General features: G+C 31.5%; 8 protein-coding genes across 12 annotated transcripts; 5 read left to right on the top strand and 3 right to left on the bottom strand.

The window, feature by feature from the left end:
• Positions 1-6,535: 6,535 nt before the first annotated feature.
• On the top strand, positions 6,536-7,346 carry LOC137821498 (large ribosomal subunit protein uL11). Its single transcript, XM_068626121.2, has one exon. It carries the CDS (start codon positions 6,614-6,616, stop codon positions 7,112-7,114), a length of 501 nt encoding a protein of 166 aa, XP_068482222.1. The 5' UTR covers positions 6,536-6,613; the 3' UTR covers positions 7,115-7,346.
• A 12,110-nt stretch (positions 7,347-19,456) lies between these two features.
• Positions 19,457-21,143, top strand: PIP2;4 (plasma membrane intrinsic protein 2;4). Its single transcript, XM_068626108.2, has 4 exons — positions 19,457-19,811; positions 20,027-20,322; positions 20,419-20,559; positions 20,702-21,143. Exons 1-4 carry the CDS (start codon positions 19,505-19,507, stop codon positions 20,813-20,815), a joined length of 858 nt encoding a protein of 285 aa, XP_068482209.2. The 5' UTR covers positions 19,457-19,504; the 3' UTR covers positions 20,816-21,143.
• Positions 21,144-26,622: 5,479 nt separating this feature from the next.
• On the top strand, positions 26,623-27,371 carry LOC137823211 (uncharacterized). Its single transcript, XM_068628385.2, has one exon. It carries the CDS (start codon positions 26,738-26,740, stop codon positions 27,149-27,151), a length of 414 nt encoding a protein of 137 aa, XP_068484486.1. The 5' UTR covers positions 26,623-26,737; the 3' UTR covers positions 27,152-27,371.
• Positions 27,372-28,095: 724 nt separating this feature from the next.
• On the bottom strand, positions 28,096-29,684 carry LOC137821484 (zinc finger, C3HC4 type family protein). Its single transcript, XM_068626096.2, has 3 exons — positions 29,548-29,684; positions 29,349-29,450; positions 28,096-28,422 (listed from the first exon to the last, which is right to left on the bottom strand). The coding sequence occupies exons 1-3, from the start codon at positions 29,566-29,568 to the stop codon at positions 28,306-28,308; spliced, it is 240 nt and encodes a 79-aa protein (XP_068482197.2). The 5' UTR covers positions 29,569-29,684; the 3' UTR covers positions 28,096-28,305.
• Positions 29,685-39,457: 9,773 nt separating this feature from the next.
• Positions 39,458-43,437, top strand: LOC137810634 (protein disulfide isomerase-like 1-4). 2 transcript variants are annotated; one of them, XM_068612019.2, is made up of 12 exons: positions 39,458-40,227; positions 40,342-40,471; positions 40,921-41,086; positions 41,192-41,310; positions 41,423-41,503; positions 41,796-41,882; positions 42,005-42,079; positions 42,224-42,292; positions 42,369-42,449; positions 42,536-42,670; positions 42,817-42,873; positions 42,979-43,437. In XM_068612019.2, exons 1-12 carry the CDS (start codon positions 39,638-39,640, stop codon positions 43,147-43,149), a joined length of 1,761 nt encoding a protein of 586 aa, XP_068468120.1. In that variant the 5' UTR covers positions 39,458-39,637; the 3' UTR covers positions 43,150-43,437. The 2 variants fall into 2 exon arrangements, with proteins under 2 accessions (XP_068468120.1, XP_090153075.1); XM_090296949.1 differs by having other exon boundaries at positions 39,517-40,227; positions 40,921-41,310.
• A 5,155-nt stretch (positions 43,438-48,592) lies between these two features.
• Positions 48,593-49,423, top strand: LOC137825696 (uncharacterized). Its single transcript, XM_068631435.2, has one exon. The coding sequence runs from the start codon at positions 48,718-48,720 to the stop codon at positions 49,201-49,203; it is 486 nt and encodes a 161-aa protein (XP_068487536.1). The 5' UTR covers positions 48,593-48,717; the 3' UTR covers positions 49,204-49,423.
• Positions 49,424-55,200: 5,777 nt separating this feature from the next.
• Positions 55,201-58,264, bottom strand: LOC137827122 (DHBP synthase RibB-like alpha/beta domain-containing protein). Of its 2 annotated transcripts, none has more exons than XM_068633347.2 (5): positions 58,062-58,264; positions 57,582-57,804; positions 56,533-56,708; positions 55,995-56,286; positions 55,201-55,579 (listed from the first exon to the last, which is right to left on the bottom strand). In XM_068633347.2, the coding sequence occupies exons 2-5, from the start codon at positions 57,731-57,733 to the stop codon at positions 55,516-55,518; spliced, it is 684 nt and encodes a 227-aa protein (XP_068489448.1). In that variant the 5' UTR covers positions 57,734-57,804; positions 58,062-58,264; the 3' UTR covers positions 55,201-55,515. The 2 variants fall into 2 exon arrangements, with proteins under 2 accessions (XP_068489448.1, XP_068489440.2); XM_068633339.2 differs by having other exon boundaries at positions 58,084-58,255.
• Positions 58,265-64,941: 6,677 nt separating this feature from the next.
• On the bottom strand, positions 64,942-70,883 carry LOC137819566 (uncharacterized). Of its 3 annotated transcripts, none has more exons than XM_068623461.2 (9): positions 70,560-70,883; positions 70,378-70,462; positions 68,313-68,813; positions 68,037-68,196; positions 67,420-67,717; positions 66,621-66,693; positions 66,457-66,547; positions 65,862-65,941; positions 64,942-65,448 (listed from the first exon to the last, which is right to left on the bottom strand). In XM_068623461.2, exons 2-9 carry the CDS (start codon positions 70,456-70,458, stop codon positions 65,182-65,184), a joined length of 1,551 nt encoding a protein of 516 aa, XP_068479562.1. In that variant the 5' UTR covers positions 70,459-70,462; positions 70,560-70,883; the 3' UTR covers positions 64,942-65,181. The 3 variants fall into 3 exon arrangements, with proteins under 3 accessions (XP_068479562.1, XP_068479570.1, XP_068479554.1); XM_068623469.2 differs by having other exon boundaries at positions 70,702-70,877; XM_068623453.2 differs by having other exon boundaries at positions 70,378-70,647.
• Between the last annotated feature and the right edge of the window lie 331 nt (positions 70,884-71,214).

Below are 71,214 nucleotides of genomic sequence, written 5' to 3'. Positions count from 1 at the left end.
CCCAAATAAACCCAATTATAAGAATATTAATTAAAACAATGGATTTATTTATTATTATAGTCCAATAATTTATGAATAAGGCTAGTGAGTGTGAATAAATATATGCTCATCAAACTATATAGTATATTATATTTTTTTAATGTTTGAAAATTATTATACTTTAATTTATACATGATAAATATTTAGACATTTGTCAATTGAAATTATTTTTAATATTATTGAATCTATTATAAATATAACATTGTATTTGTTTTTGACTTTTTAAGTCTCTAAACATGTTAGTTATTGTAAGTATAAAATTAATTGACTTTTCAACATGATAAATTGGGCATGATTAGTGTCGAGTGATTCATGAACTTTAGCATTATGAAGCGGAAAGTAAAATAAAATCTACAGTGGATGGGGTTCGAAACCAAGTTCCTTTAGTGACCAAAGAAACTTTAACCACTACACACTTTGGTTTTCCCTCCTCGTTTGTCGATTGGATTAGTACAATTCTTCATTCAGTTATGCTTTCTATAAGAATAAATGGTAGTTTGGTAAGTTTTTTTCCTTGTAGTATAGGTGTCAGACAAAATGATCATTTGTTTCCTTTACTTTTCTATCTTGCAGAGGAAGTTCTTAGTAGAGGTATCTCTAAGCTTGTAAATGATAAGAAAAATTTACATATGTTAGTCCGCAAGGTTATCTCACTTCCTCTCATATTTTATATGTTGATGACATATTTGTTTTTGGATACGATTTGTTTTTCTCTTGAGAATGGAGGTTTGAAGATTATTAATCTTCGTCATGAAAATAATGTATATATTCTTAAGCTTGCTTAGAACTTTGCTTATAGCAACAGACCTTGGTTTTTACTCTTGAAAGTCAGGGTTCTTAAATCAAAATACGAGTTTATAATGGTTTATAGATCCTCATCCCTTTGGCCTGAAATTAAGCAATTTTATTCTACTATACTTCATTATACTTATTTGACTATTGATACAGGTTCTTTTATTAATTTCTGGAATGATAAATGGTGTTCTACTACTTCTTTAGCAAATATTGCAGGGTTATGTGATGGTGCTAGCATTCCGGATACAATCTCTCAGTTTTGGACAGGTTGTGATTAGAATATTCCTTTATCTTTACAATAGATGCCTCATTTTTTAAATCATATCATGGTTAGGGAGGAACATGATATTCCTAATTGGATTCTAGATGAGTCTGGTCGTTTCACTCTTAAATCGGCTATAACTTTTTTTTGAACGAGGAGTTCCCAGTGGTTGGGGTAAATTAATCTGGTCTTCATCTATAGTACTCTGGAAAGTTTTTCATGGGCGGCTTCCTACAGATCAATATATTTAGAATAAAGGGTTCTATGTGTACGCTTTGTGAAAAGCATGAGAAATCTATTCAACATTTATTTTTTGAATGTTCTAATGCTTTGTATATTTGGAGTTTGGTTCGATAGATTTTTCTTACTTCTAATTTTTCTAATAAGGATGATCTTATTTCTTTTTATTAAAAGTGATGGTAGTCCTTTGGTTAAATTGATTAGGCTTGTTGTGATAACTTTTTCTATTTGGATGATATGGCGTATGAGAAATTATGCTAGATTCAGGATAAGTTTGAGGTTTCTAAGGCTATTTCGGTAATTAAATATTTAACTTGTCTGGTGGGAAATTCGTCTAAAGCTTCAATGAAGAATGATATGTTGGATTTCAACGTGATTAATTTTTTTAGTATTAATACTCGTAGTAGTAAAGTTCTTCGTTCTCTTCCTGTTAGATGGGAGTTTTCTTCATCAAGTTGGGTTAAAATTAACACTAATAGGGTTGCTAGGAGTATCCTGGTCTTGCTACTTGTGGAAATATTTTTCATGGGAGTATGAAGGAGTTTATTGGTGCTTTCTTTGCGTTTCTTGAAGTTCAGACTGCTATGATTGATGAGTTTTATAGAGTTATACATGCTATGAAGGAAGCTCAAAAGACAGGGCTTACTAATGTTTAGTTTATTTATAGATAATCATTTCATTGGTATAATAGACTTCCATCTAGTATGTTCTTAGAATTCTTTATGAATATGTATAGTTTACCTATGTATTGTTTTTGTTAACATATCAATTTTGGTCTACTCCCTTCATATTTTTGTATTTTCTTTCTTTTTTCTTTATTTTTAATAACATTCTTTTCATGTGATGACATATGATTTTTGTTACTTAAGGTGTTAGTCTGATATGTTAAGTTACATACTAATACTAATGTCCTATCATGAAAGCTTTTAAAAAAAATAAAATTAACACGTAAGTTTGTCTTTAAATAGTTTATTGTTAATGCTCTAAAATTAGATGATTATTCAATAAATAAAGTGTAGAAAATTACAATAAAATCAAATAATTGATCGGAGTTCTTATTTTTTATTATAATAATCACAATAATAAAAGTAGATGATTATTCAACAAATAAAGTGTAGAAAATCACAATAAAATCCTTTAAATTCATTCACACCATGATTGATCGAAGCTCTTATTTTATTTGGAACTGAGAATTTTACTGATGGAGCAGCATAAGGTTTCATCTTTTTTATTTGAATTTAATTTGTGTGCCGAGTGAAATCAACAACTCTCAAAGGGTCAACAACATTCCTTCCATTGTTGGAACCGAGAATAAGGATTTTATATAGAACAAAACTCGAAGCACCTAAGATCTTCAAAAACAGACTTTATTAACTTCAAAACGGTGGTTTTATTTTTTTAAAAAAGATTTAATTACATTCCATATTCCATATTCCATATTTCATGTGTGCAGTGCGTGCATAGCATCATCAATAGTTAAGGTGCGAAAACTTAACGAAATAGACCAAATTGAATCTTTTTAGAAAACCTTTAAACCAAATTGATTATTTTAAAAATTACTTTATTGAATTGAATATTGATCCTAAAAGTAGAGAAAAAAAAGTAATTAAATAAGAAAAAAGTAAGTGGATTATTCTTTAGATTTCTCTTGAGTGGTGCTTATGAGTTTTTTTCCTTATAAGCTATAAGACTCAATCTCTTTTACAGAATGTCATGACTTGACACTTTCTTACTTCTCCATTGGTTGATTTTCATTTTCGATAGTTTATATTTGGTCCAAAGTGTGTGTGAGGTATCTCGGACAAGTACTTGAAGACTCAAGTTAGATATGTCCTAGTTAAGTATGAAGATCATAAATTCATTATCTTTTAAATTACAGGTGTTCACCAATTCATAGTTGTTATTATGGATCCCTATCTACGAGGAGGTTATAATAGACCCATATAAGTTCATATCCTCCTAATCATGTTTTAGGGGCGTAATTGAGTTCATTAGTTATTAATTGTTATGGTATATTTTTTTTGATTAAGTCAAGAGGTTGAATGATTGCTCTTGAGTTTGTTCAATATGTCAACGTATCAAGATGTTGTAAGGTCTTTATTATGAATTCAATTACTTGATCACTCGATGATAAAGATTCTAATATTATTTCTAATTGTGAGTAAAATATTATTTTAAGATAAAAAAAATCTTGTCCAATTAAAAAAGACTGATTAAATATATGGTTAAATAATAAGTTCAAAACTACTAAAGTTATATTAACAATTTTATAAAAAAGTTATATCTTATTGCTCATCAATATGTATATAATAATCTTCAACGAAGAGAAACAAATTATTTTTTATGTGAGAAATAAAAGATTAATAAAGTAGAAAAAAAGTTAATATTAAAATAATATGTTTGGTTTTACTTATCTTAAATATTTTGATAATCATACAATAAAATAATTTACAAAGAAACATCATCAAGTGAAGACAATTTCAAAACAACACAACTTTTTTAAAATTTATTAAGCGGAACTGGATAGATATAATGAATTTTTGGTTGAAGGAAATTTGCCCAACAATTTAGATTTATTGAGTAAAATTATTCAAGCTTTAATTTTGAAGAAAATTCACTAAACGAATTATATTCATTCTATGAATCTTGAAGAAAACTTAAAGATTTTGCTTTAACTTTTTTAAATTTCGTTCAATGATTTTTTTAATATATATATATATATATAATTATAAGTAATGTATTTTTATTATAAAATCAACACAAATCATATCAAATATCTTAGTTTGAGTTTATTATGGATTTAAATTAGAATATATTGTTGGTAGTATCTATCTTAATTAAAATAATTTTTACTTACCTTAAATAAAAATATTTAAATTAGTATATAAATATTTTAATTACTTCAATAAATACATTGACGATTTTTCATAAAAAAAATTATCCATAAATATTTGATACTTTTTAAAATTAATTGATAAACGTCAAATGTCAAAATAAACGTGCTTATATAATATTTGTTTGCAAATTCTGTTTACAATTTATGGATAAAAACATTTTTGAGTGACTGTAATTTTATTTTTGTAATTTTTTTAAAAATATTACAGTTTTTTATTTGTTTAGATATCAATTATATTTTTAGTTTATAATTTAAATATTATATATATATATATATATATATATATATTATAACTTAAAATATTCCCGACCAAACTTAAAATGAAATAAAAAATACACGCACATCATATTTTCAGAAAGTTCTCTATATTATAATACAATAAAAAAATAATAAGATTAATCCAAGTAGTGGTAAACTAATCGTCTTGAGGAAGATAATAATACGTGTGATGAATCTGTGGTGAAGAAGCACCATGAAGAACGAAAATGTGTTTTGAACAGCAAAGAAAACATTGAGAACGAAAAAGTGTTTTGAACAGCAAAGAAAACATTGAGATATAACTCTATGTAACAGAAAGAAAAGGAGAAAACAGAGATGCAGTATGAATCCTAAAAAAAAGAGAACAGAAAGAAACAACAATGAACAATGATAATGATTGTGAATAGAAAATAAATATAATTTATTATTCAGTTATTATTGTGTTTAGTGATTATAAGGATGCATTATATAAATTATATAAAACATAAAACAGTAAATAAAGGGAATAAAGTATTACAAAAAAAAGCCCAAAATAAACTAACCCAACAAAGTAACAAACTTTATAAAAAAAGTTAAATTTAATATATATTAGAAAGGTAAAGGAAAACAACAATAGAAAAAATAGATTAAAGCTTAAGTTAATATAGTATTTAAAAAAATGTTACCAATATAGGTCAAATGTCAAAATATATAGATAAAAGAATTATATATGTGAAGAAGTAATTGTATTTTATTATATTGTTCATTTTTATTATTAAAAAGGATGATTATTTTACATGTGTCTAATTTCAGCATACTCCAATTCTGAATTTTGATAAAGAAAATAAAAATGAAGACAAGAAAATTATAAAATGTATAGAGAAAAACAAGTGAAAGTCAGAATAAAGGATTAAAATATTAATAAAAAGAATCTGCTGCTTCCGCGCTCTATTTCATTTACTATCTACACCCTTTTATAATGTATTGGAAAAGACTGTTTGAAATATCAAGAAAACAAAAACGTGTTCTAGAAAATATATCCTAAAATGTAAAAAAGAAAAACTTTTTACAATTTTTTTTATAATGCTTTATTTACCATTCAAAAATACTTTATCATGCCTTTTTTTTTCTTAAATCTTAATATCTGAGAAAGTAATTTTAATAAAACAAAAGAGAGCAAATAAAATTAAAAATACTATTTTACTATTTTAATTTAAATGAAAGAATTAAGAGGGAGTTATTTAGAAAAAAGGTGAGGCCAATTGTTTCCCACACCTAATATTTTTGAATATGCACTCAATGCTTTTTCTAAAATGCAAATTTCCTTTGGACATTTTATTTTAAAGGAAAAACTCAAAAGTATGATGTATGTTGTTCTTTTTTAGTGATAATGAAGATAATGTTGAACTTCCACCAAGTGTAATGGAAATTTGATTATATTGATTTTTATGAGATTGAGTTAATTATTTCACGCAAGAAAAGATGATTAAACAAGAGTTTTAACATAAAATGGTGAAAGGTAGGTTTCTGAAAATTAGATTTAAAATAATTTTCGAGATGGATAAATCTACCATGTGTGTTCTTAGGTGTGTGGTTTCAAGAAATGAAAATCTAGAATATAATATTTTTTATTTATTTTGGAAAGGAAATTTTTAAAAAATAGTGGACTATGAATATGTTATCCTAAAAAGTAAAATATAAAATAAAAATTGCATTCTGGAAGATGCAATCCAAAGGCCAGACATGACTTCCACACATTAAGGGTAATTTGGTCAACTCAAATAAGCTAATAGGTGTAGAAAGCATTTGCAAAAAGTGAGTGTGAATAGTTTGATTGAAACAAAATATGGTAATTTTTAAAACAGAGCCCAATTTGCCAATAAACAAAATAGCCCACTTCAAGTGTAGACCCAAATTAAAGAGCCGTACTTTAAAAGACAGATTTATCCTTAATTGTATCTCAGAAGTTATAGTGCTAGTTACAAAATTGGTTATAACAGCGAGTGGCAAAACGGACCTTTAAAAACCCTAATACCCATTTTCCTTTATATATAACCCACTCTTATTTTCATTTCTGTCTGCTTCGCCTCATTCTCACTCACAAACCCTAACACTCTTTCTTCCTCTTCCATCACTGCAACACAATGCCGCCAAAGTTCGATCCATCCCAGGTCGTCGACGTCTTCGTTCGCGTCACCGGCGGCGAAGTTGGCGCCGCCAGTTCGCTCGCTCCTAAGATCGGTCCCCTCGGTCTCTCCCCCAAGAAGATCGGAGAAGACATCGCCAAGGAAACCGCCAAGGACTGGAAGGGTCTCAGAGTCACCGTCAAGCTTACCGTGCAGAACCGTCAGGCTAAAGTGACGGTGGTTCCCTCTGCGGCGGCGCTAGTCATCAAGTCCCTGAAGGAGCCCGAGCGCGACAGGAAGAAGACCAAAAACATTAAGCATAATGGAAATATCTCGCTCGACGATGTCATCGAGATTGCTAGGATTATGAGGCCGAGGTCAATGGCGAAGGACCTTAGCGGCTCGATTAAGGAGATTCTCGGGACCTGCGTCTCTGTGGGATGTACCGTTGATGGAAAGGATCCTAAGGACTTGCAGCAGGAAATCACTGATGGTGATGTTGAGGTCCCTCTTGATTGAGGAGGAAGAAGGCTTTGTTACTCTTTTTCTCTTACCCTCGTTTATTTCGTGTTTCTTTTTATTATATAAATTTGGGGCAACTATTGAACTTTTTGTTTAAGTTTATTTAATGTTTGGATAATTTAGATGGTTTCGAGAGATTTTATCATGGGCTTAGTAGTTTACTTCTGCTCATAAAATGATATGTTTTTCGATATAATTTTGTCAATGGAGTGTAGTTTATTTTTGCGAATGTTTTCCTCTGTTGGTCTGTTGGTTTTCATTAGGTAAGTTTGAGTTCGTGTTGAATTTGTCTTTTAATACCTTGAAGTGGGTATTGTTTGGGATTTGCTTATGGATTAATTATATTGTTCATTGTTCTGGTAATTTATTTCCCTGCATTTTGCTGTTTTGTGTTTGTTTTCTTAGCTGACTTTATTTTTTTATGAGTAGTTGGAATGAGTTATTTAATCAATGGCCATAGTTTAATTGATTTCCCATGTAGGTGAATCTGTCTTTCTGTTTTAGTGAAGTTACGTTGAACATTGTTGGGATTTGTTGATATTGTAAGTTCCCCGGGTGACTTACCTAAGTGTGTTTGTTTTGAGAATTATGCAAAAGCATAGTATGTCGAATTAATCCGATTGTGTTAGTGTCCAGTTTTAAGCAACATTTGATGTTTGCAGCATTGGACATAATGAACATGACGATTGATGTGTTTTTGTTTTGTATTCATATCGATTGATTTTCTGACAATTAGCCGTTTAGTGGAGTTTGCCATTGCATTGTTAATTATTTTATGACATTCGCATTTAGGATTTTATGTTTGATTGATGTTTGCCGTTTAAAAGTCTATGTTCTGCACACAAGCCTTTGTTTGTACCTTTTAAACTGTATACATTGGTTGGTTCAAGAACATTATTGCATTAGTATAGATGCCTTTCGCTGCTTTTCCCTATACATGCATCTTTTATACAACTTGTGACTAGCATGTTTTCTAGGAACACATAATCCTATATATACTATCATTTTTATAGTTGTATTGTCAACTAACGTGTAGTGTTTCTGCATTTTGGTTGAAGTTTGTAGTATGTGAATGTACGTGTGCAAAATGATGTATTGTTGGTGGGAAAGCTTTGCTTGTTTTTGCATTTAAGTTTGCGTCAACAAATTGCAATTTTTTTATCCTTGTGGAATGTGTTAATATTGGACAATTGTTAACTGCATTTCAATCTAATTCTAGCAGTTGATGGTGGTAAAAATTTCAATTATAAGATTAAGGTTCAGGTAAATTTCAATTAAGCCTAACGTTTAGTGATTCAGAAACTATGTTCAGTTTGATTGTCGAATTGTTTAATCTTTAATATATATACGTTTGAGATTATGTTTTGTTTCGTTACGTTGAATATAATGTTTTTATTGGTATGAATTTATTTTAATCCCCTTTGGACGCAACTGAAATAAAGAAAAAAGCCTGTCTTCTCATAACTTCTAGACTAATATTAATCCAAGTAGTTAGTTCCTTCAGGTTTGTTGACGACGCAGTGACGTTTGTCTTTTATTTTTCTCTTAAGTATATCCCGAAACAGACAATAAACAAACAGTAGTATTTAATTAGTTGGAATTTTGATTGGTTTCCTAGAAATACTAGGAGTTATCTGAAATAGGACTTTTTCTTTCTACACCTCCATACCTTCTTGTGTCACCCCATACTAAATATGAAAATACCATAATCTGGAAGTCAATTTCATATTTAGAAAAGAGTTCCGGATTATGTAATCCGGAAACAAATAACACATCTGAAAAAAAGACTTTTTGATTATAATCCAAAAGCTAATCTTATGTATAGAAAAGACTTCTGGATTATGCAATTCGGAAGTTAATCACAAAAGATTACATAATCTGGAAGATCTAGAAAAGACTTTTGAATTATGAATTATGTAATCCAGAATATTTAAAAGAGTATTTTTGGAATAGGAAAAATTTATGGGGGTGGTGCAGGAAGAAGCAGCCCTGAAATAGTTTATAGTTCATTCATAATTAAATTAAAAAAAATCCAAAGCTCTGACAGTTTCTGCCTACTGTGAAACTCAGAAATAAATTATGTGCATATTTCAATTAACGAGGTTCAATTTTTTTCTGTCAAAAGTACGGGTTATTAAAGAACGTTTATTTTCTTGAAATTTTGGAAACTGATGTTTAAAACTTATTTTATGTAATTTAATTTTAGTTCATAAAGTTGTTTATTGAATATGTTTATAAAAAAGGTTAGTATTATGTGATGGTTTTACGCACGGTAATATACATACACGGGTTTGAATTTTTATCCAAGTGTAAAATTTAAAGTATTTTCTTGAATCGTGGTTTGATACATATTTAACTTAGTTTTTAAAGTAAATATATTCACCTCAATTTTTTGTGGTTTCTTCTTAATTTTGCTTGAATGTGTCTAAATTTTATAAAACTTGGCACTGTCACTAATTTTTTCATATCTTCACTAAAACAAATTCGGTTTATTAATAATGAATGATGTTGAGAAATGTTTTCTCTTGGAATTGTGTACCACTATTTTTATTAGCTTTTTCTTTCGTTTCTCCTTATAGTGTGCACATTTGTTGCATAAGAAAGCAGTAGAAAAACATTTGTTGCATAAGAAAGCAGTAGAAAAAAATAGTGTTCGGTAACTACTCTTTCTTCCTACACTTCCATATATTCTACTTTCACCTTCATAAATTTTCGTATTCTAAAAATATATCTCTGTAATATTCTGGATTACATAATTTGAAAGTTTTTTTCAAAATTTATAATTAACTTCTAAATTACATAATTCAGAAACCTTTTTTCAGATGCATGATTAGTTTTTGGATTATGTAATCCAAAAATCTTTTTTAGTTTTGAGATTATATAATTCAGAAGTCTTTTTTCAAATACGTGTATGAATTACATAATTCAAAAATTACTCTGGCCAAAAAAAATAAAAAAACGTTTTGTATGGGGTGACAGAATAAAGGTGCAGGAAGAAACAGCCTTCGGTAAGTCTCTGGCAATTGCTTTCTGCACGATATCACTGCACCCGATCTCAGCGGAAAAGACGAAACTATCCTTAAAATTTTTTTTCGAAATATATGTTTCGGATTTTTATTTTCGGAATGAAATTTTATATTACGGATTTTTTTTATCTGGAATCAGTTTTTCATTTTTGTTTCGGGATTTTCATTTCCAAAACACAATAATTTTTTTTTTTGGATTTTTTTTTCTGGAATGTATTATTTTTCAATTCTGGATTTTTTTGTCCGAAATAAAATTTTAATTTTTGTTTCTGGATTTTTATTTTCGAAATTAAGGACATTTTTGGAAATTAAAAAAATATGTTGGGTGCATGTTAAAAATGATTGGGTGTAGGAAGCATTTGCCTAAGTCGCTACTGTACAAGTCTTGTTCGTCAACTGGGCCTTTCTGTTTAATTGTCCATGAAAAATCCAATGATTCCAATTATGAAATTTTTAAAATTATTCTTCATAACTGAAAATTTGGAATTCAAAAATATATTTTGATATGTTTTAATAAATTATGGCTCTAAAATGAAATTTTGGAAGAGAATTGAAAAATTAAAATCTCATTTCAGAAAAAAATTCCATAATACAAAATTTCGAATGAGTGAAAAATATTTTAGAAATCTAAATTTAAAAATGTATTTTAGAATACGAATACATTTTGACATGCAGTCCTTATTTTTATTTAAAAATTATAGAGAATATTTTGATATTTTGCATCAGTGATAGAGTAAAGTTCAAAATTATTGTGATGGAAGAAGTAATTGACTAATTGTTGATATAGTTTGGCTATTTTTCTCTTCACATTACCTCTCTCTTACCCGATTGAGCCCTTATTGAAGTTGGAACTTTAAACTTTATAACCTAAGTTTTAGATTGTCACTACAAATAAACTTTATACTAATGAAGTATGGAAAGGAAGCAAATAAAAATTTATGTTGAGTTACAAATGATGTTATTTTGCTTAAGTGAATAAAAGCATATAAAAATAATGAGTGTTAGAGAATTAACGTGGCCTATTCCTAATGGTGAAGATATGATTATAAGGGGTTTTTGTATCTTTTTTGGAATATAAGAGATGAACAAAGATAGAGTACTAAGTAAAGTGGGATATGTTAGAATTTATATTATAGTGGGTATAACAAAAGGGAAGCGATTTATTATATAGAAGAAGCTGAGAGAGAATAAATCCGTTGAGGCTCAACAAAAAGTGGGTGACGAAAGTGCTTATATGAAAACTTTGTTTCAGTTTTGTTCTACTGTTTTGTTTCTTTTGAGTATCTATACACTTCATATTTCTTTGAGTCGTTGTTGGGGTTCAATCTTGAAGATTTATATTTTCAATAATAGACTCCGATATAAAACAAGTTTTGCACTAATGATATGTATGGATGATAATTGAATCGAAATTCACTTAGCAATGACACTTCAATGAAGAAATTAACAAAAAAGAATATGAAGATAAAAGTGTAAATCCTAAATCATAAAACAACACTAAGGAACATCTCTCAATAAATATATGATTACATCGTGATTATATGAAAATGTCAGTACAATTGTTTATAATAACATAATTGAGATGACTTTCAATCCTCAATCTCTCGATGAGTATATGTCCATATTTTTTGTTGGAAGCATTTACAAGGTTATTTCTAAGATCTTGTCTATCAGAATCAAGAAAGTGCTTGAGTATGTGATTGACTCATTGTAGTCGATTTTTTTTTTATCCCAAAGAGATTTGTTAGATAGTATTTTAGTTGCCAACGAGGTAGTGGACGAACTGAAGAGAAAAAAGAAGAGTGGGGTGATTATAAAGATTGACTTCGAAAAGGTATATGACTTTGTCGGTTGGAATTTCCTGTACTACATGACGACTAAGATGAGATTTTGCGAAAAATGGGTGCATTGGATCAAAGAGTGCCTAAAATATTCTTCAATTACTATCTTAGTTAACAGAAGCCCAACTAAGGAATTCAAATCGACTAGAGGTTTTAGACAAGGGGACCAAATTGCACTATTCTTATTTCTTATTGTGGCTCAAGGTCTCTCAAGTTTAGTAAATCAAGTTGCTAGAAAGGAGTTGCTCTTTGGTCTGAAAGTCGACACCAAAAAAGTGGAGGTGAAGCTTCTTCAGTTCACAGATGATACTTTAATTATGTGTGATCCGAATATCCAAAATATTCGTGTTGTTAAAGTTATGCTTAGATTTTTTGAAATTTGCTCAGGGCTCAAAATTAACTTGTTTAAGAGTAAATTTGGTGTCATTGGAGTGGATACAAATTTCAGTGACTAGAAAAACATTAACCACTAGACTAGACAAGTTCTTTGATCATATTATAATTTTTATTATACTTATTATATTATTACTAATATAATTTATACTTATTATTATTAATAATAATTATAATATTAAAAAATTTGTTTGATGTAGTGGTTAAAGTTTCCTTGGTCACTGAAGGAACTTGGTCTGTATGTAATATTTCTTTATATACCGGATAAAATTCGTATATAATAATCCGTATATAATTTGCGTTTTTGTTGTAGGAAAATCCTGATAATGATGGAAGAAGGTTGAGAAGATCTGCCATTGTTTGATTTCACATACTTTGGCTTTTCGAATGATTCTTTTTCTTTCTTGAGAGAAGCAAAAGAAGACAAGTCTTGACTCATTTTCATGTTTTTTTTTCTTTTGAAACAAATTTGAATGCAGTGAGAGGTACTTTCTCAATCTTAACTTCTGTTTTGTGGTCTTAAGTTCTCTCAAGGGTGTGGGTCATGTGAAGTGTGATGCACTCAAAAATTGATTTTTTTTTAAAATTTTGGAGGCTTTTTAGTTTTATTTGTCATTTTTTTTTCAATAAAAAATATAAGGAATAAAAATGAGTAGGTTATGTGTTTAAGCATATTCATGCTTCTTTTGGCTGATAGGTTTCTGTAGGTTTACTTTGAGTAGGTTTACCGCTGGTTTAAGATGGTATTTTGGGTTTGAAGACATCTACTTTTTTTTTTTTTTTATATTGGTTAAAGCATCTAAGAATGTTCCACTTAATTTATTTATTTTTCTAATAAAAAATAATAAAAATGAGATATTTAAGAGCTATTTTAATCTATTATCTCTTAGTGTCTTCCCATACCCACAAATTAGTCCCAACCAAAATAACAACATCCTCAAAATAATATAACACTTTAAATGTGCTATAAGAAAATTAAAAAAAATTATTTCCACAACAAAAATGAACAATGATTAAATAAGACCCAAAAAATGTTGTTATCTTGCCTATGATGTTAGTTCAGTTTAGAAGCTGACAACTATGAGATTAACATCCAAAGATCTATAAATCTTCATTTTATTTCACAAGAAAAATATTAAGGTTTCTTTTTAGCTTTTTCTTAATGAAACCTCTTTTTCATTTGAGAAAGAGAAACAAACGCCTACATCTGATGCACAGGAAAAAACAATTTCTGCTGCTAAAGTGCAAAGCTTAGCTCATGGAATTGCACTTTAAATTTTAAAACATGGAAGCAGCCACCGTCCAGTAAAATAGTCATTCTCAAATCTTAGGTTACACACACAAACCAAAACAAAAATGTTTGTTTTTTCATATCCACCATCAAGTGTTCAACACATGCCACTCTTTCAGCCACAACACCATATTATATATATATTTGAAAACCAATATCAAAATCATACAATATTCTTCTTCACAATTCATGATCAAATGATAAACAACGAGATTAATCTGAACATGCACTGAATTAGAGGTGGGGTGGCATAACAATTGTCAATTCTCACCATCATCATCATCATCATCACCATCATCTTCTTCACCCTTTTCCCCTTTAATTCCCATCATCACAAAACTTACAAATAATATGTTGTTAATGTATATTTGCTGGTCCATGTTCATGTTATAGCAGGGTGGTTGGAAAATTAAGTCCACTATGTATTTCTAATCTTAGCTACTCTGTAAAGAGGACCAACCAAATTTGGTCCCATACAACTACTCATCAAGCCTGGCATCTATCTTGTTCAATTAGGGTTCCAATAATTCTAACTTGCCCTAATTAATTAGGGTTTAAATTTTTGTACTTTAGTCAATGAATCGATTTGTTTATCCGTGGATACATTTTTTTAGAGTGTTTTACATTTTTAGACATTTTTACAAGAGAAAAACAAATTTAAAGGTGGTTTACAAGGGAAGGGTTCTTTTTGTTGGAGTTTTCTTTGAATATTTTATCAATTTAAGACAAATAATTTGCATATTAATAATGGGTTTATATTGGTGAAGTTGTGGGGGTGGAAGGAGAAGTACGAAACATTAATATTAGCCACTAACTTGGAATAAATAGTTATGACATAAGATTTAATTAACTGCCCAATTAATTAGTATATTTTATAATGAATTTTGTGGTGAGGATCACTAGGACCCTCACTGTGCTGAAAATCCATTTGATTTTAGGTATGTCCAGATAAGTTCTTCCCACATGTCTTCATCATCCAACAAAGATAACAACTACTCTACTCTTATTTTTATAGATTCGTAATAATTGCAGTACAGAAAATAATTATTCATAACTTTCTTTTCTTTTCAGGATAATATATCTTAATCTCTTGATAATTTATTATGCTAATATTTCTTAGCCACTAATTATCATGTTTCACTTCAAACCCAAGTTCAACGGGTGTTTAGTCAATATTTTTAAAAAACTTTTGGTAATTAAAATGAAACTTCCTAGTCTAGAGAATTCTAGTTTTTAAAGAAGTTGTAACAACATATTTTAATGTATTCATAAGCTAGCTCTCTCTTTCTCTCTCCCAAACATGATTTGACATCTCTCTCTCTCTCTTAATCAAATGTTTATAAGTTCTAACACTAGTTAGAAAAAGCTCCAATAAAGATAACAAATTCTCATTTTGTTTTACTAATTGATTATTGTTAACATGTTTAACTTGAATTATTTTCCAGCCCTTTGTTTATTTTTTCAATAAAACACAAGTAGGTAGGTTCATGTCATCTAAATTTTATAATTAGGTCCTTAAGATTTTAATTTGTTATTAAATTTATATGAATATTTTTTCCACGAATTATTGAGAGTAACTTAAAAGTAATTAAATATAATTAACAACAAAAATAAGGCAGATAACAATATTGTGAAACTATATTAAAAAAGTTATATGGATTGTGAGAGAGAATTTCTTTTAACAAATATAACACATTTTGGATAGTATTTTAGCAACAAATGATATAAAATGAAGAGAGCAAAGAAGAGTGAAGTTATTGTTAAAGTTTAAGAAGACGTATGATTCGGTGATTTGAGAATTTTTATACTACATATTGATTAGACTCGAATTTAGTGATGAACAATAAAGTGAACCTAGTGGAAGGGTAGACAATGTCCTTTGTTGGCTACGTGTGCCTAATTAAATTTGTCCTAATTGCAATGACATTGCTTTATCATTTGATATTTAAAGTGCCTAAGTCAGTTAACAAAGAAATAGTCAAACCTCAAAGGAAGTTCTTATGAGGGAGGGGTTTAGATGAATAAAAAATAGCTTGGATTAAATGGGACGAACTAATTAGGCCAAATGAATAAGGAGGGTTGGGAATTAAGGATATTGTCAAATTTAATATTGCTCTCTTAGCTAAATGAAAGTGGAGGCTAGGGTTGGAACATCAAAGTTTGTGGAAAGAGGTATTGCAGTCTAAGTATAGCTTATGGAGGATTCTGGATAAGGGGGTAAGGGCAAGAGAGGAATCAATTTGGTGGAGAGACTTGTGTGTGGAGAACATCAAGGAGAAACTATTTCGATAGAAAAGTAAGATGAAAAATAGGTAGAGGAAAAAACATTTTTCCTATACTTTATGGAATATCTGAGGATAAGAAAAAAACAATTGGAGAGGTAGTGGGAGAGGGTGAACAAGGAGAGTTGATATACCTTATTCTGGGATTTAACTGCCTCTCTAGCAACATAACATGTATCCTGGAGAGTGCTTTAGGATAGAGTACCATCAAGGTCAATCTCACTTATACGGGGTAGGGTCAACTAACAAATTGTGTAAGTTGTGCCAACTTGAACAAGAAACTGCTATACACATATTCATTGGCTGTAAAATGTCAAATAATATTTGGGTATTGTGTGATACTTGGGCTAGGATACAATTTGTACATTACGAACATCTACTTGATCACTTCCAACAATTTCATCTCATGGATTTGACTGAAAAACAAAATAGAGTATGGAAGAGAGTGTGGATAGGGATTATATGGATGATCTGGAATGATATGAATATTATAGATTTTAAGCAAAGTAGGGTAGATGCACAATAAGTTTTTTGCATGGCATAACTGAATGTATGGACATGGATAAAACATAAAATCCCTAAAACACTATTCTCTTACTTTGACTGAGTACAATGTCCAAAATTGTGTTTGAAAATGTTGTGAACTTGCTTAAAGACCTAACTCTCTAACATGAATGCATACAATGCCTTATATGAGTTTTACTGTGAATATGACTTAAGTAAATCATACAGGAGAGAAGTAAAAAAAAAATGTAAAATTTGGTATATTATAGACTCTGCCTTTGATTGTGACAATACTAATATGCATGTTCTAATAAAAGAATGGTAAACACTATTAAGGGTGTGTGCGTAAATTCACTAGTAGAGGGGGTCTCTTGTAGATTCAACAACATTATAGTGTCAACCACCCTTGACTATAAACCAGATGTATGAGCATGGAGGGAAGGAAGGAAATCGACAACCATTACTAGAAAATCATTAAATAAAAACTAATTTTAGAAACAAAAAATAATTCGTCATTAAATTGACTAAATTATATATTATAGATATCAATATTTTTTTTAGTCTCTACAATAATATCTAATTTACTCAATATAGTGACTAATTATTTTTTTGTCTCTAGAATTGTTTTTTATTTAATGATTTTATTGTAGTGAACAATACCAACCTTACAAGTCTCATGTGATGTTATGACAAAGCCATTGTATTGTCAAGCTGATCACAATATCATTTTTGTGGGACTTTAAGTCAACTCTCCTAACTCTCCTACATTTTGGACGTCAACAATTGCACCATTTTGAGTTTTGTTTTCTTTGTTTCTTGAAAGTGTATTTTAGTGCCAATTTGTATGACCATAAGTAATGCCTAATTATGACCTTGAAAATTGTATCACAGGTAGGTTTATCTAAGGTATAAGAGTGGATACTTTGGGAGATATAAGGAATACCTATGATATGGAGAGCTTTTTGTACCTGTATGGACAAAGAGAGACCTAGATAGTACATGAAACTAGTTGTACAATTACTAATGTATCGGTAGTCTCCTTGTTCCTTCCTTCAAGTCTTCTCATTTTGTTATCGGTGCTCGGTCGGGGTGGACCTGAAAAAGGTACTCAAACGCTATGTGTAAAGAGTGTATATTGTAAAGTTGATTAAAGCGTATTACACCTCTGTAAAGGGTTTATTATAGTGTTTAGTCACGGACCCTTGCCGTGGAACCGAATCAATCAAATATCAATTGCTAATAACATGATTCCTGATTTATAGGGAGATATGTTAGTATATTGATATCACCTGAATTTCATAGGACATAATCATAATTCGTAGGAAATTTTCATAATTATTATTGTTGTCATTTATTGAGCGTCTTCAATATATATTAATGTAGTCGGTCGATCATCAAAACCGACCGATACACTTTTTGTTTATGTTTGTGTATCATGTAACATACACATTTTTGCATAAGGGTTGGAATAACTTGTTTAATAACACTACAAGAAAATCATGAAATAGAAACCAATTTGTAGAAACCAAAATAATTAGTTGCAATAGTAACTAAATTAGAGACCATTTTAGAAACTAAAAAGAAATTTGGTTTCTAAATTAGTTTCTATTATTTTCTATTATTGTTAAATAGTCTCTTGGTATCTAATTAGCAACCAAGGTTTTTGCTACCAAATTTAGAAACTAAATAATTGGTAGTTAAAACCTTAATTGCTAATTAGATATAAATTTAGAAACTATTTAACAATAATAGAAAATAATATAAACTAATTTAGAAACCAATTTTTATTTTAGTTTCTAAAATTGTTTCTATTTTAGTTTCTGTTGTAACTAATTATTTTAGTCTCCAAAAATTGTTTTCTATTTCATTATTTTCTTGTAATTTAAAAAGCTAGTTGGACTTAAAAGCATTTTATACCTATTTTTAAAGAAATTTTATAATTGATATTTTTCTTTAAATGGATACACATTCTAGAATCAATACGATATATATAAAAAATAATTATACCTATATGTGTACGTAAATGAGAGGCTTAGATACATTGTTGTAATACTTTTCAATAAGAACTGACCAATCGAAATAAATAACAATGTACACTTGAAAATTGTTGTCTTTATTTGTTTTCTCCCATGTGCAATGAAGGTAACAAGATAGACTTAAATAGCTGGTATCATTATTATATATATATATATATAAATTAATTTGAAATTGTTTCAATTTAAAAAATCTCAAATTTAAGTTTTAAATATTTATATTTTGTAAACACTTAAATAGAATTGATGCATTCACATTATAAGTTGATATACATAATTTATTAAACTGAAAAAAAAATCGCATTTGATATCACCATGTACAATTTTTTTTTCTCCAACTATTAACAATTATAATACATGATAGTTTTCTGATTCAATACATTAAAATAATTCTTATCAAAACAAACATTTTAAGATTATTTTGTAATGAAATAAATTATAATGCCCTAAAGAAAAAAAGACATAAGGACTTAGGAGGACCCATAAGGGACCATAGTTATAAATCATCCTTAGCCAAACTTGTGAGAGACAAGGCAGTAAAAACAGTATATTGCTGTTTAATGTGCCGTTCTAATAATTGCTTTATCTACTGCATTACACAGCAATGCAATCTTCCAATTTCTACACTTTCCCATAATTAACCACATGTAGCCGTTGATACAAAGAAAGCTTTTAGATCAGACTTGGCCATGGCCACATATATATCTCTGTGTGTATGGTACACATATACACATGCTATGTATATGTATATGTATATGATATGAAGAAGTGCCGTTGCAGTGGTGGCCATGGAGTGGGGTCATGCAAGCGAAATCAAGCTAAGAGGGGCGGCAAAAAACTATGTTAATCATGTCATTGTCCATAGACAAAAAACAAAAGAAATGGTTTAATTATCCATTCATCACCATTCTCTCTCTCTTTCTTTTGTTACTTAAATACCACCTCTTTCCACTACACTTTGGCACACACCATATCACACACAGTTAACTAGCTATAGCAGTGATTGAGGCTTGAGAAATGGCTAAAGATGTTGAGGTTCAAGAGCAAGGAGAATACGCTGCCAAAGACTATCAGGACCCTCCTCCAGCACCCTTGTTCGACCCTGAAGAGCTAACACAGTGGTCCTTCTATAGAGCCCTTATCGCTGAGTTCATAGCTACCCTTCTCTTCCTCTATGTCACTGTGCTAACCATTATTGGCTACAAAAGACAGACTGATGCCAACGTTGGTGGCACCGAATGTGATGGGGTTGGCATTTTGGGCATCGCTTGGGCCTTTGGTGGCATGATCTTCATCCTTGTTTACTGCACTGCCGGTATTTCAGGTACATATCTCTCACCCCTTTCAATTTCCTCTCTCACAAGCACCACAATTTTGCTCTTCTAAGGTTTCAAGTTTCAACTTTTGTATTTCAAGAACTAGGCAATTGTAATTTGGTGGTTCTTTTTGTTGGTTTGATTGGATATTGGACAAGGAACGTGTATGAATATGCATGCAACAAGAACTATAACATGTTTTTTGATTTGGTGAGTGTTGCAGGAGGACACATAAACCCGGCTGTGACTTTTGGGCTGTTCCTAGGACGCAAGGTGTCGTTGATAAGGGCGTTGTTGTACATAGTAGCACAGTGTGCTGGTGCTATCTGTGGCACTGGACTGGCCAAGGGGTTCCAAAAGGCATACTACAACAGGTATGGAGGTGGTGCTAACTCTGTTGCTGATGGCTACAACAAGGGTACTGCTTTGGGTGCTGAGATTATTGGTACCTTCGTTCTTGTCTACACTGTCTTCTCTGCCACTGATCCTAAGAGGAACGCTAGGGACTCCCATGTTCCTGTAAGCATCATATATGTTCCAAAACAATTTCTAAAAAACTCTCATTAGTGGCCAAACTTTATTACTAATTCATGCTCTCACTTTTTCAATATGAAGGTACTAGCACCCCTCCCCATTGGCTTTGCTGTGTTCATGGTTCACTTGGCTACAATCCCAGTTACTGGCACTGGCATTAACCCAGCAAGGAGTTTTGGAGCAGCTGTAATCTACAACAATGAAAAAATCTGGGATGATCAGGTAAAAACTTTTTTAACAGTGTATATAATATATTTCAAGATGAAACATATTTTTACTGAAGAAAACAAAAGGGTGTTGAAGGTTATGTTGTTATGGATGTTGATAGTGGGTGTATTAATTATGGTGATTTTTTTATGAACAGTGGATTTTCTGGGTTGGACCAATTATTGGAGCAGCAGTGGCAGCATTCTACCACCAATACATCCTTAGAGCAGCTGCTATCAAGGCACTTGGATCATTCAGGAGCAATGCTTAATTACTTAATTAATAATTAAGCTACTTTTGTAGCTTCTTAATCTCCAACAAGGCTATGGTGTTTCCACGAAGAATAATAATTTGTATGTTGAGGAGTGCTAGTCTCCCTAGTTTAGGCTTTTTCGTCCTTCCTTTCATCAGCTACAGTTGTTGTGGGGTTTGCAGGATAAGGCCAAAACCATATGGGGGGCATCAAATTGTAGATAAGCATGGTTGTGTCCAAGGGTGAATTTTGCATCCCTTTTGTGTCTTTTCTCTTTTTAACTTCCTTGTATATGTATTCCCAGTGTTCATCTTTTCATAATTAAGTATTCATCTTTTCTTAATCATCATCATCATCCATGTATGTAATGTACCTTGACTTGAGTAATATCATTAAGTTCCTGGCTTCTCTAAATTGGTTGTTTCACCACCATTAATCCTAGGCTTGAAAAAGGACAAAGTGAATAACAAGTACCCTTTTGGAATTAGGCCAAAATTATTGTCCTTTAAGTACTTACTAATTAAGCTTTTACGAGATCAACATTCATCTATTTGCGTGAGTTGCGGTTCTTGAACCTTCAATGTTGTCCAAAACAGATGCTTATCCTAATCCTAATAATGTATATATTAAACTAATGCAAAACTTGTAGCAGTGAAAGAGCTTAATAAGGACCACAACTAAACAACTATTCCACTCAAAAGCTTGACTATTTATTAGATAATATAACTCGGCTTTTGTGGTGGTGGTTATTGGATGTGACGTTAAATTTTGGATTGATTTTGAAACTCATCTGTTGCTAGGGACACTATAATTTAACTAAAGAAAAAAAATGGAAAAGAACTAAAGATAAAGTAACATGTTAGGTGGATGACTTGGGATTCCTTACAAGTGCACCCCTCATTTCTTATAATATATTGGTGAGCTAATATACGTTATCTTCACCCTATTTTATGCCTCCATGATTCTGATTAGCTAGGTATGTGTTAATTGTTTTATAACTTTTTGTTTTGTGCACAATTTGTGCTCACAAAGGTACTCTTCATTTTTATGGCACTTTTTTTACCTTTTATTCATAACATTTTCTTTGCTGCAAAATAGCTGTTGGATTAGTCTCAACATATAACACAATTGTAAATTAAAAAGAAATGAGAGAAAACAAGGCTTGGATTATTCGTTTTCATATGTATTAAGAAGTGAGTTTTAAGCTTAATCTTATTTCTAATCGATATGAGATCTTCAACACACTTTTGTGAGTGATCTGATAAGTCCAACAAATTTTAGTTAAAATAAATTCAAAATGAATCTGATACCATTTTAAGATATGAACTTTAAATATAAGTTAACCTTATAAAAACTAACTTTTAAAAAAAAAATTACAGATACTTATATACTATAAGATATATTTAATTGATATGAAATCTACAACGTACTAGTATCTCTTATATGATAAAGTCACTACAAACAATAAAAAAACAATAAAAAAAAAATGTCTATTTGAGAAAGAAAAGAAAAAAAAGTTGGGTTTCCGGCATATTCTATTCTCAAGAGCATATTATCCATGGTTATAGAAGATGAAGGTGATGGAACATTTGAGATTTTTTTAGAGAAACAATCATGATCATGTAATGGTGCTTAAGTTAAGTATCTTAGAAAAAGTAAGATTATGACGCATTAACAACTGATGGAGCTTTCATTAATTAGTCTGGTAAGTTCCATTAGTTCTGTAATTATCATATTAAGCCAACGTGTTACTTTGAACTTTCTCGAACTACCCACATATTCTCAAATGTTAACTCCCATATATTTACTATATATAATGCTTAAAATTCTTGAAATGTAGTTTACAATGATAGAAGATTTTTTAAAAGTAATTATTGAAAATCAATATAATTACGGTGTGAGTTTATATGTAACTCAATTCTTTTTTGTTTTAGATTTTTTCTTGTGTTATTTAAGTTTGTTTTTTTTTTCAAATTTTATATAACTCTACACCTCTGTGTTATTATTGTTGGTTCTTTTAATTTATTTTTGGTGTCTATATCCATATATCAATTCATGGTGGGCACAAGCTTTAAGCCTAACTTTTTTTGGTCAATGGACCTAAATTAAGCTTAAACATCAAATCTTTACATGGCAGTTTCTTCCTGCACCCCTACATTTTTCTTCCTGCACCCCCAAAAGATTGCGCAAAGACAAAACTGTCCCTATATAAATTGTACATTTGTTTTTGTATTCTGGATTATGAAATCCGGTAAATTTTCGGATTGACGCTTCCGGTAAATTTTCTTGACGCATCCGGTAATCTCCTGGATTGATGCTTCCGGTAGTACATGAATAATAGTGTTAATCCAAAAAAAAATGCAAAACATCCATAATTGAAAAAACCATTCCAGATTCACCAATCCATAATTCAAAATATGCATTCCGAATTCAGAAATCCATAATTGAAAAAATCATTCCGGATCCACCAATCCATAATAGAAATTGGGCTTCCGAATTCAGCAATTCAGAAATCAATATTTATGCAAACTTTGCTTCCGGAACACCTCCTCATCTGAAATGCAACATGATTCACTTCTGGATTGATAAATCCATAGCACACTCCGAGATCCCAAAATTGTGGGGGTGCAGGAAGAAAAATGTAGAGATGCAGGAAGAAACTGCCTCTTTACATTGTTTTGTACCAAACCAGTCCCAACATAAGCCCAATTGATAAATTACGTGTGCCTAAAAAATCTTATTATATTTTATATTTGTCTATCTAATTAGAATCAAATGTCCATGAAAACTGGAGTAAGAGAAACATTTTAATTGTATACAACAGTTTGGTGTATAAAAGGTTAAAAACAACCGCGTGTAGTCTTATGTTCAAAAAGTAAAAAAATAATTATTTAATCTCTTTAGATTCAAATAAAGAGAAAAAATAATTATTTAATCTGGGTAAAAATCGTCATTTTACAATTTCCTATATATATAATATGTGCATTATTATTAATTTTAAACCCTAAATCTTAAATAATTATATATATAATATTTAATTTTAAAATTGCAAATAATATTTCTAAATATTTATTGAAATTCATACAATTATTCCTACGTAATTATTAACCATTCAAATGTAATTTATCAGTTAAAATTTTATGAAATTTGGTCTTGGAATTGTAATTTTAATTCTAAAATAATCAAAAGTTTCAAAATCGCAAAACTTAGATGAAAGGTTACAAGGTTGGTAAAACGTCTAAAAAATATAATAATAAAATTTGCAAAATAAAATTAAGTGATAGAATTCAAATTAAAAAAAAAAGGCTTCACTCTAAACTCGGCCCAAAGGCCGTTACGGATTTATTCTATTTAACTTAAACTATTTTGAAACGTTTTTATATAAGGATGATCCTATTATCTAAAATAATATAATTAAAGAAGGTGATTCCTTCATTATTGAACGTGATTTCTTTACATAAATATTTTTATAATCAAAACAATTTAAAAACTAGAGTGCATTCCTTAAGGAATTTCTGTATATTTTATGTGAACATAAGGTTCACAATTCCAGTTTTTTCTCATTCATTTTGAATGTTACGGGATAGATATTAATTTATTTTTGAAATAAATTTCATTAATAAAACTAAAAAAATTACATATTATTTTTTTACAATTACTTTAGTTAGTTATTTCTAATTGAAGCTTTTTTTTAATTGTTACGATTATGTAAGTATAGGTTTCTAGACATTTTGTTAATTTGTATTTTTATGAAAACTGAGTTAAGTAATTTACAGGGTAAACCAACTGTTTTATTTTTACTCTCACAAATAAAAGATCAAGTAATTAATCTTAAAAAATATAGATTAAACGAACTTTTTTTTTTCACTTTCACATTTTAAAAATCAAGTTAATTATTTTTTTTAAAAAGTATGTAAAATTGTAAAAAAAAAAAAAGGAAACCAACTTTTTTTTACTCAAACTTTTGATGTAGTTTTTCTATTTAAAAAATCTTAATGGTTAATTTACTACAAAAACCATTGTCTGAAAAAATAGTTGTGTATACGTAAAAAAAAAAAAAACATTTAAACCTATATAACAATATCAATAAATCATAGTTGACTATTCTAACATGTTGGTTTAATATAGAGAAAATGTTCAAACTTCAACTCGAACTAAAAACTGAATCGTCAAACCATACACAGTACATGTTATAGTCTTTTTGCTCTAATAGTAACAAGACTTTCATTTTTCTCCTCATAAACCTTACTTTACCCTATTCCTATAATTCGTCACCAACTCTTCATAATAATTTCTACAACTTTGACAAAAACAACATGAAAATCACACAACATCAATGTTTCATTTCATAATCCATTGAATAAAAAATGTATTACCGACCGACGACGACAACACTGAAACTTTGAGGAAAACACCAAGACACTAATTAACTCAACGATAACAGCAAGGCACTAGAGAACTCAAGGAGAAGAGCACGAAACACATGACAGAAGATCAAATGAAGAAGAAAGTGAAATAGCAAAATGTACATCTAAAATGTAAAACTCAATTTCCCCTAACTCTAATTTCACAATTCTACCAAAGGTTAAACCTTTTCAGAATGTTTTGTGGACCCCACGATAAAAATTAAATATTAGTTTTTTTGTCACCTGAACAATTGTATACTGAAGCAACTACATCACCGATTGTTCAACCAACATTTTCCTTTAATATATTTAATAATAAAATATGAGCTAAAATGTGAGACTTTTATCCGTGATTTCATTTAGCACATTTTGACAATTTTGATAGAGAATCTCTGAGCGGTGCCATGGAGAAGGAAGGATTAAAGAGAGTCACAATAGGAGGCATAGAAAAGGGGAGAAAGCACGAAAGCTGAGATGATTTTGAATTAACATCGCTATGATTTTCACACATAGTGTGTGGCTGAGGAAGAGCAGAATGCATTTGGTATTAAACTTTTGCATGCGTTTTGTGCCCTCGCAATAATGTGACGGAGCAGGACAGCAAGGCTCTTTGCTGCCCCTCTAAGCTAAGCTAATTTTATGCTATAATTAATTTTGGTTTTCCACTTTGAGACAAAGCAAAGTACACAACTTTTTCATGATAAAGTATGAGAAGCCTAATACTGTCATGCTGAAATACCCAGGTGCATTCAATACTCTGCACATATGCATATTTTTCCTGGTCTCTTGAGATGGGTGGTTAGTGTTCTCATTCTGCAAGGATGCCAATTAGTGTTCTAATGATTTTAATCTCTATTGTATTTGTATGCATTAGAGTAAAATACTGAAGCACAATCATGAAAAAATAAGTAGTGTAGTACATACTTAAGTATAAGAATTATTTTGCAAGTGTTTGAGTGAACCTTTTCTTTTGTGGGGACTTCACTTCGATTATAGAACAATCCATTCATCGGTGACATAATTTTCTAACATTTATTTTTCAGAAGTTGATAATTTTCCATATGGTGGGATAGAATTGATGACACTTCACTTAGTTAACACTTTTAGCATTTACCCTTCCCTCTTTCCACAATAAAGATATCAGCATCATTATTCATTTAAGTACAAGCATAATTTTTTCTTAGAGCCACCTCTGGCTAATAATATAAAGCAATAGACAATCTTATGACAGTAATGCCACTGCTGCTTCAATCAAGACAATCTTTAAAGCGGTGTAATTGTACATTGATGTACGTGTGTCACATATAGCCATGGGCAGTTTGGGAATTGCAAAGGCTCTTCAATGTTGGGGTTAGGGTCTGTTGAAAGCAAAATCCACAATTATGTTCCCTCTCTTATAAAATCAGTCCAAGGAACAACCACTTCTTCAGAACCTCAACACATTTATAAAAGCCAGGGCAACCACCTACAAGTTTTATCCAAAAGCTATCTCCTTCTCTGATTCCAAGTGATCTACACAAAACAAAAGAGAAACATGAGTTCCATTGGTTTGTCCTTCCTCTTCCTCCTTTCTCTAGCAATTTTCTCTATTGCTAGAGGGCAAGAAAGGGCCCCTCATGGGCTTGTTTATGAGAACCCTATAGCTTTTCCACCAGCAGCATACGACTTTTTTCATCCCAATGCTCAAAAGCCTCAGAATAGAGACTTCTGTGCAGCATCCAAATGTTCACCGCTGCCTCTAGCAGCTCAAGTGGATGGCACTCAAATATATCAAAACAAAGCTTCAGCAACACAGAAAGGTGGGAAACAAATCGGAGCTGGGGGTGTAGCTGGCATTATCACTGTTTTTGCTTTTGTTGTTCTTTTAGCTATGGGAATCTACTATGTGAAGGTCACTCGCCAAGCCAACATGAATCGAGCAAGTAGTAGTGTTCAATCTCATGCTTGATGTGCTTTCTTCTAATCACATCAAAACCTAGCTTAGAACAAGGCATAAATACTCCTTTACTTTGCCTAAAGTCCCAAAAAATTGTTTCCTTAACCATATATGTGTGTATCTCATTTTCTTATTCTTAGCACTAGTTCCATTTCCAGTTGTTCATGATTAACAATGCAACTACGGTTTTCATAGTGATTAATATCAAATTTGGATGTTTTCACAGTTATCATAGTCATGTGTTTCCAATTTCTTACTAACTACTGAAAATAATAAGATAGATTCAATGCGAGGCAACATCAGACACAAAATAGCAGGTCAGTCACAGAACCTGGACAGTGTCAAACACACAAAAAGAGTGCTAAAAACTTATTCTAAAATCTCATTCCAACAGATTCTAGTTGGTTGAAATTCATGTGACCCCAAGAAGAGAAAGTATTCGAAAGGAGTGTTAAAAAATGTGTTCCTATCATCTCTAAACAAGTTACGAACACGAATCCTGAACCCATTGCAAGCAGACAAACGATACACACATTCAGAGTTTTGAGAGGTTTCCCGTCTGTGATACTAAACCCAAGATTTTATCCTATTCGTTTAATCAGACCAACATCAACTAGTACAGTAAACTAAATAGCAAACAATACAATCTTCTGCAGTCTACAAAAAATTCTGCTACCATTTTTCTATTGACTAAGAAAAGTTAAACTTAAAGTTTCTCTTAAAAAAGAAACATAGAAAAAAAACACATTTTTGTATTCATTTACATACTTTCCTCGTAGAACTTGAACATGAAACTGTCCAAACTCCAAAGCGATAAAATCACAGCAAAACATTGCTTATCAGTGTGCGAGTCATTAAGTGCCTTTACATTTTTGCTGAAAACAGGCACCTAGGGTGCTAATTCATAAGGACAATGTAAGTAAATTCTAATATCAGATATATAGTACTGCTGCAAGGGAGAAAAATCAGGTATCGTGATTCATATATTAAAGCAACACCCAAGTATTGCTGGATAAATTACATTGGTGTTCAAACAACATTCGCGCTGTCCATGTTCACAACAATTTAAAAATCTAAAATGTCAAGGTAAAAATAAGGCCATGTATGGTATGTTTTGATATCACAATTACAAGGGATAATACTAAAATAAATTGCACAGAACATTTCTACCATCCGCGTGAGCTGAGAGACTTTATCAAAGGTCCAAATGTCTGATCCACTGTTTTGTTCCATGTATGAGCAAATTCAGAACGTGTTTTTTTTCCAAATATAGGTTCTTTGACCTGGTAGAGAGTGAAAGCTGAAAGGTTATAGTTTAAAAATACCAAATCATACTGCAACAATCAAATTCAAACTTGAAATTTAAGTCAAGGATGACCATACACGATAGACTGAATGATCAGTATTTCAGATATAGAGCAACTCAGGAAAGTGGAGAGAGAATTCTTTCAAGTAATTCCAAGTATAACAAATAACTCGATAAGAATCATAAAGCACATGTAAGTGCAAACTATTGTGCAAGGGACTGTAAAAGAGAGTTAAGTTTTTATTAATTTCCAGTATAATTTATGATGCGGATGTATATACATGGCTTCATAAAAAAAAAAAAACTTATCTACACCATGTATCTCATTATGATTATTCTCCGGAAAACTTCACATTATGAACAACGACACGCATGAATATTGAGAACAATTCCATCTTTCCCTTGAAACTATTCCCATGTGATGTGACAGTATAGCCAACAACATAAAAATATAGCAACGAGGTGGTTTCATTTCAGTGACTCAGTGCATTTCCGGGGGCAAGTTTCAGCTCCCCGAATGCACCCCTACATTCCATAAAAATGATTTTCCAAAAAAGGGGGTTGTAGGCTTCCAAAAAGCAATTTTGAGGTAAAAATTTCCAAACACAAATCACAAGACTTCAAACTTCAAAACAGTTTTAACCAAAATTAAACGTACAACATTTTTCAGCATACCACAGATTAAAACACAATGAAGAAATAGCTCACCCCCAACTGAACAAATTGGGGATTGTTTTTTTATCAAAAGAAAAAGGATAGCCCAACAAACCATTCATTCAATCAAGAGTCAATAACAATGTGAATTCATCTGGTGTATCTAGTATCGGTGATTCCTTCTACGCAATGAGATAAATTGAATAGAGAAGGAATAAGGTAAGAACGGAGGGGGAAAACGAGTAGTACCTGAGATTGGTTTTGGGAAATAGAAGCGTAGATGTATCGGCGTTGCTCAAACACAACCACCCCCGTCAATACCACTCCCAGTGAAGCTCCCAGAAGCCGTTCCTATTCCAAACCCAAATCCACCAATAAAGTTCTCACCTTAAAATTGAAACAAAACAAAAAATTTACACTGATCATGTTCTGATAGAGGAACACGAACCTGGGTGATAATGCTAATCATCCTTTCCTTTTTGTTTGTTCGCTGCAACAGATTTATCGGAACAACACTTCTCTCTCAAATGCCCTGTCTGTCCCGATCTTGCTTCGGGAAAAGCCTCCGCTCCTTACGACGTCGTATTCGCCGCTTACTTCTCCTTGCTTGGGCCTGTTGTTGGACTGCCCAAACCACACTGGGCCCAAATAAAACAATTTTTGCACCTTCAGAATTCCTTTCTACATCTCCGTTGTCTTTCTGATTTGTAAATAAACAACTATTAAATTATGGAATCTGAAAATTATTTTTAAATACATTAATTATATTCCAACATAATTTAAAACCTTTTTAACTTAAACAATTTAAAATTAATATATTTAAAATAATAAAAATTGATCATATTGTGAATAATATAATCTCGAACTATATCTATTTTTTTCATATTCTAGATAGTATAGTCTAAAATATTGTTTCAAATTATATATTTCAAAAATTATATTTCAGATGCCATAGTCTTAGTCCACATTATATAATCTTTTAAATTACAGCGTGTAAAATATTGTTTCAGATTTGTGTTTGGAAACCATATTCCAAATTATATAATTCTACTATAGATAAATTATGATAAGGGCATATTAACAATTTTTTGTATTGTGAAGGTGATATTTCAAATGCTATATCTATGCTCATAATTTTAGGCAATTTTTGAAAAACTTTTTTTCTCTTTGTCTTTTATGCTTGCAAGGGACTTTGTTTATGATGATGTTGCTTGCAAGTCATTTAGAGGTAAAGTTATTATGGCTACTGGCAAATTTTTGTTTATTTTTATTTTGTTATCTAAAAGTATTTATGGATAGAGTACTGCATAATATAACTCAATAATTTTTTTCTTGTTACAATTGTTATGTTTTGAAAAAGTAAATATTGCATATAAATGTTTTTACAAGTTTTGAAGTAAATAATTATACTTCTTTTTATTTTCATTGCATTTTGGTTTTTCAGTTACTAGATTTGTTGACTTTGATTATCTTTTAGTTATATAGACTTAAGCTCACTTATTGGGTATATGCTCATTTATAAACAGATAAATCTATTTATAATGTTTATATTGAGTTTTATTAACTTAATTGAACTTTTACTTTTCACATCCTATCTTTATTAAATATAATTTTATCTTTTTTTAACTTATTTACTTGGTCTTGATACAATATTAACTATTTTATTATTTTTATATTATTATAACTTACAGTTTTTCGACCTAGTTAGTAGAATAAAAATTATGGATTATATTATAAAAAAAACACTCATTCAAATAACTCTAGATTGTAATTATTTTATCAAGTTTTAAATAGGTTAATTGTAAACTACTTAGAAATCATCTAGTTCACGTGATTTGTGACTTGTAGAAAAATTAATCAAAAAGTTAATATGATAATTAAAAATTAACTTATCCATAGTAACTATCAAATTAAATAATATATTATTATTTGTGTTAAGTTTTTTATTAGTTATATTTATATTTATTTTTAATTAAATATGTTTAAAATAATTATATTTTTTTTATCAATATTATTGAAGAACTTAATATTTTAACAATGGGATTTTTAATAAGTAAAGAAGTTGAAGTTATTAATTTATAAAATAAACTAAACATCTCTATTGAAAAAAATAAAATAAGATGTATACATTAGAGAAATAGAAAAAGCAAAATAAGATAAATAAAAGAGATGAAATATGAAGAAAATTAGCAGACCTGGTGAAGTGGTGATGAAATGTGGAGAAGAACATTTCACCCCTCTCTCCCCACTCTTCCCCAATAAAAGGCATCAATCTCTCCACTTTCCTGCGAGTGAGAACAAATAAAATAAAATTTTAAAATTAAAAATATGTTTATTTAATAAAGAAGAATATCAATTTAAAACAGAAAAGTAACCAATCTCTCCACTCTCCTACCAGTTAGGTGATAACAAAAAATAAAATTAACGTATCAATCTCTCCATTAAGTGAGAACAAATAAAATATTTTACTTCCAAATGATACTCACAAAAAAAGTGGATCTTTAACTATAAAAGATTTTCATCTATGACATCAAAATATATTAATTATTTATTTTAACACATTAATGATCAACACCCTTTTTAACACTACCTTAATAATCAGCATCATTTTTCTATAAAATCCCAAACTAACCGCAAATAAAAAAAATTAAAAAAACAAATAATAAACTTGTATATATTGATTTATTTATTTTTTTGTTAAATTCTTTTTGTTTTAAAAAAATTAAAATCTACTAACCGTTTATGTTATTATACAATGATCTTGCATGTTGACCGAAACGCTGGAGCTTTGCCTCGTCAAACTTGGATCGACTTCTGCGTCGTGTTAGCCTCCGTCCTTCACCGCGATCCACCTCAAGAACCTGCAAAAGACGAAACGGCGCCGCTGCGGCCGATCACGCTCCGACGCCCAAGTCAACGACTGAACCACCAATTACTTAAGAGTAAAACTCAAGAACTCTAAGGAACCGTGACCAGTTCTCTCTCAGTGTACTCAAGACTCGCAAGCGTAAAGAAAACAATCTGAACGTGCGTACCTCAGAAGTTCGTTGGAAACTCTTATATACCTGGGCACTTTCTCTCTCCTGGCAGTTACACATCTGGACACGTGGCTCGCGTCCAGCTGTACACGTGCCATCATCTGGAGCATCCTTGACTTGGGCGCTACTTCTGACTCTTCTTTGGCTAAGTTACTTATGCATGATATACTCAATGCATAGTTGCCTTGGAGCGTGACCTCTTCTGGGTGGCGAGTTCGGATGCCTTCGTACACACCTTCCCTGTGGTCTTGCCGGCCGCCTTCATGATCTGCCCTACCTGTTTCACCGTGTATGTTCAAGTGTGCTATCTCCCGAGCTCATCCTCTGGCCAACTGGGAAATGACCATCTGCCTTCATCTTCGGCGATCTCTAATCACTTGGTCGCCTAGGTTCGCATCTGGCGACTTCATCTTCAACCCGGTGACCGCTGGTTCAGGTATGCTGGGGATCGGAGCACGCCAACTTAATAACTGGCGACTGCACGAGCCCCCCGACTTCCTTCCCTTCTGCCAGCCAGGTGTCCCGTTTAGCACGCCTATATGATAGCTCGATGCCACGTCATCACTTCCGACTACCAGAAATATTGAACAAAAACAATTTAAAAAATGAATGATCCCATTATAACTCAGATCAACTCAAAGATAATGGTATTTTTTAAAAGATTGGTATAGTTACTGGAGAGGAGAGAGACGTAAATAATAAATTATTATAAAAGAACGAACAAAAAAAAGGAAGAGAGAGACGTAAATAATAAATTATTATAGAAGAACCAACAGAAAGAAAAGAGAGAGGTAAATAATAAATTGGAAGAGAAGACAAAGATGTAAATAATAAATTATTATAAAAGAACGAACAAAAACAACTACAAAAAATAGAAAGGGGAGTTGTTATGGCATTAGTAAGCGGTAGTAACGTGCACCAATTGGAGCGGAGTAGCGTGCACCAATGAGAGTCACGGAGAGTTGCGCCTGTCTCCCTTTCAATTAGGTGGTTGACTCAGTGATGGTACCTTTGAATTGCATATGTTAAGCCTTCTTTCCAATAAGTCCATCGGAACCATTCTTCGTCTTCGTCACTCTCTGTTAAGAGGAAACATACTAACAAAAATAAGGAACATATAGAAGAACACTTATCTTTCTTTCGCCTTCTTCTTATTCTCCGAAAAATAAAAGTAATAATTTCTCCGGAGAAGATTGGGTGTTAGTGACTTAAAATAAAGAGTTAAAGGGGAGCATTGTTAAAGGACTCAAAATAAGGAGTTAACAGTTAAAGGGGAATAGTGGAGGTTAACGCAAAGTGGGGAGTTAAAATATTTATGAAAGAAGTTAAAAGAAGATGTTACATTTCAAAATTGTTGTCACTACTTTGTCCACTACTCACGTTTCCTAATATTTGTTTCTCTCATAATTTTAACAGACACTCTCTCATTTATGCAATTTCAAAATAAATCATATCTTTCAATTCAAAATCGATAATCTATTTCAAATATTTTTAAATAGTAGAAAATGACGCAATAACCAAAATAATGAAATAAAACCAAATATTAATCTAAGGATAAAATAGGAAAAATTTTGAGAGCAATTAAAGAGGGAATCCCCTTTATATATAGGTATAGATATTATATTATCGGTTGTTGTCATTCTCAAGACCATTTTGAGAAGGGTGCTCAATCTTGGATTGTGGTAATGTTACCAGAAGAGAATATCTCTGGTTAAAGAAAGGTACCATGCAAAAATGGTCACAAAAATAGTCACAAACCAATTACATTTGTCATTTTATACCCTTTCACTGAGAGGACGCTTGTTGGAATAGAAATCTGGAGTTAACTCTGCCTAGAAATCAAGTAATAGAAGTCAGTATTTGAGTAACAACAATCACCTTTTTAAAAGGGTTTTGGACGAAACACTGATTCATCAGTCGAGTTGGCAGCATCCTTGAGAGAAACCTGGTGATGCTTACCAAACATTAAACCATTGATAAATACACTGAAATGTTGATTTTTGCTTAATCTCAAGTCCCACATCGGTGAGTTCATTGTTTGGGAGGAGGTTTGAGGGTTATAAATTAACCTCTCCTCCTTCACTATTATATATCCCAATTTGTAATATCTTCTCCCATAATAATAAAAGCGGGCTATTTTGTTGTGCTCGGAGATTAGGCTAAATTGGCCAAACTCCGTTAACAATTTTCTGGTGTGTTTTTTTCCTCTTTATCTCTTTTATTATTCCGCTTTATTTATTCAATATTATTTGTTGGGTAGCTCTGTTAGGGTTTTGTTTTAGTGGAAAAATTACCCGTTTTTCCCAACAAGTGGTATCAAGAGTCGAAGGTTCGCCCTTGGGTTGTTTGAAATTATTGGTAATATTGAATATTATATTTTGAGTTTGTAATGGCAAATCAAGAAGAAGAAGCGAAAGATGTATCCAGAGTGTCGGGCTCCTCGTTATCATGGTCGAGGTTCCCAGTGTCCACTTTGAAATTGGCGGTGGAAATATTTGATGGCACTGGACATTTTGGCATGTGGAAAGAAGAGGTCTTTGACTCTCTTTTTCAGCAGGATCTTGATATTGCTATTGAAGGAGAGAAACCAAAAGAGGTAGAGGAGAAAGACTGTCCAAAACTGCAGAAGAAAGGGAAGGCTCTGCAAGTTGCAAATGTTGCAGAATGCAAAAGTGATGTGGAATCAGATATCTCTTTAATTGTCTCGCTTTCAACATCATCATATCTAGATGAGTGAATATTGGATTCAGGTTGTACCTATCATATGTGTCCCATTCGGGAATAGTTCTTTAAATTTCAAGAACGTGATGGCGGGGTTGTTTACATGGGTAATGATAATCCATGTAAGACAGTTGGGATATGTTCAATCAAGCTGCGGAATCATGATGGATCCACCAGAATTTTGCGGGATGTACGGTACGTGCCAAAGTTGAAGAAAAATCTCATCTCATTGGGGGCTTTAGAGTCTAAAGGCCTGGTTGTGACGATGCGAGATGGAATTCTTAAAGCAACTTCAGGAGCACTGGTGATGTTGAAAGGCGTGAGGAAGAACAATATGTATTACTACCAAGGTAATACAGTGGTGGGGACAGTAGCGACAACAACTTCTAACTCTAAGAAGGATGCTGAGGCAACGAAGTTGTGGCATATGAGGTTGGGACATGCTGGAGAGAAATCCTTGCAAATTCTTACCAAGCAGGGATTGTTGAAAGGTACGAAGGCTTGCAAACTTGAATTTTGTGAGCATTGTGTTATGGGAAAACAATGAAGAGTGAAGTTTGGCACTACAATTCACAATACCAAGGGTATTCTGGATTATGTGCTTTCAGATGTGTGGGGACCTGCCAAGACTCCGTCAATCGGAGGTAGGCATTATTTTGTCACTTTTGTGGATGATTTTTCCAGGAGAGTTTGGGTGTTTACTATGAAGAACAAAAATGATGTGCTTGAAATTTTCCTTAAGTGAAAAGCTCAAGTTGAAAACCAGACAGGAAGGAAGATTAAGGTTCTCCGAACAGACAATGGAGGAGAATACAAGAGTGATACGTTCCTGAAGGTATGCCAAGATTGTGGCATAGTTCGACACTTCACTGTTAGAAAAACACCACAGCAGAATGGGGTGTCAGAGCGTATGAACAAGACACTTGTGGAGAAAGTTCGTTGTATGTTGTCTAATGCTGAGTTAGGCAGAGAATTTTGGGCTGAGGCTGTGACATACGCTCAACATCTCGTCAATCGTTTGCCATCATCTGCTATAGATGGCAAAACCCCGTTAGAGGTATGGTCTGGAAAACCTGCAACTGATTATGATTCTTTGCATGTTTTTGGTTCTATTGCATATTATCATGTGATTGAATCAAAGTTGGATCCACGGGCAAATAATGCTCTTTTCATGGGCTTTAGTCCTGGAGTGAAGAGATACCGTTTGTGGTGTCTAGAGGCAAAGAAGACGATTATCAACAGGGATGTTACCTTTGATGAATCTTCCATGTTAAAGAAGGTAAATCCAGAAGGAGCTGATAGTACTCCACAACAGGTGGAATGTGCCCGAAAGCAGGTGGAGTTTGAGCCGACAGTGGTGATCCCAACACGAAATACCACAAGTGACTCTCCTATGGCAGAAGAAGAGTCAGATGAGGAAGAGGTTCCTACCCAAGAATCTCAACAGCAATCAGCGCCAATTGCAGTTAGAAGACAGAGACGAGATATTCAGAAGCCTGCTCGTTTCATGGATATGGTTGCCTATGCACTTCCAGTTGTTGATGACATTCCATCCACTTACCCAGAAGCCATTCTGAGTTCAGAGAGTGGTAATTAGGCAGGTGCGATGGAAGAGGAGATGCAGTCTTTGAAGAAGAACAAGACGTGGAAGTTGGCACAATTACCAAAAGGTAAGAATGCAATTGGGTGCAAATGGGTATTTGCAAAGAAAGAAGGATTTCCTAATAAAGAAGATGTTCGCTAGAAGGCAAGGTTGGTTGCTAAAGGCTTTGCTCAGAGGGAGGGAACTGATTATAATGAGGTATTTTCTCCAGTTGTTAAACATTCCTCCATTCGAATTTTGTTAGCATTGGTAGCACAGTTGAATTTGGAGCTTGCTCAACTTGATGTAAAGATTGCGTTCCTACACGGTGATTTGAAGGAGGAAATCTATATGACTCAACCAGAAGGATACAAGGTTGATGGTAAAGAAGATTGGGTTTGTAAACTTAGCAAATCGTTGTACGGACTGAAACAATCTCCGAGACAGTGGTACAAACGATTTGATAAGTTCATGAAGGATCAGAAGTACAAGAGAAGCAAATATGATCACTGTGTGTATTTGCGCAGACTTGAAGATGGTTCCTACATTTACTTACTCTTATATGTTGATGATATGCTGATTGCAGCAAAGAGCCAAGTTGAGATTGACAGGTTAAAGGCTCAGTTGAGTAAAAAGTTCGAGATGAAGGATTTGGGGGAAGCCAAGAAGATTCTCGGCATGGAGATAAACAGGGACAGAGAGAGGGGAAAACTTTGGCTGTCACAGAAGCAGTATTTGCAGAAGGTATTACAACGTTTTGGTATACACGAAGATACAAAACCTGTAAGTACCCCACTTGCTCCTCATTTGAAATTGAGTAGCTGTTTATCTCCGACGACTGATAAAGAACGAGAATACATGGTGAAAGTCCCATATGCAAATGTAGTTGGAAGCTTGATGTATGCAATGGTGTGTACAAGACCAGATATTTCACAGGCTGTGAGTGTTGTTAGCAGGTACATGCATAATCCGGGCAAGGCACATTGGCAAGCTGTGAGATGGATTCTACGGTACCTCCAAAATACCTTAGATGTTGGATTGACATTTGAGCAAGATGAATCACTTGGTCAATGCATAGTTGGATATTGTGATTCTGATTATGCAGGTGATTTGGATAAGCGACGGTCTACAACTGGCTATTTGTTCACTTTAGCAAAAGCGACAGTTAGTTGGAAGTCTACCTTGCAGTCTACGGTGGCTTTGTCTACGACAGAGGCAAAGTATATGGCGATTACAGAGGTTGTGAAGGAAGCAATTTGGCTTCATGGGTTGCTTAAAGACTTGGGAGTTGGTCAGAAACAACTTGAGTTATATTCTAACAGTCAAAGTGTTATTCATTTAGCAAAGAATCAAGTCTTTCATGCACGGACGAAGCACATTGATGTTCATTATCACTTTGTGCGTGAGATTCTCGAAGAAGAGGAGATTGTTCTCCAGAAGATTCACACTACGGAGAATCCTGCAGATATGCTCACCAAGGTGGTTACAAGGACCAAGTTTGAACATTGGTTAGACTTGGTTAATATCTTGCACATTTGAAGTTGGCGCCCGGAGGCGCAAATTTGAAGCACTGCAAAGTTTGTTTTTGTTATGTTTTGAGAAGATTTGTATTAGGTGGAACTTGAAATTAAGTCAAGGTGGAGATTTGTTGATTTTGGCTTAATCCCAAGTCCCACATCAGTGAGTTCATTGTTTGGGAGGAGGTTTGAGGGCTATTTTGCTGTGCTCGGAGATTAGGCTAAATTGGCCGAACTCCGTTAACAATTTTCTTGTGTGTTTTTTTCCTCTTTATCTCTTTTATTATTCCACTTTATTTATTCAATATTATTTGTCAGGTAGCTCTGTTAGGGTTTTGCTTTAGTGGGAAAATTACCTGTTTTTCCCAACATGAAAGAGATACCAAAACCAGACAAAAGTCAGTTTTCACCATTAACGACAAATAGCAAAGGCCTCCTTAAAAAATGTGAGCATTCTTCATAGACATGTCAAACAACCGCTAACAATTTAATTCCTTTAAAGGGGTGAAGATGAAGATATGAAGGAAAATCTAAAACTGAACAGAAATCAAGAAAGGGAAATTGAATCAATAATATCTTTTTTAGCAGCACTCCCTTGCGTATCTTCTATAATATTTTTCTCTCTCTCAAATTTGAAGAGACATTCCCTCTTTTTATGCAACTGTTTTTTAAAATTAACCACTCTTACCATTCAAAACCACTAATCTTCTCCAGTATTTCCACTAATATATTTTTTACTCTCAAATTTGAAGAGACATTCCTCTTTCTATGCAACCGTTTTTAAAAAAGTAACCACTCTTTCAATTCAAAACTGCCCCAACCTCTATTTCAATTTAAAATTGTTCCTCCACATATACTAAATATTTAAAAAAAAATAAAAAATGTCAACAATATCCATAATATAATAATATAATTAGATATTAATATAAGGATAAAATGAGAAAAAAAAAACAATAGCAGTTAAGAGGGAAATCCCTTTTATATATAGGTATAGATGTAATCTAGAATATTTATCTGTACTTAAAGAATATTTATTTTAGAAAATATTTTTTTTAGGAAATTTAATTTAATATTAATTAATTTGTCTCACAGAATTGTCATAGGTGTTCAATTTAGAGAATAAGACCTAGTTTTATATTTGGATACAGAGATATTCTTTTCTTTAAACACCATTTCAAAATGCATAGAAAAATCATTGATATATAAAATGGAGTCGATATTGTATACACGATATTGTATTGTATAGTTTTAGGTGATATTGTGTAGGGTTTCACAAAAATATATTTATACACATCAAAACAATCATCAATGCAAAACTCCATAAACAAAATCATTAAAATAAATAAACATATATTAAATTTAGTAACTACTAATTAATTAAATTGACACACTCATATTATTACCTAAACACACAACTCTTTACAATTTTTATTATTAGATGATATTATGTTGTAAAATAAAGATGATATTTATAAAAAAATAGTGCAAAAGTTCATAAACAAAACAATGTATTGAAATAAAATATGTATTACATTATATGATATGATATAGTGAAGAAAGAGATAGAGAAAGGGATGATGGTCAAAGGTTGACTACTGATACAGTGAATTGATTTACTTCACAAACTCCAATTTCTTCTATATTTCACCGGCGTTCCGATCGATCTTGATCTCATCCACAATGTTAACTCGTAAACGACTCGTCGTTTCGTTCTCCCTCGCCACTCTTCTTCTCTTTTCCTCCCTCTCCCTCTCTCTCTCCAACAAACCCTCTCTAAACGACAACAAAAACAAGGAAAACGACAACGACGACGATGAAGATCTCAGCTTCCTCGAGGAACCCGATCACGTCGCCGCCCCTTCGCACAGCGCCCACTTCCCAGATCCCGACCACTTCAACGACGATGACGACGACGAAGACGACTTTGGCGACTTCTCCGGCTTTGACTCCTCCACCGAGGAGGCATTCAAGGAGCCCGAAGTCGACGACAAGGACGTCGTCGTTTTGAAGGAGCGCAACTTCACCACCGTCGTGGAGAACAACCGCTTCGTCCTGGTCGAGTTCTACGCCCCCTGGTGCGGCCACTGCCAGGCCCTCGCGCCCGAGTACGCCGCGGCCGCCACCGAGCTCAAGCCCGATGGCGTTGTTCTGGCCAAGGTCGACGCAACCGTCGAGAACGAGTTGGCGCATGAGTACGATGTCCAGGGCTACCCCACCGTCTTCTTCTTCGTCGATGGCGTTCACAAGCCTTACACTGGCCAACGAACCAAGTAAAATCACTGCATGTTTTCGATCTTGGAATTTCGCTTTCAATTGGCGTGGCATTGTTTTTGAATTTTCAATTGGAATTGACTGTTTGACTTCTTTGCTGCATTGCAATGCAGAGATGGTATAGTGACATGGATTAAGAAGAAGATAGGACCTGGTGTGTCCAACATAACCACCGTGGATGAAGCTGAAGGCATATTGACCGCCGAAAGTAAAGTTGTTTTGGGCTTCCTGAACTCTTTGGTTGTAAGTTTTCAAACGCAACTTGTTAGTCGAATTATTCGATAATTTAAGTTTGTATTTCAACACTGTTTAATTAGTTTATGTTTATAGTGTAAAAGGCTTTTATTACTAGGAACCAACCAGAAATCATGATAGATATGACTTTTAAGGGAATTAGTGTTAAAGTTAACAAACTTATCATATATGGTAGTTTGTAACTAGATGACAATGTAAAATCAGGTGCATATACTGTGTTCTCTTACGTTCATTATGCTCATACTGAGGTAAGTTTTGTCTAAGAGTAAGATACAGTGATACACTGCTTCATTTCCAAATAAATACGTGTAATAAAAGGGCCATTTGTCATTGTTGGTTTTCTGGTTTAGATTTGGTCGATCTTACCTTTGCTAATTCAATCTATCATACTGTTGATTGTTAGGCTTGATCTTTGCTTATCCTGTTATAATGTGCAGGGTGCCGAGAGTGATGAGCTAGCTGCAGCATCAAAGCTCGAGGATGGTGTCAATTTCTATCAAACTGTGGTACCTGATGTGGCAAAGCTTTTCCATATTGATGCAAGTGTTAAACGCCCTGCTCTGATCTTGCTAAAAAAAGAGGAGGAGAAACTGAACCATTTTGGTTTGTTCCTTGTTCTTCTCCCTCCCTTCCCTTTGAAAAAAAAAGTGACATTTCTGTTTTGTTTTTTTTTTTGTCAGAAACTTATATATTTCACTGTCTCTGCAGATGGAAAATTTGTAAAATCTGAAATAGCTGAATTTGTATCTTCCAACAAGCTTCCTTTGGTTACAACGTTTACTAGAGAAAGTGCCCCGGTAATCTTTGAAAGTGAAATCAAGAAACAGGTAATTGCTTGTATTATTATCATTTTTTTATTTCCAATGTAGCATCAATTAGTCCTTGAAAAAGGAACAGTGACTGACATCTAATCTTGTGTGTTAAAAATTTCATTTTTAGTTGTTGCTGTTTGCGACTTCAAATGATACAGAGAAGTTTCTTCCAGTATTTAAAGAATCTGCAAAACATTTTAAGGGAAAGGTATATTTCCTCACGTGATATTACTTGAATAATTCTGTTCTTGCAATCTTTCTCTATAGTCTAGACAAATTTTATATTGCTATCTTTGAGTGTTGAATCTTCAGATATCTCAAATTTGATATTTCTTTCTGTTGTTCATGAAATAGTCCCAATTATAATTTGAGAATTGAGAAATAATAGATTTTATTTTCTTAGTTTTAACTATAATTCATTCACCTACCCTTCCCCCTCAATATTTAGTTCTGGTTAAGGCTCAATGATGTATTTTCTACTGTACAATGATCTGTTGCAGCTGATCTTTGTTCTTGTGGAAGTGGATAATGAAGATGTTGGAAAGCCTGTTGCAGATTATTTTGGCATCACTGGGGATGGCCCAAAAGTAATGATCTCCCTTCATTTCTCAATTTCATCTTGTGGTTTAGTCATGAGATTCTTCACATGTTATGTTGTGTAGGTTTAATATGAGAAGTATATTAAGTAACTGATGAATTTCCAATGTAGGTACTTGCGTACACAGGCAATGATGATGGAAGAAAATTTGTGCTTGACGGAGAGGTGACTGTTGACAAAATAAAGGTACTCTTCCTGCCCTTTTTTCTGTGGGAGCTCAGTTCATTTCTGTTACTACATTATGAAACAGGCACAAATGCTTTCTTCTATGTTTTAGTAAGGCCTGGAAGCGGTTGTGGCTAAAAAGTTGTGTTCTTTATTTCTTCTCAGGCGTTTGGAAATGATTTTCTTGAAGACAAGCTAAAACCTTTCCTCAAGTCAGACCCAGTTCCTCAAAGTGTAAGTTATTTTGTTGTCCATCCATATTCTATTTGCCAAAATTGAATGTCTGACATGTTTGCTTGCTTGATGTCAGAATGACGGTGATGTGAAGATAGTTGTTGGGAATAACTTTGATGAAATTGTCTTGGACGAGTCAAAGGATGTTCTTCTTGAGGTACAATTCTAAACCTTTAGTTTCCAAGTCATGTATTTGCACTTGCAACTTTGTTCATGTTAATCTAATGGTTATTGTATTTTTAGATTTATGCTCCCTGGTGTGGCCACTGCCAATCTCTGGAACCAACATACAACAAGCTTGCTGAACATCTTCGCAGCATTGAGTCTATTGTTATAGCCAAGATGGACGGAACAACAAATGAGCATCCTAGGGCCAAGGTAAACCCGAATTAAAACTAGACGTTGACAGAATATAGTATAGTTTGTGCTATTGCTGTTCTCAATAATTGGCATTTGCCCTAATTCTTGATGAGTTTTGAATTTTAATAGTACCGAGTAAGTATTTTTCTTTCTCCACTTTGCAGGCTGATGGATTCCCCACTCTTCTCTTCTACCCAGCAGGAAACAAGAGTTCTGATCCTGTACGTATGAAACATTAGTACACAGTTTCTCCATTAATCCTCCTGGATCTTGTTATACTATATCATAAGATGATTTAATATGTATCTGTTTCACTGTGTATGCAGATTCCTGTTGATGTGGATCGTACAGTGGTAGCCTTTTATAAGTTTCTCAGGAAACATGCATCAATCCCATTCAAGCTCCAGAAACCAGCCACAACTTCTAAACCCAGTAGCGAGAGTTCTGATGTCAAGGAGAGCCAGAGCAGCAGCACTGATGTGAAGGATGAATTGTAAGAGTTTAAAAGGCACTTCTATTTACGAGAGGTACGATTCAGACAGATGAAAACGAAGTGAAAAGGTGCTTAGCAAAGAAAATGTCAGTGATTGGGTGCGAAAAACCGTCCATTTTTCCTCACCCTGACCAAGACAAATGGCCAAGGAAAGGGTAGTGGAAAAATGAGGTAACATATGTATTAGATTCTTCGCCTTTAACCTTTGAGTATTAGAATTTTGGGCGAGACTTTAATTTAACAAAAATGCTTCGAAGATTTTATTTTATCTGCTATCAATTTTATTTCGGTATTCTGAAGTGTGGTCCTAATGTTAGCTTTGTTTGATAAAACCTATAGAATAATAAGTAAAAAATAGAGCTTTCATCGAAAAATGAGTTTAGCATGCAACTATTAGTCCATGACCAACCATTCCAAACTAAGTTAGACATTCCCGAACTATCGACAAAAGGACATTCATAACTCAACCATTAGTCTATTACCAAATATACCAACCATTCAAAATTTTCAATTCCTAAATTTTCAGTGACACCGTCGAATGAAGGGTGACACGATCTGATTGATGTTGTTTCTATACGTAGTTGTCTCAGCTTAAAGCTATACATGTTTTACTTTGTCAAAATGACATAATATCTTTATTAAGATGATAAAGTGAATGACATAAAATAAAAATAGCACTCGTAATTTTACAAAGAAAAAGAGGATTACTCATTGACTTTATTTTTCTATAATCGTTGTTTGTTGTCCCTAGGTATATACTAAAGCATTCGGATCAATTTGTTCCCAATCGGGACTGTTTCTTCCTGCACCTCCATATCTTCTTCTGTCACCTCCATATACAACATGAAAATACATTTTTATCCTTCTTGTGTCACCTCATAGATTAATTTTTGGATTATGTAATTCTGAAAATCATTTGAAAAAAGACTTCCAGATTACATAATCCGAAAGTTAAATAAGACTTTCGGATTATGTAATCTGAAAAGTAATCATGCATCTTCCGGATTATGTAATCCGGAATCTAATTACAAATTTGAAAAATGACTTCTGGACTATGTAATTCGGAATATTATAGAGGGATATTTTTGGAAATTTGAAAATTTATGGAGGTGAGAGAAGAAGATATGGAAGTGCATGAAGAAACAGTCCCCAATCGGTCTGGTTTGTATAATGCTGCAAATATGTGGACTAGCCCACAAAGCAAATGGACTAAGGAAATGTTGTCAGATATTTCTTCCTCCACCCCCATGATTCTTGACCTACCTCTATGGGTGTTGAAAAGGTTTATATTGTCCACATTTTAAATTTTTGAATTGTGAAATTAAAAAATATGTTTTGGATTTTTATATTTGAAAATATATTTGGATTGTTTAATCTAAAAATATATTTTGAAATATATTTATAGATCCAAGAATATATGTTAGATTTTTTGAATTATGTAATTCAAAATGCAGATGAAGTAATTTGGAAACGTATTTTTTGAATTGGACAATCCAATGAATTACATGATCCGTTAATGCACTTTAGATATTACAATCTAGAATGTTGGATTACTCAGTTTGAAAACATATTTTACATTACTCAATTTGAAAACATATTTTACATTGTATAACTTGGAATACGCTTTAATAGTAAATCTAAAACATTCTAAATTATGCATCTTGAACATGTGGATTGTATAATTTGGAAATATAATTTATATTGTATAATCTAAAATAAAATTATGAATTGTACGAATATGTTTTTAAAATAATTTAAGATAGATATGTATTTTAGACTATTTTCTACCAGTGGATAATTTAAACTTTTTCCACATATGGATATGCAAGAAGAAAGTATAGGGTGCTTAAATAAATTGTCAAATGGTTTTGTACTGGCCCAAATATGGTTAGTGGGTTCATGGGCTAAAAAGAAATTAAAAATACTTTAAAATTCCAATTTTTCTATAGTTATGCACTTATATTTGAGACTTTTTAACAGTTATTAATTATTAATGTTTCAAAATGTAACACTTTTTTTAACATTGACGTGATAATTGGTCATCTAAACAAATAATACAGACAATTTTTGCGTTAAAAAGAATGGCACGTCAGTATAATGTAGTAATAGTGTTTCATCTTAATCCTATCATGAAATTGAGGAGGAAGTTTATGATCCTCATTCTTCTTTATACATGCCAATATAAATGATGACATCAGTAATTCTTGGAAAAAATATATAATTGTTTACTATATAATTAATTATATAGTTTTAAAATATTAAATGGGTTCATAATCTGCAAATACTAAAGGAGCCCGCATTCATAGTCTCTTGTGTTTCCTTCGTTTCTATTTATTTGTCAGTTATAACGTGAATATCATAATAATTACATTTTTATCAATTATATTATGTGTTTTCCAATTTTTAAATAATTTACACATGTTTTTCTTTATTAGATGGAGAGTTAGATGGAGAGAGAAATGAATAAAGTAGGAAACTATGACATTTTTAATTTTTTACTCATATATAATAAAATAAAAAGAAATACTTAACATATAATATATATAATTATTTCATAATTATATCTCAAAAAGAATATCTCTTTTCATAGGAATTTTAATATATACATCAAAAGTTTTAAAAATAAACAGAGCATTCAAATTAAAGCTATCACATTCTCCAGCTGCTCACTGAGGAACTCTATTATCTGCAATCTCATTTGTCTTGTGTACAACACGATCATTACAAGTAAAGAAACAAACACAAACAAATAACAAGGTAAGCTAGTTATAACAGTGATTCACAACACATAGACACTTGACTCTACTTCCGGAAGACTCGTGTGTTACTTAAACTCAAAGATATGCACCTGTCATATTATATCACTGTGAAATTTACACAGCTATGCCCATAAATAATCTCAATATCATATCTCTCCTAGTATGACATGGTTAACTCATACATGCCAACTTAGTTATTTTTTAAACAACTTACATATTCATATGAACCTCCTTCGACTCTCACCATCTGAATAACTTCATCTATATGATTCCATTATCTCAGGAGAGTCAGGATATCTCCTTCTAGACGACTTAGAGAGGGCCACTAGCTTCCAACTGAGACGAGCCAACTTCAGATAAGGTGACTGCATTGGCGGGCGACACAATCCCATATTCGATGCCAACATCGGGTGCTTCTGTTTCCGATAATCCCTAGTACACATCCTAAACAATCTTAACACAATATTTTCTTTCCTGAAAATACTATGTATTAATTAAAATTCATAATCTGAATCTCACAATTAACTCATATACATTTCTACAACATCTACTATATCTACCATTTCACATTTCAATTTCAATCAATTTCCAATCAACTGAAACACAAGAAATTTTGCGAACCCATTTCAATTTCCAATCAACTCGAAACAAGAAATCATGCAAACAATTTTTTTGAATTGATGACCACATCACCCCCCACATCCAGATCTTCTAGCTTAGGGTTCTATTGAAACCTTAAACTAGCTTCTCTGACCTTTACTTGAGCATATGCTCACGAAGAGCTCCAAACCTACCAAAAGCTTTAAGAGTAGCTTAACTTGAACCACATAGTCCTGATAAAAAATTGAACTATATCACTAGGACTCTGATCTAACAAAGACTGATCCTAAAACTAAAAGAGACACATGCATAAACTTAGATTGAGACAAACCTACAAGTTCAAAATTTGACTTAAAGAGAATAATAAAATTGAACTTACTCTATTAGAGATTTTGATCGGGTAGTCTTGTAGATCTCGCTGCCAAGAGTTTAATGGCGAACTCTGATCGTCAAACTGATGAGAACGAAGAGGTTAGAATCTTAGAGAGAAGGGAGATGGAAGGAAAAGGGAACTTTTAAAAAGATGATGGTTCTTTTGAAATGAAACCTGAATAACTGAATTTTCTATTTATATGTTCTTTTCATTTTATTAATAAAATATTCAGATGTCATTTAAAATATACCATTTTTACTCTAAGTTAATTTTCTAGATCCTTCTAGAAATTGTACAATTTTTTTTAGTAAAATCAAGAAAAATTTAAAACCATAAAAAACACATAAAAAAAGGAATAAATGAGGGTACATTTAACAAAAATCCACATTTTAAAATAAATGGTTAATCCTTTCTACAAGACATTTTATATTTTTTTTTATAACTTTAGATTTGTTTTTCATTTGAGTTTTACATTAATGAATAATGAGAATAAAATTAAAATCCGTTATTAGATAATGTTAATTGGTATATTAATACTATTTTTTAAAAATTAATTGTTTTTATTAGTACGTGGATCATGTAAGAAGTGTAATATATCGAGAACAAGAAAGTATATCTATATTATTTATATAAAAACATTCATTTCTTTTTAACAAAAATCACATTACCTATAATTCCGCTGTTTGAAATAATATTCAAATATATTACTCTTTTTTTTCTTTTTTATCACATCGTACTATTTATGAAAAAAAATTTAACAGCACGTTATTGATTCTTAATAATTATTTGAAATTAAGAAAAAAGAAATCAAAATTGACGTAAACAACCTATTACAATTACATCATCACCAAACCTATTGTAAAACTGTATAAACATTTTTTATTGAGCAATGTTGGATGTAAAATTGGAACAACAGTCATCAAAGAAAGAACAATATCAACAATTTTCGAAGGAAAAAGAAAAAAAAAAGAGACCAGGAGGGAAAGATAGAGTTGTTTATTTTAAAAATTAATAAATTTATATTAGATTTGAAACTGGATGATACTTCCTTGGTTCAAAACAATACTAATGAGATCATTTTTTTTATTTTTTTTAACAAATGTATATGTTAATTAAATAAACTATAAAACTATTATTTTATGGTGTAAAACATTCATCACATAGTGAGTAATATAGTTGAGATTTGTCCCTTTTTAATATAATTTTTTTTATTCAAACTTATTAAAAGCACAACTCAATCTTAGTGAGTTCACTGTCGTGTCTTCGACGACACATAACAACAGTGCTAAATTGGTGCAATTAATAATATTTTTTTTAAGGTTTTCTTTTACTATTTGTAAATACATATGGAAAATGGTGCATGTTCTCTTCTTACACACGGCACAAACAAATAGAGACAAAGTTTTCTTTTATAACCTTTTAATGTTTATTCGCCGAAAATAATAAGAACTATGTAAGATCTCATATTTTTATTATTGAACAAATTGAATAGCAATATATAATAATATAGTTAATAGTAATGAATTAATTACATGAGTTAAAGTTCCATATCACATTCACGTCACTTCCTTCTCAAGCTATCACTAACAGTTTCCGTCTTTCTTGCACTCTCCACGTGTCTTTCAACGCGGCGCCCATTCAGATTTCCTCTCGATCGAGACCGTCCGATCTTCTCGAATCACGAGGTCTCAGCCCTTATAAGGCCCAAATCATTATTTTCTGTCCTCACACTTTTCCAGATCTACCACTCCATTTCCCGTTCCGTTCAAAACAGTTCCTCTTTCTCTCTCACACACTTTCTTCGTCACCGCACTTTCAATCTCAGATCCAACATTCTTCAATGGCGAATCCTGCACCCGCAAAATTCTCCGCTCTTCTCTTCCTTCTTTCTTTCTTAGTCACCATCGCTTCCGCCGCCGAATCGCCGCCTCCGGCTCTCTCTCCCTCTTCTCCTCCTCTGCATTCTCCTTCTCCTCGTGTCGCTCCTGCTTCCCACTCTTCCCCGGCCAAATCGCCTCAATCTCCATCCCCTGCACCTTCTCCTCACGATTCACCGCCCCCTCCTCCGCCTCGGAACACTCCATCTCCTTCGCCGGCACCGTCTCCGGACGGTGCAGATGACGGCGGAGTCAACCACCACGATGTGGCTGGCGAGCGCGCTAAAACGTCCTCGGGAGGAATGAGTTCAGGGAAGAAAGCGGGAATAGCGGTGGGAGTGATCGTCGGTGCTGGCGTGGTTGTGTTGGGAGCGTTTGTGTACAAGAAGCGCCGCCAGAACATTGAGCGGTCGCAGTATGGATATGCAGCGCGGAGAGAACTTCTTTAGGTTGGCAATTCAGTATTATTCACCATACTGTTGTAGTTTTTTTTTTTATAATTTCAATTCTATTACAGAGTATTCATAATATCTGAATGATTTGAATTTAAATTTCATTTACAAATTACAAATTTGTTTTGTTCCTAGAAAGTAGCCCACATGTAGATCCGTGTATTGAATTTTGAGGACTCTTCATTAGTCAATTCCACAGGAACCCTACCATTGTTTTTTGTTGTTGTGTGTTTTTAATTTCAATGACATGATTAATTGATTATACTGTAAATGACTTATATTACTTCAATTTAGGTTAAAATATTTCTCTAGTGTTTATTTTTCTCATTGGATGGATTCAAATCTACTGTATCATTCTTTTCTCACTTCTCCAAATACCCTTCTAAACCCTTAATTCACCAAATACCCTTATAAACCCTTAATTCTGTTTTCTACTCATGTATGCATAGCAAAGACGACTGCACGTTAGTATCCCACGATCCAATAAGATCAATTTGCTACACATCCTTGGAGGACACTAAGAAAAACGAGTCTTCACAGTCAATTCAAATGTACAATTAAATTAATTAAGAGAAAATATTTGTTTCTACACAAAACAAAACAGGTTAATGCAAAATTGATTTTCTTATTATGATACTTTTTTTTCAATTGCTCTGAATCGTGGGAATGCTAACGTGCAGTTTTTATCGTGCTGTGTGTGTGCATATGTAGTGAACGGATTGAAGGGTAAATTGAGTAAACAATTAAGTGATGTGCCAGCATATGATGAGTGGTACAGGATATTTGAATCCAGTATAAAACCCTCATCGTGATTAGAGGAATTTGATTTTTATATTCATGGCTGTTTAAAAGTATTTATTGGAAAAAGTCTATTTCTTCAAATATACTTTTTCATAAATAAGTATACATTATGTCAAAATACATTTAAAATATACAAACATGAGTCATATAATAAGTTTATAATTTAAATTATATTCACATGTATAAAATTAGTTTGAATTGGGGTTATATCATTTTTCAAAATCAAATAGGAAGTTCAATCCAATCTGATAAAAATGTTTATTTATTTATTGAATATTTCAGTTTATTTGGTTTCAATTATTTGTATTTTCTAGTGAATTGATAATTGCATTGGGTAATGTATTTAGAGTGGTTTAGGTAATCTGAAAATGAATGATGAGAAAAGAAATGGTAATTGCATTGCCTGAGTCAACTCCAGTCCTGGGTCAAAATTTGCATCCCTTTCTATGCGGTGCATATGGTAAGAAATATAAATTTGTATAGTAAATATTTTGATTATTACGTATAGATGTGGTATTGAATTATTAATTATTAATGTATAAATAAAATAATAGAGATTGTGGCTTAAATAAGGCAAACATCTTGTTCAATCAATCCCCATCAATGCAGGTATGAATAGGGAAGTGTTAATGGTCTGAGTTGGAAGGAATTAGTATATTTTAAATGATGGGTGTTGGTATGTATCCATAATGGATAGTGGGATACAGGCACCTTTATATGCTTCATTATGACTACTTATTTTATTTTATAACCCATCTCTTTTGCTTCAAAACATATTACTTCACAAAATAAAATATATTTTTTTAGATATTAACTATTTAGGAATGTTATTTTAAATTTCATAATAAATAATTATAAAAAAATATATTAAAAGGAAAGATAATGGGGTAAATTGGTTGTTCACATAATAATCACCATAAATCATTCACTTCTCATATAATTTCCTCACTCAATTTTTCAAAAATATCTCAAATCATCTATATCAAAGACTCATAATCTTCATAAATCAAATCAATCCTCTTAAAAATAGTGAATTACCTGTACCAAACAAAGTGTAAATAAAATGCCACATTATGCTTTTTGCCTCTTGGAAACTAACTATCAAGCGCTTATTTTTCTTTTATGTCTTTCACTATTTTTTGTAAGATTCCATTTCACACTATATTTCTAAATTTAAAGACAAACTAAATTAAATGCTTTCACACTAATTAATAATAGTTATACTTTTATTTAATATTTCTTTTATAGAATAAAAATGCCTTTTTTTAAATTACATTCAATTATATTTATTAAGGATAATACTTAAGTTTAATGATAAGAGTATTTTTTCCAAAAAAAATATTAAAATAGTAATATTAAATAGAGTTCAGGTGGATAAAAATTACTTATATTTAAGTCCGTTAAACATAATTTCTTCATTAATTTTAGTTGTTTGTGGTTGAGTTAGAAGAAGTAGATGGTTAGATATTAAACTTTATTTTTAAAAATATCGAATCTTAATTTATTATCTTAGAAAAAGTTTTTCCACTACATTAAATTCGAGATGACTGAGTAAAGTGAGTAGATTATATATACAACAAGGATGATGGTGATTTTTGTTCAATCATATCAATACAAGTGTCGTTGTATTATTATGTTGGAGACTTTTCTTTTTCACCCTGGATCAACCCATTGGCTGCATACTCTATTTCTTTTTTACATTTCATTCTATGTTAAAAATCTTACAGATCAATTTTGCAATATATAACTACGCTAAATCTCATTATACAATTTGTCACTTTCCTAGTATGATATAATATTACATGAAAAATTGAAAACACATTGTTTTTTTGGTCTTGGGAATAATTTACTAGGTATTTTATTTGGTTTATTATTAAAAGGTATTAATTAATTATGCTAATTTTATGATACTTCTTAAAAGTGCACAACTCGTTTTCTTAAAACAACCTTGATGAGAAAAATAAACAATATAATCCACAATACAAGGTGCAAAGTAAAAAATCGGAGATAGATCACGTGATAATAGATGGTTTTAGCTTAATTAATGAGAATGTTAAGAATAAAATTGTATTAAATATTTTAAGAAAAATATCATTTATGATAATTTTATGTGGTTAGAGAAAGTTACTTTATATAAAAGATTAAAAAAAGAAAAGTTAATTGATTCACAAGTTACATCATCACGTGGGATGTTTTTTCCCGTGATTTTGTGCTTATTTAGTGAGGATGGTACTAGAAAAACTATTTAATTTATTGATTATTTTGAAAACATTAAATGTAGAATTGACGTAGATGTAACTCATTTAGGAAACGAGAGAGGTTTTACAGAAGTAATTAATTAATGTAAAAAGTATATATATATATACCAGATTGGTTGATTTTTTAAAAGAATTTTATATCCTTTCGAATCATTATAAAGGGATACTTTCTGCATAGTTTGTTAACCTCAATAAATGTAAAAAGTCAACCTTCCATACCAATTTATTCCACACCTGAAATAGTATCACTTATGGTCAATTAAGGTGGGAAATGCTCTCTTTAATGATAATAATTGTTTAATTTGCCTAGAATCTCACTTGTAAAATTGCAAAAATGTAACAATATCACACAAGATACCAGATATATATTTTCCTTAGATAAATCAATTTGAAATTATTCTTAAATAAATTTTAAAATAGTAAGTATGATGAAATGACAATGTACTGATTGATTGGAAGTGTGAATGGTAATCTTCTGAAGTTATGTTATTAACCACAAAATGGATGAAATTAAAATTCAACCTCTAACTATATGAACTATATATGTGCTAAAATTCATATATTTTTTATTGAGCAAATTGAGAAACAAATCCTCTTTATTTTTATATTATATTTTATTATGAATTTTGTAGAGCATAATATAATATGAATTTTTTTTAATAAGGTGGATGTAACATCGACGCAAGAAAATAAATATATATTATTATTGGAGAGTCAACATTAATTATAGTTAAAAACATCTCATAGTATATATAAGTGGATGAAAAACTCATCTTATGAGTCAGTTTTATAAAGATGAATTAAATTAAAGTTTAATTTTTAATATGGTAATGAGAGTTTATTGGGTTTATTAGACCACCCGTTATCAAGCAACGATCAAACCATCCATTATATAGTCACATGCATGAGTTGACAGGTCTCGGGAGTGAGGATGTGTGTTTGAGATCTCACATTGATTAGAGATAAAAACATTTCATATTATATAAGTGAAGTACAAACCTCACTTTATCAGTCATTTTATAAGATTGAGATAGATTTAAAGTGCACTTCCTATTAACTACATATACATGTTGGTCTCGTACATGGTTGGTCTTCTCCTATTTTCTCTATAGAGGTTATGAAATTCTTGTGGAAGAGCTATATTCTATGTAGCACTCTGACATAGACACTGATACGACACGGACACGGATAGTTCAACATGTATAATTTTCAAAATGTAGGATACATGGACACTGGTCTATATATTATATAATTATGAATTATGAATTGAAAATAAATATTTATATGCACAAGTATGTCTGAGTTATCTTTTTTTTGCAGAAAAATGTTTCTCATGGCTGGTTTAAAATGATTTGTTCCTTGTTTTTATAATCATAATAAAAACTTATAAATTAGTTTGAGTTTTTAAAAAATTAATATATTTATCCTTTTTTAAAATTGTGTTGGAATCATGCTAGAATTATCAGAGATCCACAAGATATTTTTTTGAAATTGACACTTCACCTATATATGTTCTACTAGTGTCGTACACATGTTGGTGTCTGATACGTGTGTTCGACATTAAAGAAGCGTATCCGAGACTTATACTCTATATCTCTATAGAGCGAATGTTGGGAGTCCATTTTTTTTTTTCATTTTGCAGCCTTGCATCAAATTGAAATATGGAATTGTAAGAAACTCCTTCTATTGTCTCCTAAAATGTGCTAGCCTTGAAGGCAATATTTGAAAATTCTGTCCTAAAATTAAACCTGTAAAAACAATAGTTACTGTTGAATTGGAGTTGGACAGTTAATAAATAAATTTATGTTTTTAGATTTATATATTGTTTTAAGTAATAAGATAATATAAAAGCATAAGAATCAAGACGCGGAAAATTATAAATTGATATAAATGACTAAATTACGTTTTAGGAGATAACCAAAAATTTGGTCAAATAATGTATACATATGCATACTGTTTTAAAAATGTGTTTTTTATTTATTTATTTTATTTTATTAATTTATTTTAGATTAAATTAAAAATGAAAAATATATGAATGTAAAACTTAGATAAATATTGATATTTCTGCGTTGGTTTGTATCGTTTTCAGTTTTTACCTATTCTTAAATGAGCCCAATCTTGGTCAAACCCGCTAGTATAATGTTACAAAATACGCTGAGATACATGAATTAAACCATTTAGTGCTTGGTTAACCAAAATTTGATATTGTGTGAACAACCAACTAATTTAGGTAGTTCCAAACCAACAACAGAAAAACATCAAAATTAACAAATAACTAATCTTGGACAACGTTTATGTTTGACAAAGGACATGCAAAAAATAAAAGTCTTTGTTACCACATTAAACATGAAAGTTATAACAGTCTTAGATCACTTTATCTTAATAATTCGTCTACATATGCAACTATATTAAATTTTAGAGAAAACTTCCTTGTTTAGTGAAATGCTACCTAATTCAAAGAAGAATATCTCCATTAGATAATATGACAAGAAAACAAGTCCAAACTCGAAGAGCTTATTCAGAAACTCACATTTGCAGGTTCACCCTTTGCCCTTAATCAAATGAAAATTACAAATTCTCTATGTAGGATCTGTTTGTCTGTGTTTATTTATGAAACTTTTTAATTATCAAAGCGTGTTTTTTTTATAATAATTAGCAAATATAAACCTCAATATTTCATATATAAAACAATCTTCTAAAAAGGTTTTCAAAAGATTATTTTGTCATGCAAGAGGCAGCACAGTTCAACATCCATATCCGGTGGTTACTTTATGTTTCAAAGATGTTTAAATACTGAAGGAATCCCACAATTACATGACACAATAAGCTTATAAATCACGTGACAAATGTAGCTAAAGATACAAGCTTTCTGACTTACCAGTCATGTTAAATATGTTCTGCAGTAATGATTAGTTGGCACTTAACAATAATGATATCCACAGGAAATGTTTCGTGAATTAAATTTCACTAGACTGTCTACAACTCCATAGCACGTGCTCAAGATATAAAGAAGTTATATATAAATGTATTGTACTAATGGAAAAAAAATAGAAAAACCAAATTGAAGCACAATATCATACATTTTTAAGTATTTTTTCATGCATCCTAGAGATCCTATGAAAGTAACATAAAACAATCAATGGGAATATTAGCCTGGGTGATAGCTTCATACTTGTCCAAGCGAAAGAATTTGTTTTGCAAGTGGGACATTAGGTCTACAATGTGACACTGCAAATGAATCACAACTTATTTAAGAGGTCACTGCCTCAACGAATGAATGCTTCTCCAAGATGGCAACTGTCTCTTCCTTTGCACTGCAAATGATGGGTAAACAAGAACAATCGATTTAATGCAACATAAAACTCATACTTACAAAATATCAAATATACATGGTAACCAAAGATTATGAACAGGTTTTGTTCAAAACATGCACCATTCTGCTAGTAAAACGTGTCAGTTGAATCACTATTATTACTTAAGAAAAGGCTTCGGATAGGAATGCTGGCCGTTTTTCTTATGCATTTTGCAGAGGTCTATGTAAGTTCTCCCAACTGGATGAATTTGGTGTCATTCATTTTAAATGGTGAAATACTGAACAGAAAAATCCAAGCATTTTCATCGTATATTCGAGTGGGAAAATGATTTAACAGAAATAGTTTTTGACATCTGCATCTTACAGCACAGTACATGTTTTAAACAATGTAGTATAGTAAAGTTTAGACCAGCTACCTTCCAGGTCTAAGTATCCTATATTTGTGTGGTGCAGTGAGGTCCACAACTGTAGAACCTGTACGACTTGATGGAATCAAACCACCATCATAAACAAAAGCACAGTGTTCCCAGAGGTTCTCAAAGTCCTTGGTGGAAAGACTACTTGGCTGTCCACTTAGGTTTGCACTGGTGAGGGCTAGAGCAGTTTCTGAAGCACGGGCAATGGTCCTGATGAAATTGCAATCAGGCACTCTAACTCCTATACTATCCAATCCTGGGTTCAAAGATCGTTCAAGAACGCTTGACTCTCCTGTAAAATATCCAGGTATACATACTATCAGCAGACAAGACAACAAATATGATCTTTATAACAGAATCAAAGGTTCACAGAAGATATTTTGACAAAGGGATCGAAGATATAGGAATACATTGCTGCATTAAATAAATTTCTTTGCTAGCTGATTGCTTTAAACATATGTTATAGATTATTCTGCATATTTTTCTTCCATAAATTTATTTTCCATTACACACTCTCTCTCACATATGACAAACAGACCTCGTTTTAGTACAACTGTAACAGGCCCAGGAAGGAGGGAATCAAGCAGACCATGAGGTAAATGGTCAGTGACAGCAAAACGGTTTATGTCTGATACGTCACCAACACAAATAGCCAGAGGGCTGGTATGTCTACGGCCTTTGATCTCATAAATCCTGTTAACTGCTTCCAAAGAGCTTCCAACATGCCCCAATAGAAAGTAAGATGTAATCATCAATCATTCAGAATGCAATTTAATAAGAGACATAGGAAGGTCCAAATATGTGGACACTAGCAAACGAAATTTTGAACACATTTGATTAAAACCAAAAAAACATGTAGGCATTCAGAACGATGGGTTTTCTCCCATATGATGTTTATGAAGCTTTTTACATCTTATCAAAACCTGTATGAAATGGATATATAGCATAAAACAATTATTCATCTGCTTCCTTTCAGGAAGATCAAATTTTACTGACCCAACATTTCATTGGATATACTGTCAGGAAATATTGTGAAAAGCTTTAATTAGGCTCGTAGATTAAAACAACAGATATGTTTTAGGCATACAAAACTTTTTTAAGTCCTTTTTGAATCCAGTCCGACCAACAGCAAGCACTCGGCAATGCTATGCACTAAGAGAAAAAACGATATCTAGATTTACAGAAATTCATTGAAATTTCACTAGTTTAATGGTAATGGTGCAGTTACAGCTTCATTCTTACTTAATGCTATACTATTCAATAGTGTTTTCATAATTTTCCAGCAGAAGGTACAGAAAGAAGAAAGATTCAGTTAATCTGAAAATATTTCCGTCTCCATTTTCTTTTATGTTGATTTAACCAAGCTTGAACTTTAATTTTCAAAAACATAGTTATAACTAAAATCCAAGACAGTAAAACCACTACAACCAATGTTTATTACATTTACCTAGAAAAAATATAAAATGCAACACAGAATTGAAAAAACAACTAGAGGGCCAGAAACAAAAGTGAAGCTTGAAGGATTTCAAGCATACAGGCTATAAAGGCAACATTAGTTTTGAAGCAGAGATTGAAATAGCACCATACCAAGCATCACAAGCAAACCCGTAGAGCGTATCAGTGGGTACTGCTATGACTTTCCCAGCTTTCAAAGCTTCAACTGCCTCTCCAGCATAAGCATCCGTGGCAGGATGAACCACCCCACTACCCATATAACAATTTTCCACACTGCAAGCCATGCTTTTGGAGAAACCCCTTCTCAGCCCTTGACACTGTTGCAAACGTTGAACAGCCGACAACCTGCGAAACCCTGAAGCACAAGTGTCACATGTAGAACTCAATTTTAGAGTTGACCAAAAAGGTTAAGTACCACATAAAATTGTCATTTTTTATGCAATATGCCACCAAAGAAAGCATTATTGACCATGAAACACAAGTGGGCATACAAGAAGTTAAAAAATAAGGTTGAAGGGTGACAAATTTGGTTAATTGATTGACCCACCAACTGTTTGATTGAAGTTCCAAAAAAGAAAAAAATAAAAAAACACAGAGAGAGAAGGGACTGACAAGGGTTGTGACTAAAGGTCACCTCGGAAGGAGAAATTGGAAAAGAAAGTAGTGTCGAGGAGAAGCACTCCTTGCGCCGAAATATTCATTCTATGCAAAATCTGTATTCAACTATGCTCTGCTCCATAATCACTTCTCTACCCAATACCTTATAGACACACTCTCTGTTCCTTCAGTTCTCCACTTTCTACAATTGTTTTTCTGTTTCATTTTAAAAATTAAATATATTTTTTATTCTTCTAAAATTACAAATCATTCTATATAATTCTTTTAAACTATATGGATTTTTATTTGAATTTCTATGAAATATTATTTTTCATCCTTTTAAAATTTAAAATCGCTAATTTTGATCATAATGTTTATTTAATGATGAATAAATACCATGTCCTTTATAATTCTTACCTATTTTGTTTAAAGGTATTATTTAAACACCCTTAGAATAATTATTTGACTTTTCATTATATAAATTCTTAAAATGTGCAAGTCAATAAGTTAATTATTAATTTTTTTTACTAATTTATAAATTGTTTTGACCAAAAAATAAATAAAAAATCTAATAATTATGTTAAATTAGTTTGTTTTATAAGTTAAAGCTATAAACTAGTTCACATATAGGTAGTTGATAGTTTTTAATTTTATTCTATTAATATCTTTTATATTTTAATATATTCTTTATTGTTTTTATTTTTTTTACCTATTGTTATATATTTAAATTCTACGGAGATAACTAATTATTGTAGTATTTTAATATTTGATGAATTAATTTTAAATTTTTATGCAGTTTAAATTTTTTTTAAAAATATAATTATAAATTGAAATAAATAAATCATTATATGTTGATATGTGAAAATTATAAATAATAAAAATTGTAAAAAAATGATGTAAAAATAATCTAAATTCAGAAATAATTTTTTTAAAATTTTCTGAAGAAATAAATAAAAATAAATTTAATACTAATTATATCAACTCATTTAAAAAATATTTCTTCAAATAAAAAAATATAAACTTTAAAAAAAATAGAAGTACTAAATTTTTTAAATAATAATTTAATTATTTAAAGAATCTAAAATTATAATTATATAATAAGATATTTTTGCTTAGCATCACAAATTTCGTTTATATAATAAAATATTAAAACTTATACAGTTATATTCTTTTATGTCATCTAATTTTATAGTTAGTTTACCAAATATTTCTAATATAATAGATTAGCTTATCAACCGTAAACTTCTAAATTTTGAATTTATTACTTAGAAATTAACTTATCAAGTACAATTAGTTTATCAGCTAGTTTTATCCTCACACGCATTTATAATAATAAGTTTCTGTCTTGTAGATATACTTCGTTAAATATGTTGATTTAATATAAAATTTAAGACTGTTAATATTAAATAATATCATTATAAGAATAAAAATATTATTTTCTAGCTTCTAAAAAGTTAGAAGTGTAAAAAGAATATAATTAAAATTACAATTTTATAAAACTTTGTATTGTAACAAAATAAAAGTTTGTAAGAAAGTCTTAAAAATACGATAATTATGCAGTGAAATAAGACTCCATAATATAGCATTTTCATGAGAGATGATTTAACAAAAGTATATAATAATACTATAGATAAAAAACAATTTTAAATTTTAGAGGAATTAAAATTAAAGAATATATTTACAATAACTAGTACGAAGAAAAATCATTTGTGAATAACTAAAACATATTTAATGCTTTGCTTTATTCATAATTTTCTACCATTATATGTTTTGAGTAAAAATGCATTACATTAATTTTATTTAAATTAAATGTTCATTGTGAACAGAGAAAGGATATGTTTATAAGAACATTTCTAAAAGAACTTCAAAAAATAAAACTATTTTTAAACGAGTTTCTTAATATTATGTACTAAAAAAATAACTTCTTTATAAATTAACTTTGTGAATAAATAATAGATAAAAAACTATCTGATAGAATTTTTATGAATGATCTCGGGTATAAGTTACCTTTAGTTTAAGAAAAAAAAAAGTTAATTTCTATTATTATTCTTATTAAATTATCTTATAAACTCTTATGAAGAATTTCGTCCAAACATGTTTTAAAAGAAGATTTTTTTCACAACTTTAATCTTAAAGATTAACTTATAAATTAACTCATATGTAAAAGTTATTTCATAGTTAGTTAGGTTGGATATGGTTAATATAGTCTCATCATATTGCTTGAAAGTCAAGGTTAAGGATAAAACCGTGACGAAATATTGACCTCCAAAACAGATAATACTTCAGATGTGGTACTTGAGACCCTCACTTAGGAGTCGAGATTAAGGAGATTTTTTAAGGACAAAACCGTGACAGAACACCGACCTAAAAAATGACGGTAATTAATCCTAATGTTGTTATATTTGGATTTGAGGTTGGAACAATTTCAAATAATTTTTCTTCATCTTTTTATTTTTTAACTTGTTCATAAATTAAATTTTACTTATTGAGGTTGTAACAATTTTAAATAATTTTTCTTCATTTTTTATTTTTAACTTGTTCATAAATTAAATTTTACTTATAAAGAAGTGAAATTAATTTTTCTCTTCCTATATTTCCCTTATACTAAGTTTTTTTTTTTTTAAATTATGAACGATAGTATACATCATCCTATCTAATGTGGGAATTCAATTATGATTTTTACTTCTTCAATCTCAATTTTTTCATTGCTCTCCTCATAGTAGAATAACAAAATTATTATTTTAAAATCTTTGCACTCTCTACAATAATTAATTTTTTTTTATAGATTACACGTTCTAGAATTTTTTTGAAAAAATATTTTAAAATATGTTCTCAAGTTTTTATTTTAAAATATATAATTTGAAGTTGAATTTTAACTATTTTAAATTGATTTTTTGGGTATACTTAATAATAAACTTAATTAAGTTCTAAGCGTATCATAATTTTGATTGTTTTTAATTAAGTTTTATTTTTATTTTTTTGGTTCTATTGAATATTACAAAATTTATATTCTTCAATTGAGTATCTATCATTTAAACATTTGGTTAATCGAATTACGTACACATAGTTTCTCTGTCAAGAATAACTTTATTCGTCATAGAACACATTATATATTTACCTACATTTGTAGGTCTTTGAGGAGATCCTACATTAGCCCCAAACGTTGTCTCTAACTAGAAAAATAAATGTTAGAACTTGAGAAGCTTATTGACCAATTGATCCTTAAAACTCACTAGGATAAGTGGTATTATTAAACCAAACAAAATAACAAGCAATAAAACCAAAATGAGATAAAACACCTAAACTATAAGATAAATAAGCTTCTCCATATCATACAACTGCACGCCAAATCCATGCAAAGGGTTTGGTAAATATGTCAGATTCTACCGAATATACAAATCTAACCCAACCATACATACCCTCCAATTATATCTTCCAAATCGTTCAAACTAACAATCCATCATTCATCTCCGAAAGGCAATTTTAATAAATATTCAAATAGAATAATTGGACTAAGGGTCATATATATATATCCAAAATAAAGAGTCTTGATACTATATCAATCTTGTTATTTGTTTCCACATGTTAAAAAAATATGATGTTTTAAGATTAATAAAAAAAAATGATATAACTGTTAATCTAAAACAACAAATGACTTTGTATTTTTTTAATTGAAAACATGTTAAATAATAAAGTTGTCATGTTCCCAATAACTTTCACATTATTATTATCTATAACAATCAAGGAATCGTTACGGTCATAAACATTAATGTTAGTGACAATGAAAATCTCTTATTATCCATTTTTTTTAATAAACATAATAAAAATTTATTGTCATTCTATATTAATTATACCATCTTATTTTTCTTAATGTGTAAAGACAAGTAAACAAAATGATGTAATGTCACCAAATCAACCGAAAAATTAGAAGACATTGAGTCATCTTGAAAAATATAAATTTTTTGAATAAAAGGAAATTAATAGAAACTTAATTAAAAATACCTAAATTTATATAATGAATTTTTGAAATAATTTTAAATCTATTTTAGAATTCTTGTTCAAAATGATTAAAGAAATATAAAATCTAAAACTTTTCGAAAAGCCCTTGTTTGATCCAATAAAGAGGGCCACCACTTTCATTCATTCAAAACTTAGAAGGCAGATTCTCCCTGCACCATATCATTTTGGATTGCACCCAATATACACAAAAAAAGACTAAAATATCCTTAATGAAATGAAAATTAGGGTTTAGATAATATGTGCACTCAACCCACACCCAACTCACCCAGCAGCCTTGCATCCTTTATTTTTATTCTTGCCGTCACTGTGGCTGCCGGAACTCGAAGCAACATTGAGACACTGCGACGACAGAAAATGAAGCCACCGGAGAAGGAGATGAAGTCACCGGAAAAGGATTGAAGCCACCGACGAAGCTACCGGAGAAGGAGACAAATCGCAGAAGGTGAGTTTTGAGGTTGTCAGTGAGTTCTGCACTTTTATCTTGAAAGTGTAAAAAGAGAAGAATGTCACAACGATAATCTTTAGGAATGTCAATTGATGTCGTCGCGGTGCCTCTGCTGTTTTCGAGTTCCGTTGATGTAACAATCACGACAAGAACAAGAATGGAGGTGCTTGGGTTGCTCTGTGTTTAAGTTTCCAAGCTTCTGTGCGCTGCCTCACATTGACCACCGAAAAATTAAGGGTGCAAGGCTGCTGGGTGGGTTGGGTGTGGGTTGAGTGCACATTTTACCTAAATCCTAATTTTCATTTCATTAAGGATATTTCTATATTGGGTGTAGTCCAAAATGATATGGTATGATATGGTGTAGGGAGAATCTGCTAACTTGGAATTGTGAAAGAGGATGTTATGGGCCTCCATATCTTGTATCTTTGATGGATTCGTTTGTATCATTATGACATGAAATGGAAGAACATTCCACGATTATTTGACAAAAGTATTTTGAGAACAACATCATTCTGAATTGTTTCAAAAATTTAATTTTAATAATGGTAAATCTTATAATGGGTATTATGATGTTGAATCTGAAATAGTGAAAAATCAATTCTGAATTATGTGTTTTAAAATATTATGTATAAAATTATCCTTTTTAAATATATTTTTCTGAAAACATTCTAAAGTGTGTATTTTGAAAGCTTTTTAATACATTTTTTAAAAAGTGTCAAGATTTAAAAAAATATTTTTTGTCATTCCATTACAATAGTATGTAAAAATAACATAGGGGTGAAAACAACAAAAACCTTCGACTCTTCAAGCATAAGACATGTGCATTTCAACTAAACATGTTATATTGCACTTCCAAAAATGTTGCATAACATTCATACTTCATTATTTATCTTATGGACATCAATGTTCTAAAGTTTCATATTAGACTAATCTTACTCAAAGAAATAAATAAATTTTGGTTAAAAATTATTTTCACCAAAAATCAGATTTTGATAATATTAGATCATTTCAATAATTTTTTACTCAAATTTTCTCTCTTAAACCAAGTCCATAAATTGCTTTTACTCGTGCAATCAAATCCTTGAATAAGTTTTTTAATATAAAAACTATAAAATCCTCTTATATTTTCATATTTTGCTTTCCAGGAACAATCTCCATTAAAATATTTAAATCTCATCCACTCTAAATTCATCGATCAAAACATTATATTTTACTTCAAATAGAAAAATTTCTAAATTTCTACTATTCAACAATATTTCTACTATTTGAAGTGATGCCAATTTAATTTTATTCTTTGTATGTGTAACAAATAGTAAAATAATTCCTAACTATTATCGTTTGATAGGTAAACTAATTTATTGCCAAATTAATCCTTAAAGTTATATTTTGATGATACAATGGTCTATTGTGTTGTTTCAAGAATTAAATTAATATTTCACATATTTAAGGACTAAATTGGATTTTTTTTAATTGTTCAAATTTTGCTCAAACTTGCTTTAAGTGTTCAATTCTGAAATCTTTATTTTGTGCTAAAAAAATGAAAATTTAGAACGAACTACCGGAGACAATTAAATAACTGTTATTCTAAATCTAAAGTAGAAATTAAAGTACAAAAGTTTTCATTTAACTTTAGATTAAAGAATAACAATTATTTTAATTCAATAATTTTTTTAAACTCAACCATTAAACTTGAGCAAAAAAAATCAGATGAAATTCTCAGACTAGTTATAAAGGAAATTAAGCAACCATATTAATGTTATCAGATTCTGCTTTTCTGCTTCACATTTGATTAACAGAAAGATGCAACCAAGTAGTCATTTTCAGTGTAAAATAGCTGACACGATTTCTTATTTTTCTAAAACAAGTGTGCTAGCAGATAAAGTAGATAATACAATTCAGTGTCAGCTTGAATAGAATAAAGCAAGCTTTGTACACGAAAAATTCAATAAAAGAATAAAGCAAGCTTCTTTATCTTGGTGATAGATTATGGCAAACATACTTGGTCAAAAAAAGAACATTGTACACACTACGTGTCATAACAACTTTTGCAGTGATCTTGCCATATATACATATCATTGGATAGAAGGTCAATCAATACCTAACTGAATAAAGAGTAGAGATTTCCATCTTCACAAGAAATGTGTTAATTATTCTTGCAACATAACATGCAATTTGCTAGAATGTACTGTTGAAGACACTTCAAGTGTTTCTTCCAAAAGCAGCATGGAATAGTGTAGATGTGGAAGATGTGCTCTAGTCCTAGAGTAGAAGGTAATAAAGCTTCATCTACATCAATACATTTGGTGTTTGGTATTGCCCATCAATGATCAAACCACCAAGATAAACTAACAAGACTTTCTCACCACTCTGACCAAAAACAAATCATTCTCTCACCCAGGGCTACAAAAAAGAAGGCCAGACGCCTTCTGGTTTTAATGTGCTGAAAATTGTACTTCCCATTATAAATAAATAAACAGAAATTCCACAGCATGAGAAACTACATCTAAGTCACTTTTGCTTGCTGCCATAAGCTGTACAATGAAGTTTGGTGAAGATGTAAAAAGGTAATAAAGTCTAATTCCCTATACACAATAAGTACTTCCAAATCAATAATGAAAAGCAATCAGCTGCATCCTCCAGTGTTAAGAGAAGCCAAACAAACACATCAATTCAACTCTGATTTGAGTTCTGTTCATTTTGCACCACAGCTTGACTGTGGTTTGGAGGACCTGAACCTGAATCTGAATGAGGAGTGTTTGAAGATCGTGGATTTTGTCCTGTTTGTGGGATCAATTGAGGGCCGTGTCGCTGCTCTGATAAAGCTTGCAATCTTCCTCTCCATCTATAAAACTCCACAAGAATAGAACTCCCACTCATCACCACACCAAAACCAGCAAATGTAGCCAGAAGGATAGACAAAACGGCTTGCACATGAACCTGAAGGGGACAAAAGACATTAAGAGAGTCAGAAAGAATGCTTGGCCTTCTGCATGTAGGAGTCTCGTACACAATTTCATGCATCTATATAACCAGCCAATAATGCTATGCTATACAAGCAAAATGTTGTGACTGGACTTTGGAATCAGGATATGCATAAACCAACTTAGATGGAATCAGATTGGATATCTATTGTTCCATTACGTTCCCCAAGAATCATGTTCTATGAAAATTTGGAGAGGGCATAGTTTCATCCGTACCACTTCGGATACTGTCGTTTTTCTTTTAGAGATAGAAACCTATTATTCTATTCTATTCATTTGATAATTTATGTTTCACTAAATATTGCCAAACTTGGTTTCAAATGAAAAATCCAGGCAACAAGAGTTTGGTTCAGACAAAAAATTCATTACCATGGAGTAAAAAATATGCGCAAAGAGAACCACCAGAGCAAACTGGACAGAAGCATAAATCCAGATGAACCTGCTTTTTACTGGAGACCAAAGTTTAAAAAAAAAATGTTAGGACGCATAGATCAGCTAACCAATCTGGCAGAAAAGAATAAAACTAGCATCATGAATAAAAAAAACGTACAAAAATTACTTGTTGAGAATAAAAGAATCATTCAGTGTCATAATAGTAGAAATTGCCACATCATATTTTATACCATCCAGACCTCAATAAAGAATGCTAATCAATGAAATATACTTGCAGTTGCCAGGATCTCAGTCTATTACAACAAACAAATGGCTTTGACTAGTCCACCATTACAGATCTATAAAGGATGAAGCCTCTAGTGCCACTCTGACTCTAATGTATCGGTACTATCAATAATTTAATGAAATTTTATAAAATTCCCCCAATTAACAGTTTCATTAACACAGAAGAAGGATATGTTAGATAAAAGTCATTTAAATTACTGGCAATAGGTGCATGAAAGTTTCAATGGACACTCGATGAGTTATTGAGAAAAGTATATTTACAATATTTACCAATGTTCAAACCTACCCATGGTTGATGATGTCATGGAGGAAAGTAGACCCAGTACACAGGAAAATGGAAGTGATATGGCAATTGCACCAGTGCCCATTTTTCCAACCTGCAGAGAGTTGAATAACTGAGCCGATACAAAATTGAAAACTTCATAATTCTGAGAGGACTGATGTTCTTACCAATAGCTGCTCAAGAAAGCAGAAATACGCAAGCATGCTGACAATGACAAGAACTGGGACTTCCTGCCATACCCTATTAAAATGAGCAGGCAAATTAAAGGTGTGACTATAATAATTAATAATCCACAGCGAAAGAATTTATAAATAAAGATATAACAAAAACACACTATTCCACTAGTAGTAGCTGCAGAACTTCAAGAAAAACTACTGGCTTTATAAGTATCACAAATGGTCTGTATCACAAACTATGTTTGAATCACAAACTATGTTTGAATCATGACGTAGCATGTGACTCCATTGCTTCAATTTCTAAGGCATGACAGTAAACTAGTTGGTCTGTATCTTAGATGGTATGATAAGTTGATAACCATTATTAGATGCATGAAGCAGTGGAGACGACGAAAATTTTGAGTTGAATAACAACAAACAAGTGGCAGGAAGGTGATTCAAAATCATTAAAGTGTGAATCTGCTGACCACAATAGTTAGTTAGCAAAGTTATCTAGAGAGTAAGAGATAGTGGGTTATAGATAATAGGAAGGGGGAAATAGGGAGGTGACTTGTCATTTGAGAGGAAATTAGACCTTTGAGCACTGGGAGGTACAAAACCCTCAAAGATCTTCATGGTGTGTGTTTTCTGTTCCACAAATTGGTGAGTTCGTCCAGATATTTTGTAATAAGATACCAGGTTTCTATCAAGGTCTATTAAGATTATATGATATCCAGTAGTTCCTTATTGAAGCATAGTCATAATTCATTCACCAGAAAGATCCTTATCAAACAAAAGTGAATATACATGCCTGTATCCGGTGGCATCTTCCAGCTGAGACCTACTTGCACCATTATTCCGATTTCGAACACTTTGGATCCGTAATAGAGTGACAGGTAGGTTCCGAACTTCCTCCTTGCACACATCACAGGTCTTGTTACCCTTTATACTAAACCATTTAATAGCACATTCTTGGTGAGCCAGAGCAAGTTCACCTTTGCAGCTGCATTCCAACTTGAAGGTCTCACCTCCTTCACACAGATCAACCAGACAGATTCTACACACAGCCTCTTCTTCGGCTATATCTTCACCATTAGCATCTTGATTTTCTGCACCATGAACGTATTGATGGATTACTAACTTCATGCAAGATATGAAGATGTAGGTGTTCTAAAATTACAAATTAAACTAAAATGTCTCCAGAGAAAGTGAGAATTTTTTTTAAAAAAAATCTGAGACTGGGAGAGTGTATTTCGTTCCGCTTTAAGGAAACAGTCCTACAAATAATCTGCTAACATTTTTGCCTAATTGCCAATGCTAAAATTGTTTGGAAAATCATAAATAAATCAATCCAGAGAATTCAAAGTTGACAAATAAAATTCTACTATTTTCCATGAGTGCAAAAGCAAATGTTTATAAATGAGATACCAGTATCATTTGTTGAAGTGTCTACCAATTCATCTATTTCCTTTACTCGAGGAGTAGAAGGAACAATGCGAAAAAATGAATCCATCCTCCTTAAGCTTTTATCTTTGTTGTTGGCAGGTACTGAAAGAGAGCGAGCTATCTTCCTCTGGGCTTCTTTTTTCTGCGAAAAAGAACTAATAGGTTAAAAAAAAGGTTATTAAAACGACTTATGATTTATCAACAACGACTACCAGATATAACTACAGAAAAATGGAACTTAAAAGCATTAAATCTCACATTTAGAGGACCACCAACACTTCCACCATGAGAAGATTCGTTGTTTGATTGTCTAATTTCATCTAGTGGTAATGATGACGTTCTCTTAATCCTAGGAGTAAATATCTTAGTAAGAGACAATGATCTTGCAATTGAAGGCTTTTCTACAATGCCTGAAGAGGAAAGTTCTGGAGCTGCAGTATTTGCCTTTTCAACATCTGCTGCTGGTGTTCGATACCTGAAGCTCAGTTTTGGAAGCAGGCTTCTTATGGCTGATTTTCCTCTTGATGTTGAAGGCCCAGGAGAGTTATGTGTTGGAGGATCAACAGAGCGAGAACTCACAAGAAAATTCACTCTCTTTGGAGTAGGAGTGGGATTAGAATTTGGTGTTGGTGGCATTTTGATTGCAACAAAATCTTGAGAACTCTCTTCTGTTCGTGAGGGTATTTCCAGAAGAAGATTCTGTCGCTTCCGAGGAGGAACATGTGAGGTTTCTTCAGTTATCCCCATTGGATCATCAACCTACAAATAAATATGGAATTGATAAAATAAGTGCTGTGGCTTTGAGATACATGTAAAATGTATCTAAGTATCTAAGTAGTCAATGAATCCTTTTTCCCAGTCATAGCTTGAAAGCCATCAAACTACAACAGAATTAGACTATATGAAACAGGGATACTGAGATTATCTTCTTTCTTAGAAAGCACATTCTTTCTCCTTCCAGCCTCTCTTCATTAACTCACCTCCTCACTTGTAAGTACAATGTCGTAGTTTTGAAACATGGAATTTTGATATAAATAAAAAAACAGTGCATAAAATATGTTCTGATATATTAAAGATTTGTATCAAATGAATTATAAAAAAGAATCAATCAAATACACAGTTTAGATAGCACTACAGAACATGCATATAACAAACTAGAAGTTAGAAAAATATTTAAATGAATTCATCTCATAAATCTTTTATTATAATTGTGATGAAAATATAACTAGCACTCAAACTGCTTCTCTTTAGCAACAAGAAGTAGGAAAGTGTATTTCAGATGATAAACTGTTATGCAGTGATTGAAAGTCGAAATCCTCCTATAAAACTTCTCTATAATGTTTCAGGAGAGAAAAGTGAAATCGATTTCTCTGTAAGATAAAATTATCTTATACACAAGTTACTTTATAGAAATTCTCTCGTATCACTTCTCTAAATCTCTATTTTTATAACTTGTGCATGAGCCAATATTAACTTATGAAGAGTCTATTTCATTTTTTCTCTCTCCTATAAATCCTTGTGGAGAAGTTCGTCCAAAGACTCTAAATCAACAAAAGAGTAGCCAAGATTTCCAAGAGAAAGGTATCATATAAAGTCCTCCTACAGTGAAATTCAACTCTTATTCATATCTTATTTGCAATAAAATTCTGTTCCAGGGAAGATAAAAAGAGGAGACCATATCCAAACCAAAGCGCATAGGAAATTCTGAGCAAATTATTTAGTGATACATATTCATGGGGTGAACTAAATAATAGATGCTTTGCACATCAGATTCAAGTTTCTAACAGACTGGTTCCTATGGGTGTCTGGATGCAAACTACATATGACATATTCAACTGCATAATTCAAAGTACGTGGAGGTAAGAACAACAGTAGCTGGACGCCACACGCAAAAGAAATCAGAACAAACACGCTAACAATTAAAAGGAATAAGATTCACGCCAAGAAACAAGACATTGCAGGAATAAATCCCACGTTTATGAAAAATATTCAGACAAATCAAGCTCTAAGTATTATAAAATATATGCATATGATATAGTAGTCCAAAAAATGACCCAATTATTGAAATAGAAAAATAAAATATAAAAAAAACAAACTTGGTCATTCGTAATGATTATTTCCCGTGTTCGTAGCATATCAACAACCAAACAAAACCAAAACTAAAAGAAGGGGCGACAAAGTGATATTATTAAGAAAGAGAAGAAAACGAAAAAAAAAAACATATTCTAGTGTTTAAATTGGTGACTAGTCCCTGAAAAAAACCAGACCCTATGCCCCAGATTGAAGCTAAAGAAGATGCAAAACGAATAACGAAAAGTGATACCTTTTGAACTGGAAGAGAAACTGTTCGTCTGCAAGAACCTGCATCATGTTCCTCATTCACAGGCTTTTCCTCTGCACTCATTTTTCTGTAGCAAAAGAATTGAAACCCAGAAATTGGAAATAGAAGAGCAAGCCAAATTGCAAAAAAAGATCAGTTCTTGGAGTCACCAATTATTCCCATACCACTTATTGCTGGGTGCATGGAAGAGATGAGTGATGGCAAAGACAACATAAATAAATACATGGGTTAACAAAAAAAGAGGAAGTGAGTGTAATTAAGCAGAAAGACCCAGCTTTGACATTTATGACACACTGGGTGGGGTACCTTTCCCTGTGATCTGCTGCCACTCACACACACTTCATAAATTATTCTCACCACTGTTAAAATATGCACAGAATGTTGATATTAAAAAAAGAAAAATATCATATTATAATAAAATGAGATTAATTTACGTAATCAAAGAAGTTTAGTGTATTATACGTCCATTTATTTGCAAAAACAAGTTTCAGTTCCCCACAAGACAGGAACTTTAAATAGTAGATGAGTGGTGAGAAAGTTAGGAGAAGAAAACAAATACTCCCAACTTCCCATGATCAATGACATTCAATGTCTTTTAAACTCACCTTAACTTCAAAACAAAAATTAAAGGATGCATTTATTACTCCCCTCCTAAAATGCTTTGGTTTCCAATTTTTATTCCAAAATTTTTAATATTTTATCATTTCTAATTATTATTATTATTTCTTCACTTAAATATAATATTATTAAGTAAGGATATATATATATATATATATATTTCTTCTTTGAAATAAATATTTTTTTAGTTTTATAAAGAAT

This window comes from Phaseolus vulgaris, chromosome 11 (assembly GCF_051622355.1).
Source record: "Phaseolus vulgaris cultivar YP4 chromosome 11, ASM5162235v1, whole genome shotgun sequence".
Classification (NCBI taxonomy): domain Eukaryota; kingdom Viridiplantae; phylum Streptophyta; class Magnoliopsida; order Fabales; family Fabaceae; genus Phaseolus; species Phaseolus vulgaris.
Note: the sequence above shows the minus strand (reverse complement) of the source record. Positions and strands in the feature narration are given on the sequence as shown.

What these genes read in the sequence shown, in the direction of transcription:
- LOC137821498 (XM_068626121.2), top strand. Translation starts at nt 6,614, where the DNA reads ATGCCGCCAAAGTTCGATCCATCCCAGGTCGTCGACGTCTTCGTTCGC.
- LOC137823211 (XM_068628385.2), top strand. Translation starts at nt 26,738, where the DNA reads ATGAGTTCCATTGGTTTGTCCTTCCTCTTCCTCCTTTCTCTAGCAATT.
- LOC137821484 (XM_068626096.2), bottom strand. Translation starts at nt 29,568, where the DNA reads ATGATTAGCATTATCACCCAG. An exon ending in TGATTAGCATTATCACCCAG is followed by an intron (nt 29,451 to 29,547) that starts GTTCGTGTTCCT and finishes GGTTTGGAATAG; the next exon opens with GAACGGCTTCTGGGAGCTTC. An exon ending in TTTCCCAAAACCAATCTCAG is followed by an intron (nt 28,423 to 29,348) that starts GTACTACTCGTT and finishes ACTCTCTACCAG; the next exon opens with GTCAAAGAACCTATATTTGG.
- LOC137810634 (XM_090296949.1), top strand. Translation starts at nt 39,638, where the DNA reads ATGTTAACTCGTAAACGACTCGTCGTTTCGTTCTCCCTCGCCACTCTT. An exon ending in AAAGTGAAATCAAGAAACAG is followed by an intron (nt 41,311 to 41,422) that starts GTAATTGCTTGT and finishes TTTCATTTTTAG; the next exon opens with TTGTTGCTGTTTGCGACTTC. An exon ending in GAAACAAGAGTTCTGATCCT is followed by an intron (nt 42,874 to 42,978) that starts GTACGTATGAAA and finishes CTGTGTATGCAG; the next exon opens with ATTCCTGTTGATGTGGATCG.
- LOC137825696 (XM_068631435.2), top strand. Translation starts at nt 48,718, where the DNA reads ATGGCGAATCCTGCACCCGCAAAATTCTCCGCTCTTCTCTTCCTTCTT.
- LOC137827122 (XM_068633339.2), bottom strand. Translation starts at nt 58,150, where the DNA reads ATGAATATTTCGGCGCAAGGAGTGCTTCTCCTCGACACTACTTTCTTT. An exon ending in TACAGTTGTACTAAAACGAG is followed by an intron (nt 56,287 to 56,532) that starts GTCTGTTTGTCA and finishes GATATTTTACAG; the next exon opens with GAGAGTCAAGCGTTCTTGAA. An exon ending in AGGATACTTAGACCTGGAAG is followed by an intron (nt 55,580 to 55,994) that starts GTAGCTGGTCTA and finishes CATCATTTGCAG; the next exon opens with TGCAAAGGAAGAGACAGTTG.
- LOC137819566 (XM_068623461.2), bottom strand. Translation starts at nt 70,458, where the DNA reads ATGAGTGCAGAGGAAAAGCCTGTGAATGAGGAACATGATGCAGGTTCT. An exon ending in CACTTCAACAAATGATACTG is followed by an intron (nt 67,718 to 68,036) that starts GTATCTCATTTA and finishes TTCATGGTGCAG; the next exon opens with AAAATCAAGATGCTAATGGT. An exon ending in CATGACATCATCAACCATGG is followed by an intron (nt 65,942 to 66,456) that starts GTAGGTTTGAAC and finishes TTTGGTCTCCAG; the next exon opens with TAAAAAGCAGGTTCATCTGG.